General features: G+C 41.1%; 3 protein-coding genes across 4 annotated transcripts; 2 read left to right on the top strand and 1 right to left on the bottom strand.

Moving 5' to 3' along the window:
• The first annotated feature begins 10,242 nt into the window (after positions 1-10,242).
• Positions 10,243-29,731, top strand: LOC131243932 (acetyl-coenzyme A carboxylase carboxyl transferase subunit alpha, chloroplastic). Its single transcript, XM_058243564.1, has 12 exons — positions 10,243-10,472; positions 11,124-11,483; positions 11,866-11,940; positions 12,204-12,311; positions 12,442-12,602; positions 13,804-13,918; positions 14,040-14,194; positions 24,689-24,740; positions 24,829-24,897; positions 25,971-26,048; positions 26,136-27,336; positions 29,283-29,731. The coding sequence occupies exons 2-11, from the start codon at positions 11,157-11,159 to the stop codon at positions 27,327-27,329; spliced, it is 2,334 nt and encodes a 777-aa protein (XP_058099547.1). The 5' UTR covers positions 10,243-10,472; positions 11,124-11,156; the 3' UTR covers positions 27,330-27,336; positions 29,283-29,731.
• Positions 29,732-46,709: 16,978 nt separating this feature from the next.
• Positions 46,710-54,559, top strand: LOC131243933 (methylenetetrahydrofolate reductase (NADH) 2-like). Of its 2 annotated transcripts, none has more exons than XM_058243565.1 (4): positions 46,710-46,866; positions 50,989-51,396; positions 52,272-52,332; positions 54,027-54,559. In XM_058243565.1, the coding sequence occupies exons 2-4, from the start codon at positions 51,004-51,006 to the stop codon at positions 54,512-54,514; spliced, it is 942 nt and encodes a 313-aa protein (XP_058099548.1). In that variant the 5' UTR covers positions 46,710-46,866; positions 50,989-51,003; the 3' UTR covers positions 54,515-54,559. The 2 variants fall into 2 exon arrangements, with proteins under 2 accessions (XP_058099548.1, XP_058099549.1); XM_058243566.1 differs by lacking the exon at positions 46,710-46,866 and adding an exon at positions 48,213-48,296.
• A 2,096-nt stretch (positions 54,560-56,655) lies between these two features.
• On the bottom strand, positions 56,656-57,631 carry LOC131243934 (steroid 5-alpha-reductase DET2). The gene has a single exon (XM_058243567.1). It carries the CDS (start codon positions 57,520-57,522, stop codon positions 56,719-56,721), a length of 804 nt encoding a protein of 267 aa, XP_058099550.1. The 5' UTR covers positions 57,523-57,631; the 3' UTR covers positions 56,656-56,718.
• Positions 57,632-72,089: the final 14,458 nt, after the last annotated feature.

Genomic DNA, 72,089 nt, shown 5'->3' on the forward strand with positions numbered 1-72,089 from the left:
AGTAGAAGATGGACCATCAATTTCCATGAGAGGAAAGTAGTCATGTGATTATTTGGTAGAAATTACTACTTAGGCTTTTGTAATTAAAAAATGAAAAACCAAAACTAACAAAAATGCAAAAAACAGAAGGAAGAATCCAAATAGATGGAAGTTTGTGTGGGTCAGGAAAAATTGAGGAAAGACGATGCCCTAAAACTTTTGACATCTGCATTGGAAATACCTATTTAGTTAATACAAATGATGATTGATGTGGACCGCCTTGTACTGGCCTATATGGATGATAGGGACCAACAGTAGCTGGGCCCCACCTGGGACCCAAGATGGGACTGTGTGGAGGGGATATTGATGGCAGAGACAGTTATGCTGCTAGCTAGGGAAGCCTCCCTAGTTGGTGGGAAAATGACTTTTGCTCATTAATGACCTTGGCCGTTGGATGGGTTGGGTCTCTGGTTGGTAGAAAACGGGCCCCAGCATCTGGTAGGTTCTTCTATTTGGAGGGGGATTATGTGGTGAGTATGAGTAAATTCCGTGGGGCCCACCGTGATGTATTTGACATTATCCATGCCATCCATCTGTCTTCCTGCAGCACGTTTTAGGGCACGAGCCCAAAATTGTAGATATCCAAAGCTCAAGTGGACCACACCACGAAAACAGTGGGATAATGACGTCCACCACCGTTGAAACCTTCTGTGATGTTTATTTTCCATCCAACCTGTTTATAAGGTCACACAGACATGGATAAAGGGAAAACACAAATATCAGTATGATCCAAAACTTCTGTAATACCCAAGAAGTTTCCAACAGCAGGCATTCAATCCCTACTGTTTCCTGTGATGTGGTCCACTTGAAATTTGGATATGCTTCAATTTTTGTCTCATGCCATAAAATGAGCTGCCAAAATGGATGGACGGCATGGATAAAATACGTACATCAGGGTGGCCCACAGAGTTTCCTCACACTCACCACGCTATTACTCACTGCACATTGCACAATGTGCGTCCCTTTCTCTCGGGAGTTTGAACTGTCTACTAGCTATGTGTGAGGATTTTTTTTTTTAAGGGAGGAATGCTCACACACAACTAGTTGTATGTACAACTAGGTAGCGTATGGGGCCCACCATGGTGTTTGTATAACATCTAGCCTATCCAGCAAGGTTGTCTCGCCATGAAAATGAGATTCGTCAAAAGTCAGTTGGATCTAACTATCAGGTGGGGAATACCATGAAAAACAATGAATAACCAACTAAAAAACTCTACATTCGCATAGAGTGCATCTAATGGTTGGATCAACCTGATTTTTGGGACATTCCGTTTTCATCATTGGACAACCTTGTTGGACAAGAGAGATGTCATACAAACACTATGGTGGTCCCACATGCCAACTGATTGGATGCACAATTTCTATTGTTTTTGTTTGTTGTAGTAAGTTGCTATCTGGTTACATTTATGTTTCTAGTTGGGTTTTAAATTCTTAATCATTGTCATTAGTTAGAGATGACCAGTGGTTGTTAAGATTAGCTGAGAGAATTGTATAAAAACCCTGCTTTCAACAGTGTTAAGCAATTTTCAGATATTTCAATTGAAAATGTGTGTGAGAGAGAAACCCATCCTTCTTGGAATTGGGAGACGTTTGACATTGCAAATTGTAAACCACCTGAACTCATTAAATTCCTTCTTCCTCTTTCATCTTCAGCTTGCAAGGGATAATCTTTGTTTTCATTGAAATCACTGAGGTTTGTGTTACACCAGTGGTTGATCTTTCATCCTGGAAGACAGTTTAAGAAATCTATTTTTAAATGATCTTTGCACTTCAAAGTCAAACTAGTATTTTGGGTCAAAAGTCTTATTTTGGGTCAAAAGTCTTACCTTCTCAAATTAATTTTACCATTGTAACTTTTGAACAGCCACATTGTACTATTTTTGAGGGCATACCAGAAGCTACAATGAAAAGGCGAAGAAAGATGAAAGTAAGAAGCAAAAGTTATAAAATTACTTTTGTATTTGAATAAATATTCATCGCACCTTTTCAATTCAAATTACTTATTTCAAATCACATTGAATTTGACGGGACATTAGAATATAATATATTATATTATAAAATCTAAATAAATTAGGATATTTCCATATTTATTTAGATGAGTATCGATTATTCCATACATATCTCTCATCTCCTCTATATATTTAGTTGTCTTGAGAGAAATAATACAAGTTATAGTTTCCTACTATCAATTCAAATGAAAGTGGCTAATCATGCCTAATATATAAACTATACTTTGGCCCATGCAATTGCCTTGCGTTAATAGCAAGAAAAGTTTCGTTGCTAAATGATGTACTAAAAAATAGACCTTTCGCATTTACTTGGGCCTAAGGAAGTTACTCCAATTTCGGATGAGAACCTATCTTTTAAGAACATATATTGCTACTTAAGCTAGTTTCAACACTTGAGGTCTTGGTATCTGTCCCTAGTGGCAGTGGCTAACAGTGCGTGTACTGACAGTGGGCATGTAACAAGCTAACTAGAAAGGAAAAAAAAGAAAAGAAGAAGCTAGCTCTTCATGATGCAGGGCAAAGTCAATTAGGTGTAATACCATGCTGATTCATGACATAAATATGAAGTGAGTCTTGTAGAATCTTCGGGAGAGTTTGAATAGAGAAAGTATATAAATAAAAAAATGATGAGGAAAACAAAAAAATAAGTGAAAAAAGAAAATGAAAAAAAGTAAGCTTGAGTTCAGTTGTTTTAGTATAGAAAGTTAATGATATTTTGACGTAGGGAAGGACGTGAGGTTGAGCACCTTCTTTCTCAAGAGGATAACTATTCTGAATCCACAGAACTTCTCTAGACTCCTCACAAAGACTTCTCGAATCCACAAGGAAAGAAAGCAGAAAATATAAATAAATTCTAATAAATTCAAAATTGATTAATAAATGAATAAAAACAAGTTCACAACCCTTTAAATAAATAGGGGTACCAAGCAATGGGAAAGAAACCAGAATTGAACTACAACTAAAACTCCTAGAATTCACGACTTACTATAAATAATAAACTTACTATTTATAGATGGTCGTTATGTCTATTAGTGGGCAAGGTTTTTGGCCAAAAATAATAAGTGTCCTATTTGGCTTTACCAAACCATTCTCCTAATTTTTCTAAGCTCTTTTCACGTTTGGCTCAACTCCTAAAGTCCAATGGATGAAGAGTTATAATCAAACAAAAACTTACTATTTATAGTAAAAACAAAATTAAATTAGGAAAACGACTGTCGATTTGGCGGTATTTTGCAAATCCAGCTTGGGTAACCCGGCATAGCGGAGTTGGTTGGCTAAAGTAGTTTGTTCTACCCCAAAATCATATATTTTATGTCAAATAACTCATTTCGGATTACGAGATACGCCCGATTTAAGGTCCAATGGTCTAGATCACTTCTGTTGTCGACTGGGCCTTTTCTGATTCATCTTGGCCATGTAACTGTCTGCAACCCGCTCTACATCACATTTGGGGTGAGAAATGCTTACACACATTTAAATAGTTAGCATGTGGGGGCCATCATGATATTGTATGACATCTCGCCTGTCAAATGTGGCTGTCCCACCATGAAAATTGGATGCCCAAAAATATGGTCGACTCAATTATTAAGTGTGGCATACCATAGAAAAGAATGAAATACCACTCATCATGTAATGGTTGTATTGAACTGATTTTTGGGCCATTCCCATTTTGTGGCCAGACAACCTTGCTAGATGGGAGAGTTGTCATACAAACACATGGTGGGCCCCACATGCGTACAAGTAGTTGTGTGTGTGAGCATTTCTCATTTGGTGCAATTAAATGCATTGTCATCTCAAACCAAATGTGCTATCCGGGCTGATAATCATGTAAGCTGTTCTCCAAGGTGTGGTCCACGTGATAGACATCACAGATGCTTTACAAATGTGACCACACGTGTGACTTATGTGCCTTGCAAACCTCTTTTCTCTCTATCTGACTAGAATTCCATGGTAGCTGACCGCTATTTTGAAAGTGGTGGAGTGACTTCATTTTCCTTGCATGTTCCAAATGTCGTCACTATACGGATATTCATCTATTTATCAGAATACACGAAGCTACACAGCTACTGAACAAATCCCAACCGTCCACTTGATGCCCATCTAGTGGGACCCACTGTAGATGGAAGTTGATTCAATATAAGCATAGATGGGATGATTTTACAATCCTAGCCGTGTAAGAAGTGTCATTCAAAATCGAAGGTGGGAAAGAAGACAATTAATGGTTAACATTAATTGATGGAAAGTAAAGATGATATGACCGAATGTAATGTAGTGAGATAGCTGTACCGTATTTGGGTTCATCAGTTCATTTGACATCCATCCGTCGGTCAGATGTGCTCCCTTACTATTAGGACCATAGCCCAAATTCCAGCCTGGCCAAACCACATGAAGTAGTTGAGAGCGGATCTACCCATTAAAACCATCTTAATTAAACTGTTTGCCTACCAGTCCACTACGTGCTCTCCACCTGCGTGTGAGGGGTCTCACCGTTTCAAAACTATAGTAGCCCTACATTTATAAATGGGTGGACTGAGTATTGCCATTGTTAATACAAATGTTGGTATACGCATGATATGACTGGATTTGATTGAATGAACAATTCTTGGAACAACTTTCAAATTTGCTGTGAATATGGTGTCGGCTTTACTGAGGGGCCCACCTTGATGTATATATTCTATATCTACATCGTTAATCGATTTTGCTGGATTATTTAAAGCATAAGCCCAAAAATGAAGCATATACAAGTCTTAGGTGGATCATACTATAAGAAAATAGTGGTGATTGAACGCCCTGCAGTTAAAAACTTGACAGGACTCTCTGTAATGTTTATTTGCCATCCAACACCTTGATTATAAGGTCATACAAACCTGAATGAAGAATAAAAAAATAAAACGAGTATGGGCTTAATTCAAAATTTTTGTGACTCCCTTAAAGCTTTTAATGGTAAAAATCCAAACTCCTATTTAATGGTTCACCTGTAGATTGGATTTGCTTAATTTTTGGGCTCATGCTCTAAAATAATAGCATGAATAAAGGACATATACATCAAGGTGTACCCCATGTCTGCACTTAGAGGTGTATACGAACCGATCTAGCTCGATTAGCTTGCTAGACTCGACTCAAAAAAGCTCGATTCAACTCGGTTCGAAGCTGAGTTCGAGCTAAGTCGAGCTGATTTTTTGTAACGTACCGGATTTTCACTGTTTTAGATTTCCAAAAATCCTTGAAAATTTTTCTATTAATTAACTTATAATATCACTTAATAACCATTAACACTCAAAGTTAGTTTATACAAGAGTGTACCAGTAAAGAACCGCACAAGTTCGATTAATCAGCCATAGAAAGCCAATGAATCTGCCCGATCACTTGAACATCAGGTGTAGTGTAACGTCTCGCCCAACCAGAACAGTGTCCTAGGGCGTCCATGTAGGATTTGCCACATGACTGTTCATTTAAGCCACTCACAGTGAGGTATCACAAATAAATTAGACCAAGATTGGCCCAATTAAATAGACCAGACAGGCCTTGATAGAACCTGGTGCGGGCCTCCAAGCCAGATGGTTGTTTACACTTAGCGACAGCCCGTGAGGGCTATACCGCGACACGGGAAGGTCAGAAAATTATAAAGATTTAGGGGAGCATAGATCTCACTGGGCTTGGGGACCATCGCGGACCACGAACCCAATGGACACCCAGAAATGGAATCTGGCACTTGCCAGATGCGCCCCACCAATGCTAGAATTGAAATTTGGCACGTGTAAATAAAACTGAAATGTAAGACATTTCAGCCGTCGGATTTCTTCATAATTTATGATGAGGGTCTAATGTATTTTTCTACACCCGTCCACAAAAATCTGGGACCCGATCGTGAAACGGTGACCGTTGATCGCAAATCGGACCGTTGCGGTAAAAACCTTCATCCGTTTGCCCTCTAATTTTGCATTGCCCTTCATCAGGTCATGAAGCATTTATTTTATAAATTTCGTGACCAGAGACCCATCAGAGCAACCTCGTTACTCTTTTAGCCTAAAACTAACGGCTTAGAGTTATCATGACCAAATCTTCACTTTCACTAGTTATAAATAAACCACACTATGAACATAGTTAATTCAAACCCTAATCATTGTCCTCGAGAAATCTCAATATCTAATTCATTCCAAAAATATTCTGATTTTCCGAACAAGCTCTAGACCGCTCGTTGGCGGGCCACTAGTTCCAAAACTATAGAATAATATCCGTCTCATTGGGCTTGACGTCCATTGCAGGAGTCGGACCTGGGTACTGCCCAGAACTGCTCAACTTGAGCTAAAGGACGAGTGCATGAGAAGCGCAAATACCCCAAAGAAAGAAGCTGAAACTTAAGTGAATTGGGTCATCCACTCTTATGTAAAGTTGAGAATTTCGAACCGTCGGTTTATGACCAAACTTCACACATGGAGTGAGGATATTTCCCTACTCATATACGTATAGCCGCGGCCCCGATCGACCATCGGTGACCGTTGAACAAACTTTTCATCATATCTGTCGATTGGCGCATCTAAATGGCGGGCCGATCATATCCATATGTAGATCATCATTAGGGCTAACTATCCTATGGTGTATATTGATTTGTACACCCCATAGTGGGCCCTAGAGCTTAGAAAGACCCTCCTATAAGTCTAGTGTAGTAAAAACCCAACACTTGGGGCCATTTCCACCAAATCTGGCATTATAAAAAGGCCTCATTTGGGCACCCCCTCTCCTCATACAATTTTGCCCTAAAAGAGAGAGAAGAGAGTAAGGGGAGAAGAGAAGGAAGAGAAAGAGAGAGGACAAAGAGAGTGAAGGAGGGTGTTGGTGGTGGTGGGGCCCAAGGAAGCTCAACCTTGCAACTCTCTACCACTTCTCCAAGGAAATCTCTACACCCCAACCACAAGAATCGTTCCGTTGATCTTCTAGGTAAGACCCCTTATCCCCTTTTCCTTAAAACCCTTGTGATGAGAAGAGATTTCATGGATTTCTAACATGCAAATGGTTGTTTTAGGGAATCCGGTCGTCCGACCCCAAAAGCCCTCATTCCTAGGTCATTTTTCAAGTCTCCAACGAACCATAAGTGCAGACTATTATCCTTAGGTGGCCTAGCACCAATTTTAGTAGGAGTTTAATGATTTTGTTTGTTTGATATGTTGTATAGAAGAATCTAGAGGAACCTAGGAATGGTATGTTGTTGGGATTGTATGGAATGACATGTTTAGTTCTCCTTAATGTTAAATCTTGTCTCTCATAATCTAGTGTATGGATAATTACATGCTTATATTTGTTTGATTTCTTTTTCTCACATGTGTTGCTTCATGGTGTGCATGATTCACTACTCTTGTGTATTTGATCCCTTGAGGTGTAGGAAGTGTTTAACTTCCTCCCTAACCTACACCACTCACATGCACCTTGTTCATGTTGTTGTAGCATACTTGTTAGGAATAATTGAACCGTATGTTGTGATGTATGCAAACATGATACTATTATGGTAGTTGGTTATATTGGTGGTTGATATGTTATGAATTAACATTGGACCCTTGGTTGGCCGGGAACATGAGAAGAACGAAGGTGGTTTCGTTGGTAGAACCGCCTTGAGGCTAAACCCAAGGATTTGGGCGAGTGTGTACGGGCGGCAGTAGTTCGATTGCATGGGTCCCTTGAACCCAATGTCTTTCATCGCATGCTCACCTGACTCGTGCGGTTTGGCCTATTTACTGTCCAACTCTGTTTGTTAACCATGTTTGGTCACTTATGTATGAAATTTGGAATACCCTACCACCGTTGTAGCCCATCGATACCGGATGGAATATTGATAAACAGTCTCGTGAGTCGGGCATGGTGGAATAGGATACTGTGTCCGAGCCGTCGACTTACGATGAGGTGACGCACCTCCCCGTAGTGACCGCGAGCAATCCCATTCTCTCTGCACTCCCCGTGTGCTTGAAGTAGGGTACGGAGAACCCGACGGGATCAAGGATCGCGGGGTCTTGGCCTCGCAACTAGTTCGGGGCATTTGATACATGGGGTGTATCAGATTTCCAAATTTGCTGGATGAATGGACTTAACTAAGAACCCGGTTAACATCATCATTGCACGACATTAGCTAGGTTGGCGACTCGACAGTCGAGGTCGCTCTGAGGGAGTGTTGACATATGCGATCGTTAGATGGAGTCGCTCGAGGGAGAGTTGTGGTGATGGCACATATCATATCATCCACCATGCATGTGCATTAATAAGATTAGTTAGGTATTTGTGAATGATTGTTTTTCATTAAATTCTTATTATAATTGATGCTTGTTGCAACTTAAGACTAATAGCACCCACTGAGTTAATCACTCACTCTCACTCTGGGATGGTGTTTTAAAACACCAACCAGACCCGCTCGTAGATGCAGGAGATACATATTACGTAGAGCCTGGTGATGCGAGTCTCGAGGAGGAGGACGAGTTCCCTTACTTCCAGTTGATGAGTGGGACCCCATCGGATCAGTAGATGAGTCGTTGGATCGCCGAGCAGCGGCTCAGCTTTATTCTTTTTGGACATGCCATTTTTTTTTATGATTTTGTTGGGCATCACCTTGTGCGTCCGTTTATATTCTTTTGGACATATATATATATATATATAGGTATAGTTGATTTTCTTCCATTTCAGTAGACTTGTGTGATTGTGCTTCATGTTCTAGGAAATTCCGGAATGCACATTTAGACTGGATTAATCGCATATTAACGAAAACCGGTGATAAATGACCCTGAGAACTTGGGAGTTGAGCGTATGCATGACTCCCGATTTCCAGGGCGTTACATTTTTTGACCTCAAAAATGAGTTCGAGCTGCCCCAGCTCGACTCGAATCAACTTGGATCGAACTCAACTCGAATCGAACCAGTTCGATAACTCAGATACTTTGATATTGATGTTGCTCACGAAGTGTTTGATGAAATGACTTAACGAAGTGTGGCTGGTGGCAAGAAAGGTATATATATGAAACAAATACCCTTTTTTTTTCTTGATTTTTATGTTGCTTAAAGGCTGTTTGATAAAATATATATAAAATCATTGTTGCTATTTTACACGTAGTGAGATTTTGAAGGTGTAGTCCAGGTATTTGTGAAAATGTTGTACAGGCAAACTCGGCTCACCCTTGACTTGAACTCAGCTCGAATTGGTCTGAGCTACTAACCCGAACCAAGCCAAGTTCAAGTTGGGGTCAACTAGTGGCTGAGCCGAGTTGAACTGAGGCAAGCTCAACTCAGTTCGACTTGGTGTACACCCTTATATGCACCTAAGGTCCCAAGCCCTTTGTTTTTTTTCATTTTTTTTTTTTTTTACACACACACCCCACACACTCACGCCCGTGGAATTTCACCACCTATGGATACTCGAACCCTTGACTGGGTGTTGAAACTCCCGAGAGTTTACCACTCGATCAATCCAGGTCCCCATCCCTTTAAAAGAGGGGATTATGTGTTTCTTGGGTAATGCCTTAGTGGGTGTTTGATGTGTTGTATATCCACGCCGGTCACTCGTTTTTCAGCTTAGTACGTGACCCACAGGATTAAGCAAATCCAACTAATTATCAACGTAAAACAGAACAAACGAAGAGGAAATACACAGATTAGCTTGATTTAAAACCTATTGACCTTAAAAGTTTTTAATGATTGGTCAATACTTTTTCCAATGATGTAGTCCACTGGAGATTTAGATCTGCTTAAATTTTTGGATAACGTTCTAAAACAAGCTAAAAAAAAAAATAGATGGACGGCATTGATTTACAGCAAATTCATCAAGGTGAGCCCTACATGGCAAGGGTAAGCTCGCTTGTCAAACATGCTCCACCTCGACTCATTTCTAATAGTGACCTGCCACTGCCACGTACTCAACTCCCCCCACATGCACTGATACATGCAGGAGCAGCACCCAACTGCATCGTAATTTTACACTGTTTCATATGTTGTGGCCCACCTGAGTTCCAGATATGGATTATGTTTTGAACATTCATCACTTGGAGGTGACTCACCGACTTAACGGTTCAGATGCACGAAAAACATCCTATTGGTCCACGGAACTGGCCCTTACCGTGACCTCGCAGGAGCACTGTCTTCTTAAAATGGTGGTGAACTAACACAAGCTAACACCGTAAGCCCTCCCTCGCATAAGAAGTATCGAAAAGGCCTTTTCTCGTTCCTTCCACCTTTCAAAATAACAAACAAAACAGTGGGAGTGTCGTCGATCCCATCGATGATCCCAATGCCTCCATATATATTCTTCATCTCTCCTTCTCATTTCTAGGGTTTTTTTCCCCCCTCCTTCTCTCTTTCGAATCTCGGCGATTTTGATCTTTTCTTTCTCTACTCTACCGCCGATTTTGATCTTCTTCGAGGCTTTTTTCTGGAGATCTTGATCTCTCTCAGGTGATTCCTCCCTTCTCTTGATTCATTTTCGGCATATTTCGTTGTTTCTCTGTTCTTTGTCCAGTTTCTGGAGATCCGGAGCTCATCCTTGTGAATTGTCTGGCATTTTCAGCTTTTGATTTTCTCGCATTTTGAGATCTCTCTGTTTTAGTTGTTGATTCCTGGCGAATATCAAACGAATGTTTGTGCTTTGATGTTTTTTGGTGCGTGTCTAGATATTCAAGTTCTTTCTAGTCCTTTTGAAAATTTTCGTAATTTGAGATATTTGATCCGGAGCTCTTCCCGGCAAATTTTCTGGTATTTTGGGATTTTAATTTTTTCGATTTTTTTGAAATCTGTGGTTTTAGGTGGTGATATTCTGGCTGTTGTCGAGATTCTATTTGTGTTTTTATCTTCTTTGGAGCGTGTTCTGGAGATGTTCACTTCTTTCTAGTCCTTTGAAAACTCGAGCTATTTTGAGATATTTCCAGGATTCTTTGGTGGATTTTGCAAAATTGAGCTTCGTTTGGTCTGTTTTCTTTGATTCTTTAGGTTTTGAGCTCTTTTTTTTTTTTTGTCAGGTTTTCCATAAGTTTAGCTACCTTGAGCAATTTCCACTTCAAATGTCCGCAAATATTGAGATCTTTCTTGTTTATTTTTGTTGTAATGTAGGATCCTCTGTGGCGCATTCTCTGGAGATCAAAAATGGCTTCTTTGCCTCATTCTCCAATTGCATTTTCCGGCACCTCTGCCTCAGATCATCTTCAGAGTTCTTGTAGTGGCATCAATGGGATGCCTTTGAAATATCTTGGGAGGACGTGCTTAGGTGTTGGGAGGAGGGATCTCTCCATCGTTGCAAAGATCAAGAAGTGGAAGAAGCACGATTACCCGTGGCCGGACGAGGTTGACCCGAATGTGAAAGGTGGACATGTGAGCTATCTCTCGCATTTCAAGCCTTTGAAAGAGAAGCCGAAGCCAGTTACATTGGACTTCGAGAAACCTCTCAGAGCTCTAGAGAAGAAGATCATTGATGTGAGTTTTTTGTTTGTTTGTTGATTTTTGGACTCTTGTTCTTGCTGAAATAGATGTGAATCAGATCTCTATCATTCTTGTCTTCGGTCTGGATGCCTGTGAATATGATTATTATCATTGAATGAACATTTAGATAAATTTGGAGATGTGTTTTGAATTCTGTCCTTTAACTCTTTTCACTGGCTTACATAGATTCAGTTGGATTAGAGGGAATATTAACTCTTAAATTAGGTGTGGCTTTTTCAATTTCTGAATCGAGTTTGAGGATGAGCCTCTCTCTCTCTTTCTCTCTCATTCTCCTTTCTTTCTTTCCTTCTTTGTTTTCTCCTGTTTTAAAACCCCTAATGAATCTGCAGCTGAGTTCTGCTTGTCTCAATTTCAGGTACGAAAGATGGCAGATGAAACTGGTCTGGATTTCAGTGACCAGATCTCTTCTCTGGAGACTAAGTATCAGCAGGTATAGACATTCTTTGGGCTCTTTTGAACAAAATTCGTGTTAGAATTTGACACCCTAACATATCATCTCTCAGATGGGAGCTAGCTACAAATTGTCATCCCTATATAGAATTCTTGGGTTTACTCATCTCTCATATGTGACTTGCATCAATGTCAATGCACTGGATTCGGTTTTATATAGTTCCCTTAAAAAAAGCCAAAGTATTTGCTGGTTTTAATTATGATTCCACATGCTTCTCATGGTCTTGCAACTGTTGATTTCAGGCTTTAAAAGACCTGTACACACATCTGACTCCCATACAACGCTTGACCATTGCTCGGCATCCTAACAGGCCAACTTTTCTTGACCATATGTTAAGGATTACTGACAAGGTTTGGTACTTAGCTTTTCACTTTTAAAATTTTTTCATCTCCACTGCAATAAATCTTGTCCAATTCTTTTGGGTGTGTTTGATGTATCAATATTGTTCTCAAGTAATTATTTTCTTCAATGTTGACACAGTGGGTGGAGCTTCATGGAGACCGTGCTGGTTATGATGATCCTGCCATTGTCACAGGCATAGGAAGTATAGATGGTATGAACTGTCTTTTCATAGGTCATCAAAAAGGTAGAAACACGAAAGAAAACATTCAACGTAACTTTGGGATGCCTACTCCACACGGGTATGTTTTTTGGTGGTAGATGTGTAACCAGACGCTGTTAAAATTGTACTTGTAGATGGGCCTGAATTTGTTAAAAATAGTTATGAAAACATTGTGTTGGGCACACCATGATGTGTTGATGATTTCTGACCTGTCCATCCAAAAACCAATCCAATCCACAGCTGAGGTGGCCGACAAGGTAGGAAGCTATTTAGGGGGGATGACCGCCATTGATCTCCAATGGGACCCACTGGAGTGTCAAAATGGTCTGATGGCCGCAGAATCCCTTCATCTGGGGAAGATGCTTTAAGTGCTGCTTTAAATGATGGGTTGGATGGCATAACACAACATGGTGGGTCCTCCACAAAATCAAGGGTGCGCGTCTCCCCTCAACTGTTTCCCTGCCATGTGGCCCACTTGAGTCATGGATTGGCTGACTTTTTGGGCATGTGCTTGAACGAGGGGCGATGCTTCTGATGGTCGGAGTGGATGCCATTAACCCATCGTGGTTAGAGGCTGATTCAATGCAAACCTTTTCACCAAAATTACTATGAAAGCATTGGGTGTGGCCCAACGTCATGTGTTGATGACATCTGACCCGTCCATCGAATACACTTGGCTTATTTGGCAAGTGGTCCAAAAACTAATCTGATCCAAAACTAAGGTGGGCCACACGGTAGGAAACTGTGCAGGGGGGGAAGCCCACCATTGATCTCCAATGAGGTCCTCATGAGTGTCAAAAAGGCCTGATGGCCGTGGGATCCCTTCATCTGGGGTTGGATCTCTTCATTTGGGCTAGATGCTTCAGGTGAATGGATTAGATGGCATATATACAACATGGTGGGCACTCTATGAAATCAAGGGTGAGTGTCTCCCCTCAATTGTTTCCCTGTCATGTGGCCCAGCCGAGTCACGGATCAGCTGATTTTTAGAGCCGTGCCAGAATGAGGGGCGACTCATCTGGTGGTTGGAGTGGATGTCATCAACACATCATGGTGGGGCCCACAAATGATTTGGTGAAAGTGTTTTCATTATAATTCCAGTGAAAATGTTTTTGTTGAATCATTTTTTTCTTCTTCCAAAGCATAATGCAATTTATTAGGGCCCAAGGCCAAGAAAGAAAAAGAAATATAATGAAATATAATGTGTTTGGCATTTACTGTGAAGCTGTGCAAGTAATCAATACTTGTTCAAGCCTTTGATGACGTTAACTTCTAAACAGTTACCGGAAAGCTTTGCGCCTGATGCTTTATGCCGATCATCATGGATTGCCTATCGTTACATTTATTGACACGCCAGGGGCTTATGCAGACCTTAGGTCAGAGGAATTAGGCCAAGTATGTATCTGATTTCACTTTTAAGCATAGTTCCCTGTCCTTGATTACTTATAGACATGACCTAAAATTGGATGCATCTGACATTTACTGTACTGCATTGTTTGCTCGCTCTTGCATGCAGGGTGAGGCCATAGCACATAATTTGAGGGCTATGTTTGGTCTGAAAGTTCCAATTGTTACGGTTGTTATTGGGGAAGGTGGTTCTGGTGGTGCACTTGCTATTGGATGTGCTAACAGATTATTAATGATGGAAAATGCAGTTTTCTTTGTTGCCAGGTGATTTTGACATGCTCATTGATGTTTGATCTGCTTAGCATTGGTAGTGCAAAGTTATCAGCAGGATAAATGCCTACTGACTATTCATTGTGAACTTTCTAATTGGATGACGGTGTCATGAAATGTGTAGAGCTGAACTTGGTTTCATTTATCAATTGCCTAGATGTGTGTGTAGCCTTTTTGGTGGATGAACCAACATGTTGTTTCTTTCTCAACACTGCGATAAGATCACAATAGGGATGACTGAGACATTAATCCGACGTGCTATTTAGTGTTTTTTTGCTACAATGTCACCTGGTAAAAAGAATCTGATAATTTTAGAATACATGCTTGCGCCAAATAAGAATTCATTATTTCTAAGATTTTAACCACTCTCCATGGTCCTCCTGCTTTGGTAAAATTATCTATTGATTGCTATAGTTTGCTAACACCATTATCGTGTCACTAGTGAGACTAATTTCGCCATGGAAATGCCATTTGTAGCTGTCATGTTATGTGGGCACGAGTGCTGTTTAGGAGGGAGTTAGTATAAGCTAGAGGCTCTAAAAGTGCAAGGGGAAGGGCCAAAAGGATTTGGGTGGAAGTAGCAAGAAAAGACCTGAAGACCTATGGTCTTAACTGAAGTACGGCCCTTGATAGAGTGGAATGGCAAAAAAAGGATTCATGTAGCCGATCATTGGGATAAGGCTTAGATGATGATGATGGTACGTGGGCATAACAGCAAAACCCTGGATTGCATTGAGGGTGGTTATCTGAATCCATGCTTAGATGAAGTATGCTTTATGACCATGGCTTCATCGACACCCACAACCAATCAGCCAGAGTTCATTATTTTTTAACGTATGCTGCATCTACTGTTGTTGGAAGACGAACTCTCTTTGACCATGATCATTATAAAAACTTCATGTACAGAACTACAGATAACAAGTTGTTTAGTTTTATTATTATCAAGTAGAGACAACCAGTATACACAATACCGTGAATAAAACATACAAGATGAAGAATATATACAAGATAGCAGTCGCTTAGGCTTCTACCTTTCCTAATGAAGAGAATGGAGGAATGCAAAATGGAAAAAACAATATAGCATAGACGGTGACTGGAAAATAATGCTCATGTATGTACTGGTCTCCAGGATGTGGATCATTATTACCATCATCCTAGCTTTCAAATGATTCAAGGTCAGCATTGGGAAAGAAAGAAGTTTCAAGAGGATATATTGACATGATTAAGGATATGTATGAGGGAGTAGTAACAAGTGTGTGGAATGCTAGTAGAGAGACAAGCGAGTTCCCAATTACTGTAGGGTAGCACCTGGGATCAGCATCGAGCTCCTATGCTTTTGCATTGGTTATGGACAAGTTAATGGAGTATTTGCAGGAAGAGATCCTATGGTTTAGGTTATTTGTAGATGACATAATTTGATTGACAAGATGAAAGAGGGCGTAGTTTTGCTTGACAAGATGAAAGAGGGCGTAGAGACAAAGCTGAAAGCTGGATTTCTGGAGGGGTACTTCAGAATTTAAAGGATTTAAAATTAGTTGTACTACAACAAAATATATGGAGTGTGATTTTAGCAACAATGGAGTGCAAACGAGGAAGTTGTTAAGATTGCTGACCATGAAATTTCTCAAAATGACCACTTTTGATATCTTAGGTCAATAATTCATGAGTGGAGAGATTGAGAAGGACGATGCCCCATAGAATTCAATTCAGATGGAAGAAATGGAGATGTGCCTCCGCAGTTTTATGCAATTGTTGTGAACCACTCAAACTGAAGGGGAAACTTTATAGGATGGCTAAAGACCAGCCATGTGTTATGGGACTGAATGATGGGCATTTAAAGAACAACATGTTTGTAGAATGTGTAGCCGAAATGAGGATGTTGAGATGGATGAGTTGCAGGATGAGGAAAGATAGAATTAGAAATGACTGCATTCAAGAGAACTTAGGAGTAGCACCAATAGGTAATAAGATGAGGAAAAGTAGACTTAGATGGTTTGTTCATGTGCAATGGAGACCAAGATTTGCATTGGTTAGGAGTGAGTTTGATGGGGACATGCATCAGAGTTGGTACAAGTTGAAGGATCTAAAAGGGCAAGGGGAAGATCCACTCCTGTCACGCCCCAGACTCGGTAATCGGACTCACAAGGAACCTGATAGCCGTTTCTAGCCACAACAGCCTCCGTAGTACCCTATTCTCGGCTCCTGAGGCAGGTTCCAATCCTGGGATCCCACAAGGAGGATTTCCATAACCACATTACTATTTCCAATACGAGCATACCCAAGATCACAGTAAGGTTGGGAATTAAAAATTTGTTGTACAAATGTTGCTGCCCATACAATTTACACCCTAAAAAGTGGGCCCAAACTTTGCCTAGGAGGGGAGGGATGAATGTTTGATATTTTTTCCATAAAATACAGCAAGGTGGGGTCCACAAAAGTGGCCCACCACTCAGAAAATCACACTGAAATTTGTGTTTTCCCCTCAATATGTAGGGTTGGACGGTCCAGCAAGGTGGACCGCCATTGCGTGGACAATTTGAGGTGTGATCCATCACACTTCAAGGTGGGGTCCACTCCTTCAAAATACATCCCACAACAAGAAGGAAAAGGGTAAAAATCATGGTCCAATCCCATGCCAAACATCAACTACAGCAGCCCATACAAACAGTCTAGAAATTCTGAACAGCCATATATAGCTGGACATACCAGCCCATAACTAAATAAATATAGCAAATAAGGGGAGGTGTAACCTTCCTTGGTGGGCTCCACACATGTCCAGATCAAGAACTCAAGCCAAGACACTTGCATGCATTAAATAAGGCACCCAAAAATCATGAAATGGGTGGTAGGGGCGTCCCACCATTGCTGGATTTTCTAGACGTCCCAGGCCCACCAAGTGGACCACACATATCATCATCCAACATAAGAGAAAAGAGAGAAAGAAGGACAATCCGGCCATGGGGATAGGGCCCCACCACTAATGAGCCCTCCCAAGAACAATCACATCCATAGATTTACATTGATTTGTACTCACAACATACAACTAATACATGCATGGTCTATAATTAAAATGGATGGTTGGGATGCCATCCCAACATGATGTTAAGGTCTAGATGACCTTAGGATGTTGTAGATCATGAGATAAATCATGATGGGGTCCATGGAGAATGGCCCATCATGGAACATTGCATGCATGTAGGATGGGCCAAGGGCCACATCCATGTGATCAAATGGGATCCCCACCATGGATTGGTGGGTCCCATATGCTCCATTCATGAAGAATAAGAGGATTAAGAGATGAAAAGGAAAATCAGCAAGATATAGTCACCCACATGCAAACCAAGCTCTCAACCTTCCACACCATGTAGATCTTGGTCCAAGGAAGAGGGTTTGATGGTTGAGATGAGTTTTCAAGGGCGAGATTGAAGGAATTTTGGAGCTTTGAGGGCTGGAGAAATGGGGCAAGATAGGACGTTGGGAGAGGGGTTTGCTAGTATGGAGAGAATGAGGAAAGTGATAAAGAGAGAGAGTAATGATTTGTTGTAAGAGAAAGTAATGATTGCCTATGGGAGGAGAAACCAAAGTGATAGGTTAGGGTAAGCTTTCGTGGTGTGTGGGGTTGGGTAGTGTTTGTTATGGAATTTTTATGTGGTGTGTGTAGTGTTGCATTGGAACTTGTGTCAAGAGTGGGGTCACATGCATCACACCTAAGTGAGCCACATGATTAAGGGTCATACGATGAAATGTTCATAACTTTTGATCTATATATCAGATGGACGCACAAGATGCGTCGTCGGAACCACAACAACGATGCGAACAAGATGGCGTAGGTTTCGGGCCGATCTGAGTCGGGTCAACGTGACCAGACTTAAGGATGACCGCAATCACTATCCGAGGGTCGCGGGTCGCCGGGATTTGACCGGTAAGACCGCGGGACCAAGAGAAATGAAATGCATACTTGCACATACACATGCACACACAGGAACTTGAGTCGGGTCTTACAATCCTCCCCACCAATAAAGAAATTTCGTCCTTGAAATTATCAAAACCGAAACAACGAAAATGCATAAACATCATCATCATATATATCTCAATCATCAATCACAAGAGAAGGCAATACAAGCAATGCAAGCAATCAATCATCGAACAAATGGGGATAACACTCTCTAATCTCGGCTTCGCGTTCCCAAGACGCCTCGGCCTCCGAATGATGACCCCATTGCACCTTCACCAAGGGAATGACCTTGGTCCTGAGGACCTGCTCCTTCCGATCAAGAATACGGATTGGCTGCTCGATGTGTACTAGGGGAGAAACTCCATCCCTCTATCATATCAACCCTAATGACCACACACAATGCAATCTATTCACGCAGATGATGCATATGGGTCATAATGGTGTGAGTGTGCTACTCGGCGATGATGACGTGGAACATATTCCTCCTTCCCAAGGAGGGACAAGGTCTAGATACATAGACATAATGGTGTGAGTGCATTCTTCTTGATACATAGACATACGCGGCGGCAAACCCGGGATCTCCTGGAACACATCCGGGCACTCACAAGCAATTGGCAGCTGCTCGAGGATGTTTCAGAGTTTGACTTCGAGTTCGGTCTGCATTCTTTTATTGTTCAGCTTTCAAGCTTGTCGATTCAACCCTCTTTGGTGGTTAGGGTGATTAAGGCTCAGCAGACGGATGAGTCACTTCAGGAGTACCGAGCAGAGGCCGCATCCGTGGAGCAGTCAAACTAGCAGATTGATTCCGATGGTGGATTACGCTTCAGAGGTCGATTGTGTCCCGGATGTGCCAGATTTGTGTCGTGATCTGATGATCGAGGCACACTGATCGAGACTTACTATTCACCCGGGCTCCACGAAGATGTATCGTGATATGAGAAGGCAGTATTTTTGGCAGGGGATGAAGCGCCAGATTGTTAGTTTTGTGGCCGAGTGTGACACATGCCAGCATATCAAGGCCGATCACTAGAGACCCCCTGGTCCCTTGCAACTGTTGAGCATTCCAGTGTAGAAGTGGGAGCACGTGTCGATGGACTTCATCGCGTGTTTGTTAAGGACTCAGTGCGGTCACAATACCATTTGGGTTATCGTCGATCTTTTGACGAAGATGACTCATTTTATTCCGGTGCGTGCTTCCTGGTCTATGGACCGGCTTGCAAATGTGTTCATTGAGGAGATAGTGAGACTGCACGATATTCCAGTTTTGATCGTTTCTGATTGACACTCCAGATTTACGTCTCAGTTTTGGAGAAGTTTCCAGCAGGCGATGGAGGCCACTTTGCATCTCAGCACCGCTTATCATCCGCAGACGGATGGGCAAACCGAAAGGGTCAACCAGATCCTTGAAGATATGCTCAGATCTTGTGTGATCAACTTTGCGGGCAGTTGGGATGAGCATTTGCGCCTCGCCGAGTTCGCATACAACAATAGTTATCAGACGACTATCGGTATGACTCCTTTTGAGGCACTCTATGGTAGACCGTGCAGATCTCCTAGTTGTTGGACCGAGATTGGAGAGCATCGTCTCCTAGGTCCCGAGCTTGTGCAGTAAACGTCGGAAGCTATTAATGTTATCAGGCAGAGAATACGCACAACTTAGAGCCGGTAGAAGAGTTTTGCTGATCGTCGGCGTCGACCTCTCGAGTTTGCGGTTGGGGATTGGTATATCAATATACTAGCCTATGAAAGGCATGGTTCGATTTGGTGTGAAGGGCAAGCTTGTCCCGAGATTCATTGGATCTTTTGAGATTACCAAGCGCGTGGGCGTTGTGGCCTATAGGCTTGACTTACCTCCTGAGTTGTCTGTGATCCACGACGTGTTCCATGTTTCTATGTTACAGAAGTATGGGTCAGACACAATCCTTGTGATTGATTAACAGCCACTCGAGGTCCGTAAGGATGCTTCCTGTATCGAGCAACCGATCCGTATTCTTGATCGGAAGGAGCAGGTCCTCAGGACCAAGCAGGGTGTGCCGAATCGGTTACGTATCGGCCGTATCGGTCGATACGTAACGGTAACGCCGATACGATTTTTTGTACCCGTATCGGCCGATACGGGCCCGTAACGGTAACTTTTTTTTTTTTTCATTTTTAGCTCATTTTTTGCTGTTTTTTTGAAACCTTTTGCTTCCAAACTGTTTTTCACTCCTTCTACTACTAATTTCGACCAACCTTAGCTAGGTATTTGAGATAAAAACACATTATATCACAGATTTTTTTGAATCAAAGCTCGGTGGGCCATTTTTCAGAAATTCGTCAAAAATAGGTATTTATACTTTTTTTAATATGTTTTGCTGTTTTAATCATGTCATATGATGTGTTAATCATAGTAGAACATGTTAATGTACATTTTACAGATTTGGGGTGCCATTTAATAATTTTTTAATATTTTTTTCTATTTACGCATGAATTTTGGCCCCTTTTTTTAAAATTCGAAAATTCAAATTTTAATGGTTGTTTTGCTGTTTTAATCATGCCATTTGATGTGTTAATCATAGTAGAACATGTTAATGTGCATTTTACAGATTTGGGGTGCCATTTTATATTTTTTTAATATTTTTTTCTATTTACGCATTTATTTTGGCCCTTTTTTGAAAATTCGAAAAATCATTTTTAATGATTCTTTTGCTGTTTTAATGACATCATATGATATGTTAATCATAGTAGAACATGTTAATGTGCATTTTACAGATTTGGGGTGCCATTTTATATTTTTTAATATTTTTTCTATTTACGCATTTATTTTGGCCCTTTTTTTGAAAATTCGAAAAATCATTTTTTAATGATTCTTTTGCTGTTTTAATGACATCATATGATGTGTTAATCATAGTAGAACATGTTAATGTGCATTTTACAGATTTGGGGTGCCATTTTATATATTTTATATTTTTTTCTATTTACGCATTTATTTTGGCCCTTTTTTTGAAAATTCGAAAAATCATTTTTTAATGATTCTTTTGCTGTTTTAATGATATCATATGATGTGTTAATCATAGTAGAACATGTTAATGTGCATTTTACATATTTGGGGTGCCATTTTATATTTTTTTTATATTTTTTTCTATTTACGCATTTATTTCGGCCCTTTTTTTGAAAATTCGAAAAATCATTTTTTAATGATTCTTTTGCTGTTTTAATGATGTCATATGATGTGTTAATCATAGTAGAACATGTTAATGTGCAATTTACATATTTGGGGTGCCATTTTATATTTTTTTAATATTTTTTTCTATTTACGCATTTATTTCGGCCCTTTTTTGAAAATTCGAAAAATCATTTTTAATGATTCTTTTGCTGTTTTTATGATGCCATATGATGTGTTAATCATAGTAGAACATGTTAATGTGCATTTTACATATTTGGGGTACCATTTTATATTTTTTATATATTTTTTTCTATTTATGCATGAATTTTGGCCCTCAAAAATAATTGCAAACACCTAAATGTAAGATATTTTCATATTACATTCATTCTAATATATCTATCATTGATAGTAGATAGTTAGAAAATTAAATATATGAATTTTGTAGTCAAATTCAGGTTATCTGGTTCATAAATTCATCAGATAGTCCGATACAACTTCTCACCAAAGAGTGGACCGTTACACCACCATAAACATGTTCCAATTTATAAATGAATGCATATTTGGAATGCTTAGAATATTCCGGATTTAATCCATATTTTTTCATATTTTTTTGACAAAAAAAATTTTTTGCACCGTTACGGGCCGTTACGCCCCCGTATCACCGTTACGCCCCCGTATCCGTATCGGTTTTGGAGGTCACCGTTACACCAACCGATACCGATACGGGACACCTTGGGACCAAGGTCATTCCCTTAGTGAAGGTGCAATGGGGTCATCATTCGGAGGTCGAGGCGTCTTGGAACGCGAGGCCGAGATTAGAGAGCGTTATCCCCATTTGTTCGATGATTAATTGCTTGCATTGCTTGTATTGCCTTCTCTTGTGATTGATGATTGAGATATATATGATGATGTTTATGCATTTTCGTTGTTTCAATTTTGGTAATTTCGAGGATGAAATTTCTTTGTTAGTGGGGAGGATTGTAAGACCCGACCCGAGTTCCTGTGTGTGCATATGTGTATGTAGGTGTGCATTTCATTTCTCTTAGTCCCGCGATCTTATCGGTCGAATCCCGGCGACCCACGACCCTCGGATAGTGTTTGCGGACATCTTTAAGTCCGATCACGTTGACCCAACTCGGATCGGCCCGAAACCTACGCCATCTTGTTCGCATCGTCGTTGTGGTTCCGACGACGCGTCTTATGCGTCCATCCGATATATAGATCAAAAGTTATGAACATTTCATTGTATGACCCTTAATCATGTAGCTCACTTAGGTGTGATGCATGTGACCCCACTCTTGGCACCAGTTTCAATGCAACACTACACACCACATAAAAATTCCATAACAAACACTACCCAACCCCACACACCACCAAAGCCTACCTTAACCTATCACTTTGGTTTCTCCTCCCATAGGCAATCATTACTTTCTCCTACAACAAATCATTACTCTCTCTCCTTTATCTCTCTCCCTCCTTTTCATTTTCTCTCCATGCTAGCAAACCCCTCCCAACGTCCCATATTCCCCCATTTCTCCAGCCCTCAAAGCTCCAAAATCCCTCCAATCCCACCCTTGAAAAATCATCTCAACTATCAAACCATCTTCCTTGGACCAAGATTTACATGGTGCGGAAGATTGAGAGCTTGGTTTGCATGTGGGTGACTATATCTTGCTGATTTTTCTTTTCATCTCTTGATCCCCTTATTCTTCATGAATGGAGCATATGGGACTCACCAATCCATGGTGGGGATCCCATTTGATCACATGTATGTGGCCCTTAGCCCATCTTACATGCATGCAATGTTCCATGATGGGTCATTCTCCATGGACCCCATCATGATGTATCTCATGATCTACAACATCCTAAGGTCATCTAGACCTTAACATCATGTTGGGATGGCATCCCAACCATCCATTTTAATTATAGACCATGCATGTATTAGTTGTATGTTGTGAGTACAAATCAATGTAGACCTATGGGTGTGATTGTTCTTGGGAGGGCTCATTAGCGGTGGGGCCCTATCCCCATGACCGGATTGTCCTTCTTTCTCTCTTTTCTCTTATGTTGGATGATGATATGTGTGGCCCACTTGGTGGGCCTGGGACGTCTAGAAAATCCAGCAATGGTGGGACGCCCCTACCACCCATTTCATGATTTTTGGGTGCCTTATTTAATGCATGCAAGTATCTTGGCTTGAGTTCTTGATCTGGACATGTGTGGGGCCTACCAAGGAAGGCTACACCTCCCCTTATTTGCTATATTTATTTAGTTATAGGCTGGTATGTCCAGCTATATATGGCTGTCCAGAATTTCTGGACTGTTTGTATGAGCTGTTCTAGTTGATGTTTTGCATGGGATTGGACCATGATTTTTACCCTTTTCTTTCTTGTTATGGGGTGTATTTTGAAGGAGTGGACCCCACCTTGAAGTGTGATAGATCACACCTCAGATTGTCCATGCAATGGCACCCAAAAATGAGGCCCATAGGGGGTGGGCGGTCCACCTTGCTGGAGCGTCCAGCCCTACATGTTGAGGGGAAAACACAAATTTCAGTGTGATTTTCTGAGTGGTGGGCCACTTTTGTGGACCCCACCTTGCTGTATTTTATGGGAAAAATATCAAACATTCATCCCTCCCCTCCTAGGCAAAGTTTGGGCCCACTTTTTGGGGTGTACATTGTATGGGCAGCAACATTTGTACAACAGATATTTAATTCCCAACCTTAACAATGGTAATGTATGTAACCATTGCCTGATATTCAAAATTGGTGGCTAGGTTCAATTGCAATGTTGATAACTAAGAAAGGTCCTCTTCCACTGGTAACTTTATACCAATGATATGCAAAGTGGACACAGATTCTTCTAGGAGGTTAGTGGAACGGTTCCTGATGTAATTTTGTTGACTGTCATGTGCACAAGTGGTAACGGTCAACTGCCTATCCAACCCAGAATGATGTCTCGTTATCTAATGTCATTGCATGAGTCACTAGTTAAGATCCTATGTTCGTGAATCTTGGTTTTTGAGCCATTTTATTACTTCTTGAGAGCTTATAACTTCAAGCCAGTTTGTTACACCTTAAGGGCTTCTTTGCATTTTTAACACATGGATAAAGAACCATATTGATTGACTCATCTGCTTTGTTTCTCTCACCATCTATGACTATTAGCTTGAACCCATTTGACCTGGCCCCTATTGTTTTCTTTGCATCTTTTTTGCTTGATTTGAGTTATTTGTTCCTAATTCTTCTTCTTCTTCTTCTTCTTTATAGCTCATTTGGAATCTACATTGATCTTTTCTTCTACTACTACTTGTTATCTTTCTCTGTGTTTTACTTTGTTGGTAACAAGTGTTAATCTTTTCCACCACATCCTTTTCATATGAATAGCCCAGAGGCATGTGCTGCAATCTTGTGGAAGAGTTCCAAAGCTGCTCCAAAGGTTCTACTTTTACTCAATTCCTTACCTCCATACTTGTATATTTAAGTCATGTTATTTCTTATATGCCTGTAACTCTTCATCTTCCCAGGCAGCTGAGAAGTTGAAGATAACTGCTACAGAATTGTGCAAGCTGAAAATTGCAGATGGCATCATTCCCGTAAATATTCTTCTGGACATGTCTTTTGCAACAATATGTTTTCTTTTAATTTTTTTTATCTTTCATTCATCATTCTTGGAGGATATTTTACTTTCCAGAAAGCGAAACAAAGGCAGAAAATGCTAGCTTAGGACAAGATATGGCTGCATCTAGATGTATCCTGAAAACTCATTTCCAGAGGAAGCATTTTGAGCCACCCACTGTCATCTGTGTTTGTACAAGCACGGAAAGCGAATTCTCGTTGTCTTATCAGTTTTCCATTAAACTGGCCTGAAATAATGATTCTGTTTGTTTCATTCAGGAGCTGAATCAAGTGAGCAATCATGTTTTTCCAACTTAAATTCTGATAAACTCCTATTGCAAGATTCTAAAATGCTGCCTAGGGGATTCAACCCAAGTGTAGAGGAACTGTGATGGGGTATGACATGGGCACAAATACAATGGACATGCTTTGGGAGAAACAGTACAGTGGAGATGATTTGGGAAAAACAGAATTTAGTTGGAGGAATCTTCTAGCCAAGGCTCCATGCTCCACCCTTGGTTCTGGCTTCCTGACCTCCTTTTGCTTCTACCATGAACTAATATTGTCATGATTCTATCAAGACTGCATTCTTTTGCGAGTCATGTTGAGTTGACTGAGTCAGTGAGTAAACATCGAGGAGTCACGCTTGAGTTTATTTTCCCTTGTGACTTGACATGAAATACCATTGAGTCGAATTGACTCAGCAGAGTTTTAATTGAGTCGCTGAGTTTTAGAAGTATGTTCACATGAGGTACCCCTGCAATACAGAAATACCATTGAACTTGTTTTCCACATGGAGCCCTGCTTTAGATGATTATTAGTTCTATGGGTTGCTAGACTTAGATTAGGTGGTTAGATCTATGTGTCTGATTGTCACACCTAAAGCAGTTCAAACAGAAGCTGTTTGGGAGATCCCTTGCTTGTTTCGGACTTGGTTTCTGCCCTGCATGCTTTCACCCATCTCTCTCTCTCTCTCTCTCTCTCTCTCTCTCTCTCTCTCTCTCTCTCTCTCTCTCTCTCCTTTGAATATTGAATTTGTACATTATGACAGGAACCGCTTGGTGGTGCACACACCGATCCATCTTGGACCTCAGAACGGATAAAGATTGCACTTGTTGGAGAACTGAAAGTATGTATCAGACTATCAGCTATGATAGTCTATGTACATTTCTAAAATTGAAGTCCTATCAATCTAATCTATCTGCTGCTGTTACAGGAGCTCTTGAAAATGGACACACAACAGCTCCTGCACCATCGCATGCTCAAATTCCGTGCAATGGGTGGGTTCCAAGAAGGCATTCCAGCAGACCCAATAAAGAAAGCTAGAATGAAGAAGAAAGAGGAGCCGGTTCAAAAGGGAGAGCCCAGTAAAACTTCAGATGTTGACTTGCAGGATGAGATTGAAAAGCTCAAACTGCAAATTGTCAAATCCAAGGAGTCCTCGTCTCGGCCTCCTGAGTTGGGCCTGAATGAGATGATTGAGAAACTGAAAAGGGAGGTTGATCTGGAATTTTCTAAGGCTGTCAAATCCATGGGATTGAAGGACAGGCTCGAGTTGTTGCGGAAGGATGTTTCAAAAGCGAGGAGTTCGCCAGACCAACTCATAGATCCGGGCCTCAAGGAGAAGATTGAGAAACTCAAGCAGGAGTTGAACCAAGGTCTATCAACATCTCCCAATTTACCGAGCTTGAATTACAAACTTGATATGCTGAAGGAAATATCAAAAGCCAAGGAACTCTCAGAGCAGGAAGGAAAACTTGCGTCGATAAAGCAGGAAATCAATAAAAGGCTCAAAGAGATTGTTGATAGATCCGATATGAAGGAGAGGATTGAGATGCTACAGGCAGAAATGGAAAATTTTGGAGTCTCAACAGAAGGTGATCTCGATCATGGGCTGAAGGAGAAAATCGTGAAAGTGAAGAAGGAGATAGGATTAGAGCTGGCCAATGTATTGAAGTCCTTGCATTTGGATGTTGAGCTTGTGGCACCAAAACAAGAGGTGTTGAGAACAAATGACTTTATCGAGCAGCCACCATTCTCAGATTTAAATGTCAAGATCAAGGAATTGAATCATGAAATTAATGATGTGATACAAGATGCTGTGGATTCAACGGATCTGAAGAACGAAATTGAGATGCTGAAGCTGGAGGTGGCGAAGGCGGGGAATTCACCCTATCCAGAATCAGCGAATAAGATCGAGGCACTGAAGCAACAGATAAAGCAGAGCCTTGGAGCTGCTTTAAGCTCCTCGGGCTTGATAGATAAGCATGAGAAGCTGATGCAGGAGATTGCTAAAGCCAAAGGATCGGAGGAATTGAATGGAGTTTTGAAGAAGGAGGCTCTGCAAGAAGGCGATTCAAAACACGATGTGTCGAGAATGCAGATTAATATGGATGTGAGCCGCAGATAAACATAATGTGAGTTTCCTTTGTCATCTATGGGGAGCTATTTTTATCACTCCCATACAAGTAGGGGACTGATATCTACACCTCCCTTTCAACACGTGCACCCTTTTCTAGTTTGTGTATTAGAATAGGAGGAAAGTTCCAAAACACTTGCTGACTTGACTCGAATTCAGCCAAGTCAACTTGACTCAGTGAGATTTTGAGCCAAGTTGCTGGGAAACTTGGTACTGGGCCTCACTCGGCCTAGACTTGGAGGGACTTGGTGAGTTGACTCAATGTCTTGGTTGACTCACATGACTCGGTGTTACTCGAATTGAGTCACTTGCCTGGATTTTATAAAATATAAATAAGGTGTCAATGAGATTTGAACCCAAGACATCAACTGGGGTAATCTTAACTGTGAGGTATGTGTGCTGGAGTTCGATTAAATTATGCTTATATTACTTGTACTACATATAACTGTGATAGATGCTTGTATCCAACTGGTTGGACAATGTAAGTTACTGTCCGCCCAGTGGGTAACTTTCAACATGTCATGTGTGTGCGAATTGAACCCATCCAAGAGGCTGGCCCGACTGTGAGGATCTCCTGCAAAAATCAGCCCCATTCACTCAGGCAGACCAAACTAGCATTTTATCATTTCTCAATGGCTCTCAGTGGCTACACGCTATGGTGCAGCCCACTTGACATGCGGATGGGTCTGATTTTTGCACAAGATGATCCTCACGTTGGGGCCAACCTATTGGAGGGATGGATGGATGTCACAAGCGCATGATGTGATCATTTCTCTTTAACTGTTTCAAATATGTATTGACATTTCTAATATTTGCAATCTATATCAAGTTGGAGTTGTGTTTTCTGGTTTTTGAACTATGATAAACTGATCACCTACAGGCAATTGTACCACAAGCTGTGCTAGCTTGCCAGTAGAGGATCAGTTCTCTCAGAATAGTACAAATCCTGACTGTTCTAATACTAGAAATGGAAAAATGGAACTGTATGAACTAGAAAGAGAGGGTGTGTATATCAGTTCCATAAAAATCATCATAATCATAATCATCCAAGCGTTATCTGAACTAATTGAGGTTGGCTGCATGAATCCTTTTCTGCCATTCCACTCTATCAAGGGCCATAACTTGTCATGATGTCTATTCTTTGAGCATAAGAAGGAATAATCTGTAGCTAGGGTGCAACTCTCTGAGCCTCTCTGGAAGATGAAGATGAATTGCAATAAAAACAAGGGCTTGGAAAATCAGTCTTGCCTGATCGCGGCTGCTCAAAGGGATAGAACTGTGTCTTTGCCCTTGTTATTTTACAGATGTGAAGTGAATTTATTCCACCTTTGTTTCTGAAAACCATATTGGAAAAATCTCACTCATTTTCTTGAAGGTGCAAGTGAACCCTTTTCAAAATCAGCTTTGTTCTTCTTAAGGAATGATCAACAGATCAAAACAGGGTGAGCAACCAGAATGGACAGTTTTGATTTAGACTGGTGCCAAAATTGAGCACGGTCCACTGTCTGGAGTTGGACCTTTCTTCTCCTTGTATGTGAATTATTTTTAATTTTTAATTTTTATGAACAATGATCAATGGTACAATCAGTACATTTTAGAACCATTCATTTAGTTCCACTGTTTTCCTACATCATTTGGTTGGCTATGTTTGTTGAGAATGTCTCATCCGGAGCTAGTTGTAAATGTAACCAGTCGGGGTGCAGTGCCCACCATGGTGCGTATGTGAAATCTAACTTTTCTATAAGGGTTGCGCCACCATGAAAATGGATTTGATAAGCCTGCAGTTTGGTGCTTCCCATTTTCATGCATGGTGGTGTGACCCTGCTGGACGGATTGGATGCCAGACATACACCACAATGGGCCCCACATGTTTCATCTACAGCTAGCCCCATGGTGTTTAGCTCATTTCCTCCATTCTTGTTTACTATTCCACGTATCACGCAGGTGAAGATGGCCTGATGAGAAACACAGCTCCTCAGTTCTTGGATGGACTTCTCTCCAAAAACCACCACGTCTTCCGATCGGAATCAGAAGCTGGCCCACCATTACCACCAGTCTGCCGAATTTGAGCTGTCTTTTCCATCTTTTAACTAGAATCTGTGGATGCTCCACTTGGAATACAAACAAGAAAGCAGTAGGTAGCTTTCTTGCAGATTTTTGTTGTTGGCCTTTTCTCTGTCTATTCAGCTTCTCTATGGAGCTGGGCTAGTTTGAGTTATTTTAGTGTTGAAACCGTAAAATCTCTATTTTAAAAATCAGTAGTCTGTATAGATTTCACAAGCATTTGAGGTAAAGTTGAGGCTCTGGAAATGTCTCAGCTATAATAATAGCAGAAATAAGTGTAAGCTTATACCACATTCTTTCATGGGTTTATATATGCATCCTTTCATGAACTCCATGAGGCTCCATTTGGATTCATAAGCAAATTGAATCATGGATAGTGATAAAAAATTTCTGAAGCAATCTAGTATCCATGATATCTAAAACTTCTCTGACTCGACTTGAAACTTGGCTGAGTCAACTCAACTCAAAACATGGCCAAGTCGGAAAGGTTTTGAGCCGAATTGCTTGGAAACCGGGTCCTGGGAGTGACTTGGTTTGGACTCAGCAAGACTAGTAAAGTTGACAGGACAACTCAGTCAACTCGATCACAACTCATGCTGACATGAGCAGAGTCACCTGTGAAACTCTTTAATAGAAATATATAGAGGGGGAGACATCACGACTCACAACCTCTTCTGGGAGATGCTAAGCCGTGTTCCTTTTAACCAGCATCTAATGGGTGGTTTGTTTGGTTTCCACTTTATACTACTTGCTATATTACTTGTGATAGACCATTATTTTCAGTGTGTTTTACTTACTATTACTTCAAAGATTTGAGTTTTCTGGTTTTTGAGTTAGTAGCACTGAAATTGCAATTACATCACTAAATCGCAATTAGGAGCCCCAATCCAATGCTTTATTCTGAACAATTATTTGCAATTCAATTCAATGTTGCATCCAAACACCCCCTAGATGCCCTGGACAACTCAGATCAGGGTTATCTTTGGTGGGCCTTGGCGCGGTTTGCAAGACCAACCGTCTTTCCGTCCAATCCTAGAGTACAGTTCCATACGTATATTTCCCCTTTTATGATAGGTCTTGGTCTGGGCTTGCTCATATAGCCTTGGCCCGAACGTCTTGTAAAGGCTCCTTTTCATGGAATAGACTCCCCATTCAAGATCTCCATTCAAGATCTGTTGGAATGAGAATCATATTTGATTAAGGAGGTAGCTTTCTGAAAAAAAAAAAAAACTCTAGATCAGGGTTATCGGATAAGTGGTATGATGTAGAACAGATTCTGTGTACACTAAAACTTAAGCGGGGCTTGAGAGGACCCACTAATATCATGGTGGTCCATCGTATAAGAGTAGCCGAACTTAAGGGGGCTCAATTGTGCCCAACAATGATCTTGGTGGGCCTGAATGAGGATTCCACATGGACTCAAATGTATAGCCATTTTGGATGAGCATAACCATTCAAAAGAGGCAACTCATGTTATTTCCCAATTTGCATTACCTTAATTGCATGGATTTGATTGTCCAAGCATTGCAGCATTTGGCCGTGTGCAATCTACGCCTGTTGTGGTGACTGGGAGGAGCTTTCACAACGAGATGGTGCAAAGAATCGATCATGGAGCTTTGGAATAAAGGTCGATGAGTCGACCATCAACTGCGAATGGAAATGTTTGGAAACCAATAAGAGCTGAAACTGTTTTTTTGATGAGGGATGAAAATGTTTAATTTTCCTTGAGGGCAGCTGGTTTCTCTTGGGTGTTGCTGATACCGGTGGCACCCAACGTCGGATGGGCTTGGGTGTAGCTAAATGGGTCTGGCTATTAATTTGAACCCGATTAATAATTGGGGCGCGTGTGGTATACCTGTCCTACAAGGCACTGCGTGTGCCATCCAACCTGTCCAACATGGTCAACTCATCGAGAAAATGAGATGCCCCCAACGTAAGGGGGATTGAAGCATTATGTGGGCCACCATGTGAATTCGAAGGTCTTTGGTGGTTGGACATTGTTACCTAAGTTGGTCGTCCTTATTTTTGGGGCATCACATCTTCAAGGTGGGTTTCGCTTGATGTTCGGTTTAGATGACACACACACACACCATAGTGGGCCCCACATGCTGAGTGCCTTGGGGAGTTGAAAAGTGGCAGGTATAAACTTTGATACTCTGGCAAATAATGGATCGAGTACCCACGGCATACAAGTTTCTCAAACTGCATCCAAACTGTAGGCCACCATTTGTATAGATGGTTGACCATTTACAACCATCCAATGACCAAATACCAAAAAAAAAGAAAAAAAAGAAGGGAGGGTGGTAAGAGCTAGAATTTTAAACCAATTTGATTTTTGGTGATAGCCTATTTATTGTGGGTCCCTAATTTGCATGGTTTAGTTTAAGTTACTCCATGTTGAAGTACAGTTCCAAGAACCTACATATCAACCGTGATAGTATGTCCAAGTATCAAAATAGAAACCTTTGGGAGTTGAAGGGGTGAGATTTTCTTTTTCCTCAAAATGTTAGGACCTATTTGGAATCATGAAAAGAAAAGGAAACATTTCCTATGAAATTAATTTTTTATTATTTGTGAAGCTTTTTTTTTTTTTTTTTGTGGAAAATAAAATTCACCTCTAGAAAAGTATTTTTCCACTATTGAAGGAAAATATTTTATTTTTTTTAGAGTTAAACCCAAATATGCTACTCTCCTCCTTCAATGGCTCACAAGTTCTACATTTGTCAATGTATCACTTAACTTGATTTGGTCCTTATGATTTGTACCATCGTGTCATTTTATCCGTTTTGTCTCCTACATATGGTGGTCCCCATAATGGCATGAAGATGGACATTGGTATTACATATTATATGATTTGGATAATGCCAATACATCATCATGTGCGTGTCAAATGCAGATCCCACAGTGAAAATAGCAACATTGTCATTTCACATAAAGAAATCTTTGCTTTTCATTACCGGCCCAACATCTAATAAGAATGTGTCGTGTCTTTTCATTGGGTCACATTAGCGGTTACAGGGGGCCTTTTAATCAGGGGTTACTGGCAATTTATGTCCCTTGCACCCAACATGTGCAAAACAACTTATAGATGCCAATGTGACATGTGCCTTTGTCCATCAATTCCTTCTTTTATGGCAAGATGTGTCTATGTGCATAAATTCCAACCTTAGTCCACATGTGAAGTATACCAATGTGTCTCTCTTACTAGATGTGCCATGTGCACCACCATACAGCTCTAAGCACCTCACATGGGTTGTGTATGCCACATTTGGAAGTGTTCATTTTCTAGTGTTCTATATATCTCAAATGTGCTAATATGACACATGCCAATAGCTATTCGGAATTATTTTTTATTTTATTTTTGCCATATAAGAAATTTAAAAATAGATTCAAAATTTTTAGAAAAATCTTGTAGAAAAATGAATGAAGAAAACTACATTTCCTTTTCACAATTTTTGAGAAATAAGGTTCTTGAGAAATGCTATTTTCTTTTCCATGTTAGTTACAAATTAACAGGCTCTTAAACGATAAAGGAGTATTAATACTCTAATGGATACTCTATACCTAATTGCAATAGGTACAGTTGCCCATTTGAAGCTTGGGCATGCATGCGTGGGGGTGTAGTATCCATTGGTGGATATGAGTGTGGATTACTTGTATTAGAGCCAAGACTAACCCATTGTCACCCATAGTTGCTTATGGGGCAATGTGGTGTGTATGGCATCCAACATGTTGGTCTCACTATGAAAGATGGACTCTCCAAAATCAAAGATCCAACCACCATGACCACAACGTAAATCTAGACATTTATTATTATTATTATTAGTATTATTATTATTATTATTATTATTATTATGAATTTAGTAGAGTTCTATGTTGCACATTCATATAGACATATGAAGAGTCATGATTGTTTTGGAGTCTTTAGAGTTACTTATTAGACATAGGTGACACACACACACACACACAAACACACACACACACACACACTGGAGCATCAATTATCATGAGAATTTGTGAGAACTTTTTGAGAACTCATCTCATGTGAAATAAGTGCAAAATCTAAACGGTCACATGATGTAGCACCTCATTAAACTCATACGGCCCAACTTTTAATATAATCCAAAACTTTGATAGGCCATGGCAAAAGTAAACAATTTCCTCCCTTGATTTGCCTCTCTCTCTTTATCATAGCCTACCAAAGCTTTGGAAGATGGTAAAAGTTGGGCATGAGGTTTTCGCGGGATGATGCATAACGTTCCGATTTTCGGCACATACAACGGGAGATGAGTTCTCAAAATGTTCTCATGAAAAGTAGTTTCAGGGTTGAAAGGGCCTACAAGTGGTATCAGATCAATGGTAAAGATTTCTTGGTGAAAAGAGCCAAAGTGAAAATAAGCATTCTTTGACTGTTTGGCACATATATGTTACAGTTTTGGTACGCATGAGTTGCAATTCAGTGTTTTTCTTTTCTTTCTTTCTTTTTTTCTAATACATCTTAGATACATAGATCAATAAATTAAAAATATGAAAGTTTAGATTCGCTAGTAGTCACTGCTACAAAGGAGACGAAATGGTATTTTTTCAAAGTGTCAAGACATTTATCACAGTAGTGATGAGTCAAGATGCCAAGAATGACTATTTAAAGAAGATGTGTAAAAGAATAACTGAGAGAGTACTTATGATTTTGAAAAAGATGGTGTATAAGAGACGTAGATACATGTAGAAAATTTAATTTAACCATTTTAAGTTTGGAAGAAACTTAATGAACTTTATTTAAAAAGTGATTTTTCGCAATAGCCCCTGGACTATTGGATAAGTGACTTTGAAATAGATGAGTTCTATAAACATAAAATTACTAAGTTCAAATTTAAAGAGTTGAATGAGATTTGGTACTTCACATGCCGTGGTAAACAAAGAAACAATGACAAAAAATAACATTAATGTACTGAAAATTTTGTTTTCTTTTTTAAAGATGGGGAAGTAGGAAATATTTACAAGTACATTAAAAAAAATGTCAATCCAAGACCATTTTCAAAACATAAAAAAGTCAATCCAAGATGACTTCAAATTTGTATGTTCTAAAATTTTGAACTTCAACTACATGAATTTCGGAGAAAAGAATGAAAAGGGTGATCATATGTATTTGTGATAGAGAGTTGAATGAAAGAAAAGGACAAGAATGAAATATCCTATTTAGCTTGAAAACCTCTATATATAACTAGAATGCTATGAATTATTATTATTATTATTATTTTATTTTATTTTATTTCTTGTGTGTGTGTGATTTTATTGTTGAAACGCATCTCATGAAGCATCAAGGTACATTAGAATTGGAAAATTTTCAAATTTAAAATCCAATATTGAAACTACTTATAGATAATGAACAAAAAGGATACTTATTATCCCAAATTTGAATTTCAACATATTAAATTGGATAAGAATGATGAGATCACTAGATATAGTTCTCACATTCCTAAAGACAAGATGCAAATTTAGCTAAAAGTCTTATAAGATGGGGTGTACATCGAGCTGAACCAAGTCGAGCTAGCCTTAACTCGACTCGGCTCGACCACTAGGTGACCTCAGCTCGGCTCAGTTTGGTCAGTAGCTCGAGCTAGTTCAGGCCGAGTTCAAGCCAAAATCGAGCCGAGTTTTCCTATGCGACATTTCCACAAACACCTGGACTGCACCCTCAAAATCTCATTGTCTGTAAAACAGCAACAAATTTTTTTCAAGTATTTTACCAAATACCTTCCAAACAACATTAAAAAAAAAAAAGGGATATTTGTTTCATATACACACCTTCCTTGCCACCAGCTACACTTCGTTGAGTCATTTCATTAAACACTTCGTGAGCAACATCAATATCAAAGTAACCAAGTCACCGAACTAGTTCAATCCGAGTTCGATGCGAGCTGGGTTCAATCCGAGTCGAGTCGAGCTGAGGCTAGCTCAAACTCGGTTCAAACTCATTTTAGAGCTAAAAAAATTAGCTCGACTCGGCTCGAACTCAGCTTTAAACTAAGTCGAATTGAGCTTTTTTGAGTCGAGTCGAGCGAGCTAACCGAGCTAGCTCGGTTCGTGTACACCCCTATATAAGATAGAAGATGATAAATCAAGTAATAATTTTGTGAGGTCTAATTTAAGGGAAGATGTTAGTGTTGATCTAGTACCTTTAATTTATGTGTTAAAATCTGATTTTCAATTCGAACCACAACCTTGTCAATTTGATTGAGAAAATTTAATAAATTCAAGTTTACTTTCAACTTTTTGGACTTTGTTAATTCAATCAACAAAAGTGTCAATTCGATCGATGATTTGTCGAGTCTTGTTGATTTGATCGGCAATATACACAATTTGTATGTTAAGTGCGTATTTTGTTTCTAAATGTGTACGGGGTATATATACCATGTTAATTACGTAATTTTGATAGAGAAGAATCACAATGTGAGAAGTTAAGAGTCAAGGGTTTTTAGACAGAGAAAGTCAAGTTTTATATATATATATATATATATATATATATATATATATATATATATATATAGAGAGAGAGAGAGAGAGAGAGAGAGAGAGAGAGAGAGAGAGAGAGTCATGCTCACCTGTGCACCTTTGCACACGTGTCATGGGTGTCTAATCTGAACGGTCCATGTGATGCGGAATCCCATGAAACCTCATGTTGCAACTTTTCACCCTGATCTAAAATTCTGGTAGGCCATAGCAAAGAGAAATGCAAATCAAGGGAGGAAACTGTTTTCATTTTTAATGGCCCATCAAAGTTTTAGATCAAAGCAAAACTTGGGCTTGGGGGGTTTGACGAGGTGCTGCTTCAAATGAACAGTTCAGATTTTGGAACCACATCACATATGATGGGTTCTCAAAAAAGTTCGCACCAGTTTCGCACTAACTGGTGCGCAGGTGAGCATTTCCCTATACACACACACACACACACACACACACACACACACACACACACACACACACACACACTTCCATCTGTTGTAACTTTTTGATATAATGGATTGTTAGTCATTTTGTACCATGATTTTTTCTTATAAGTATTTTTCACACATTCATGTGTTATATGTAATCGCTTGAAATTTCTTTTTTTATTGCATTATTTAATTCTATTTAAGGTTATTTTGGCGTCCAACAAGTCATGTTAGATTTTGTTGCGTTCCCAACAAGAAGTACAATACAAATAGGAATTTTAAAGTCTATATTTCACTCACAAAAGGTGTGTACAATTGTATGTTAAACAATCATATAATTATAAATTTATGTTTATTTTGGACCTTTAGAGAATCATGTATATAAGCATGGAATTATAGCAATGTAATAGTGGATGTGTTGGCCTTATTTGACTAAGTGATTTTCTTTCTTTTCCTATATTAGTCTTTTAGCCAAAGGTCAAGTGGTCCAAGCATCTTATCCAAAGGGTGTATTTGAGGCATCCCATCATCATGATGGGACTCACATACGTGGATGAGTTACACGTGTGGTGTGTTATTATGTCCCACACAATTAAATACTGTATAAGCAAGTGATTAAAATTTACTCTTGGTAAATGACTTCGTAGATGCAGATGAAGGGGAGCCAATTAGGCACGGCCTGGACTCACCCTAGATAGTGCGGCCCCTTGCCTGGGGGCCTACCTTGATGTATGTATTTTACATCTATGTTGTTATTCTATTTTAATTTGCTAGATAATTTTAAGACATGAACCTAAAAATGAAGCCGATCTAAAACTCAGGTGGACCATATCATAGGAAACAATGATGATCGAATGTCCTACCTAGGGCTGTGCATTAAGCCGAGTCGAGTTGATGTGGGTCAAGCTTGGCTCGACTCATCCATGCTATACTCGAGTTTGAGCTCGCCCTCGAGCTCAACATCGAAGCTTGGCTTGTTTGCTAAAGTTGTCGAGTTGAGTTCGAGTCGAGTCGAGCTTGTTCACATATCATGGAGTGGGCGCGGGTTGCTCGAAGTCATTGAGTGGGCTGCGCGGTTGCTTTGAGAAATTAGGAAAATGAGAGAAAGAGAGAGATAGAGAGGAGTAGTCGGTCGAGCAGAGAGCCTCCGGTAGTCGAGTTGTCATGCTGGTCGGATAGAGTTTTTCAGTAAAAAGTAAAAACATTCAAGTTTTAACTTTTTAAAGTTTTTTAACTTAATATATATATATATTTTGTATATTTAATACACACACACACACACACACATATATATAATATTAAAATATATTCTTTGAGTTGAGTCAAATCCAGTTCAAGTTGAAATGCACCATGGTTGAATTCGGCTCGATCTCAACTCGAGCTTCAGAAAACAAGTTTGATTCGCTTGTGCCGATCTTTTAAGCCAAGTTAATCCGAGTTGACTAGAGCTGAGTCGAGCAAGCATTTCGAGCTAGCTCGACCTGTGAACAGCCCTAACCCTACCATTAAAGACTTTCAATGGAACATTCTTCACTAGCGTTTATTTGCCATCCAACCTATTGATAACGTCACATGAACATTAGTGAAGAAAAATAAATAAATAAAAGCTTGATTCAAAACTTTTGTGGTTCATTAATAGACAATCACAACTGCTTCCTAAGGTGTGGTCCACTTGAGAAGTAGATCTACTTAAGTTTTGCTGTCATGCTATAAAATAATCTGGAAGAAAACGGATGAATGGCGTGGATATAGAATATATACATTAAGAGAGCCCCTACGGTAAGGGCCGCACCTAATTCGCTCCCATGAAGAAGCGCCGATGTAGAGTACCCTATCACAACAAGCCTCGACTTGTAAGCCGCTGGAATAGGTGTGGAAGCGAGGCTGCCACCGATTTCATGGCACGTGTGAGATCCTGGCTACTCATCTAGCAGATCTCATCCACTGCAAACTTATCCCAGCCCAGATAATCACGCCGACCAGCTCACGAGCTCACATTCAATGTACCCATGTGGTCTGTATCTTGCACGTGTGCCCCAGACCAGGTTTGTTACCGTACATACCAAAATATGAGAACCCCAGCAGTTGGATTTTGGGTGGTCTTTCAATGATTTGAACCGTTGATATGATGTCCAAGGTCAGAGACTATCTGAAATGAAATGCTATTGGTGCGGAGTATTCAACCATATGATTTTTTGACATTTTTTTTGTCCTTTGAATATGGATGAATATTTTAATAAGTCTCACCAACCATTGGACCTCACCAACCATTGAACGGCCATTTGACTCAGTGCTTGCCTTCAGAAATGGACACAATTTGGCTAGTGACAACAACACCAGCCAACTCGCTGGTGTCAAAGCTCTATGGGACCTACTATGACATATCCGCATTACCAATGCCTAGGGCTGAACGTCTATCGGGTTGGTATCCAACCCAACCCAACCCAACCTAGGGTTGGGAATTCTCAACCCAAGTAGGTTCGGTCGGGTTGGTTAGGTGGATACATGTTAATATTTTAATGATTTCATTGATTTATTATATTTTAATACATGTCTTCATATTTTATATTTATGATTTTATCAATTATATATGTAGTTATATATAGTAAAGAACTTCATTTATTCTAAACAAATAAGTTAGAATATTGGACAACTACTCATTTAAAAGTCATGTTGTGTAGCACACAATCTATTTGAGAGAGAGAAATCCAACATTTCTTATTATCATGAGTTATTGGAAATGATGTGGACCAATGAGACCTGATAACACCGAAATTTCATATGTCTTCAACACATACTATCCATACTCAATTATAATTTACAAATGACTTATATATTAATCAGGTTCGGCTGGGCCAGGTAACCCAAGACCTCAACTCAAGCCCGACCCAAGATTTATTGAGTTAGTGTTTATTTAGCCCAACCTTGAGATCGGACTCGATACATCTTGTCTAAGCTCAACCCAATGCCAAGTTGGCCGGGTTCAACCTGCCTAACTTTCAGCCCTACCAATGCAGTCCATTTATTTTTTCATCTCATTTTAGTGTACAGGCTCAGAATTGAGACATGAACCACATTACAGGAAAACAATATTCATTGAACATCCAGCATTAAAAACGAGCTAATAAAATGGACAGATGGTCAGAATAAAACACATGATACGGGACCCACGGATCTTTGACACTTGCTAACTGGCGAGTGTTGGGGTCACTAGCCAAGCCACGTCCTTCGGAAATATCTCCAGCCTAAGCTATGTTATGTGGAGCCCATCATGGCCAACTGTTTTTACCGCTCATTTTTTGGCGTGTATCAAGAAATGAGACTGATCTAAAATTTCAAGTGAATCGTACCACAGGATTTAAGGGGGGAAAAATAAATAAATAAAGGAGGTCATCCGAATTGGGAAATCGGACTGCGTGCTGTATGTAGTGTACTGCGTGGACTTTGTGAAAACCACCGTGAGTTATGTGTCCTATCCACCCCGTTCAGAGCTTATTTGAAGGTATGAAACTAAAATCGAAGCATATACAAAGTTCAAATAGACCACACCACAGGAGATTATAAATTGAACACCAACCATTGAAATTTTAAAGGGGCAACAAAGGTTTTGGATCAAGCTGATATTTGTGTTTTCCCTTCATTCATGTCTGACCGACCCTCTGAACAGGTTGGATGACAGATAAACATTACTCTGGGCCTTAGAAAGGTTTTGACGGTGGATATCATTATCCCCACTGTTTCCTATGTCGGGTCCACTTGAGCTTTGGACATGCTTCAATTTTGGGTTCAACCCTAAAATGAGCTGAAAAAACGGATGGACGGCGTCGATAAGTCATATACATTCCTGGTGGGCCCAACAAAGTTTACCCACTATGATAAAGCGTAATGGGTTACGCTGTACGCACTCCGATTTACCGCATTGGGTCACGTGGGATGTCGTAGGCAACGCACTCGGCTCCAAATGTCGCGGAGCGGCCAGCTTAACCTTTCTTCCCACGCAGATGTGCGACACGTTCAGTCCATCAATCGCATCTCTACGCGTCTCCACGCTTAGGTGGATCCCTGATAGTGGGTCCCACTGTGATCCTTACATCCATGCCGTCCATCTTTTTTAAAGCTCATTTTAGGTCATGATCTAAAAAGTAAAGAAGATCCAAATGTCGAAGTCGATCCCACCACAAGAAACAGTGGTGAATGATTATTAGAAAGTTTTGTGGGCTACAAATGCTTTGTATCAAACTGATATTTATGTGGTCCCTTCGTACAAGTCTTTGTGACCTTTTTAATAGGTTGGATATTCCAGTGAGGTTTTTAATGGTGGATATTCAATCACCACTGTTTTCTATTTTCTATTGTGTGGTCCCCACATTTTTGGGATAATTGGTTAAAATAATCTGTAAAAACGGATCAACAGAGTGGATAGAAGTTACATACATCATGGTAGTCCCCACAATTGGGGGCCGAGGTAGGTGAACTGGGGGATCCATCGAAGCCGCGCCACGCAACCGGGGTAGGTGGGGGAACGGATTAGGTGCAGCCGACGGTTCGGCCCTATATATATATATATATATACAGGCCACGCGACCATCAACCCCATCAGTCAGATGCACTATTTAATGGTGTCCTGGGTCTTAAAAATCAAATCATTCCGTGACTTTTGTAGGCCACACCACATACAAAAGTTGAGAGGGGTTACCCTCCGTTAAAACATTCATAATCATTTTTTGGGCCATCGAGATGTGGTTCACAAATCCAGCCCATCCATTATATGTGTCCCACTTGGATGAGGGTTCAGACCAAGTTTCAGATGTATTCAAATTTCAAGTCGGACCCACCAAGTATTTTTATATGTTTTAGTCACGTCTTCACATGATTTTAGATGGTATGGCCCACCTAAGTTCCGTAAACGACTAATTTTTGGGATGTCTTATAATTTAAAGGGTTTCTATCAAATGCACGGTATTGATGGTCAACACGCATCACAGTGGGGCCCACACAGCTTGACCTCATGGGAAGTTCCCATGAGATGGCATGATTTTAGATGGTATGGCCCACTTGAGTTCCATATATGGCTGATTTTTGGAATATCCCATAATTTAAAGAGTTCCTATCCAATGCACGGTATTGATGGTCAACACACGTCACGTTGGGGCCTGCATAGAACCTTTTTCCCGCACACTATATATATATATATATATATAGAGAGAGAGAGAGAGAGAGAGAGAGAGAGAGAGAGAGTCATGCTCCCCTGTGCACCTACGCATGTGTGCACCTTTGTACACATGTCGAATCCCATAAAACTCCATGTGACAAATTTTTTCCCTGATTTAAAATTTTGATGGGCAATAGCAAAGAGAAATGCAAATCAAAGGAGGAAACTGTTTTCATTTTTCATGGGCCATCAAAGTAAAACTTGGGCCTGGGGGGTTTCACGAGGTGATGCTTCACATAAATAGTTCAAATTTTAGATTCACATCACGTATGATGGGTTCTCAAAAAAGTTCGTATGTAATACCTACGAACTGGTTTGCAGGGAGCGTTTCCGTGTATGTGTGTATCCTATTGTATGGCTCACCTGAGAATTGGATCGACTTTATATTTGTGGTGGTGAATTAAAATGATCTTAAAACATAAATGGACCGCATGGATATATAATACACAGATATAGGTGGGTTTCACGGTTTAGGGCCGCAATCCACTACCGGTACCACGTGCGAGCCGGGAACGCGGATTAGGTACTGCCTCACCTGCACCGAGGTTGGTACCAGGAAAGCACACATGGCGTGTTTTATCGGCCCCTATTTCCGCAGCCAGGGGTAGCCGTTGATCCGCGCAAATCCATGTTTGCTTGATCTACTAAATAGGCCTGTTTTGATGAAGGGACTATGCATCCTTCACACACTGAGAATATATTCGCGAGATCCAGACCGTCAAAGCTATGCATCCCTGCGGATGTTGAATGGCTAAGATGATACTGTAGAGCCGGTCGTGAGCCATCTGTGCACAGGAGACGTGGCATGGTGATGTATTAATCTAGTCCACTGAGTACCGGCAACAGGATGGGTGGCTTAGAAATATAACACAAGAGACGATCCTATCCATTACTTTTTCTACTATTTTCTCACCGTACATTTAATAGCCACAGATCATAAGAGTATGATTGTCTGATAGAAATTATTTTTGAGGCATTAGCCATCCATCCTATGTAGCTACATATGGACGGACCTGATTTTTGTATCACCCTGCCACGTGAACGGCAGAGAGAATGACCTACTATATCCCAGTTCTTCCGGACTGCACCGTATCATTCCGTAGTCGTATCAATATCATAAATTCATAATCATAAAAGCTTTCCGTACTTTCTACCTCAAAAGGTACCTGCCTGAGCTGCAAGCGTACCATAACATGTTGAATGGTGTCGATTCATCGCGGCATGCGTGCACTGATCAAAGCCGTCGGGCGGACGCCTGGTTGATGGCTCTGGGCCCTCTGATGAAAGATTTCTATGCCATGTTCATTGGTGGCGACTCATTCCATGTAGAAATGTCATACATCCATCAATCCAGACCGTGCAAATCATGTGCCCCATTCTGATGGAGCGTACTTTAATTCACATTGATGGAGTGGTTCTAACAATCGAATCAGCGGCCGTTAAATGGACGGTTATGCAGAAAATGGAAACGGATTGGCTGCTCCCCCTGCCACCAGCCCGGTGGCTTAAAGACGGTGCTCTGTGGGCCCCACCATGATGTATTTGTTTCATCCATTCCGTTCATCCATTTTTACAGATTATTTTAGGGCTTATTACCAAAAATGAGAGGGATATAGATCTCAGGTAGACCACACCACACGAAAATAAATAGTGATTGGATATCCACCATTAAAATCCTCCTAAGGCCTACTGTACTGTTTATTTGACATCCAATCTGTTGATTAGGTCATACAGGCCCAGATGAAGACGAAAAAAGATCATCTTGATCCAAAACTATTATGGCCCCGGAAAGGTTTTTAATGGTCAACGCTCATTCAACACTGTTTCCTGTAATGTGGTCCACTTGAGAATAGGATATACCTCGTTTCTTAGGTCATACCATACAAGGATCTAGAAAAATAGATGGACGGCATGGATGAAACACATACATCATGGTGGGTCCCACAGAGCACCGACCATCAGCCATTGGCTGCTGGCCGGGGGAGTAGCCAATCCGTTTCCTCAGAAAACGGTCATTGGTGGCAAAATCAGATTGGTAAGACCATCCCGTTGAATATCCTTCATCCATCCCCAAAAGAGCCACGATTTGTATGGTCTGGATTAACGTGCATTGCCTCTTATGATCAGTCACCGGCCGCCACTAATCCAACGTGCAAAACGTGCGCGGTTGTTGGCCCGAAGGCACTATTTCCTTCTTTCCTTCCGTCGGGTACGTACTCGACTGACGTCTCACGTGGGCTCGACAAATCACATCTCGCCACGTCAGAGTATCGCCGGACTCGGTGTTCTACCGGCCTCACCAAATCCGGTTACTTTTTAAAGCTTTCACGTTTTAACTATTCATTAGTGTTTTGTACGACGGCACCGTGACGTGGAGGATATTAGGTGCGGCCCCGGCGTCACCCAAGACGGTACGGCCGTTCCCGTGGGGCCCGCATTGATGTGTATTCTATACCCATGCCGTTCATCTGTTTTTACGGATCATTTTAGAGAACGAGCCCAAAAATGAAGCAGATCAAAATTTCAGGTGGACTATAGTGAGGAAACAGTGTTGATTGGACGATCCACCATCAAAATCTTCATAGGCCCACCATAATGTTTCCGTAATTATATTTTTCATCCAACTAACCATGTTGATAAGGTAAAAAATCCTGGATACAGGGGAAAAATAAATTTCAGCTTGATCCAAAACTTATGTGGTCCACAGTAAGTTTTTAATGTTCAGAAACTGCTATCTTCCATTGTATGGTCCACCTGAGATTTTGATGTCATTTATTTTTGGGAAGATGCCCTAAAATGATCTGAAAAAACGGATGGACGGCGTGGATATAGATAAAATAAATTAAGATGGGCCTCACGGTAAGGGACGCACTGTATTGGGTGACGGCGGAGCCGCACCTACCCACTCCCACGGTCCCGTATTATATTTTGCCGTAGACTTTGTGATAGTTTACCGACATTTTAAAATGGTGGTGACTCATCTCCTCCTATTGCACTTATGCATGGACATCCAGCTCATTCAAATTGTGGGGCACATCGTGAGTGGAGCAAATCTCTAAAATCACACTCTTCAAGCAATCCCACCCTTCCAATTGATGAGAATAAAATAGACCTTTATACAACATAAAAATATGGGTTGGACCAATTCCAAGGGAAAAAATCTAATTGCTATTCTAAGTTTTATTTTAGATGATGATCAATCCATAGTTTGGTCATAGATTTGGACGGTCTGGATTCCCGTAGAAGACACCACCAGCTTTAAAAAATGGTGGTTAACAATCAAGGAATCTTACGTGTACATATTTTTTACTTCCGGACCGATCTCGTATCTTATACTTCAACTTTTAGATGCACACCCACTCGTTGCTAAATACACCCATCTTTTCTAATTTTGGTGATAAAATAGTACAAAACTTGGCAAAGGTTTATATATTGGTCTCCATAACAATTCTGCACACGTGGATTATATGGATTAGATCGAAACCGCTCATTCAATAGGTCAGGTACTGAGTGGGCCATATTAAAATATTTACGTTGTTTGGAGAATTCTAACCGTTTGATTGATGGAATATAAAATAGACGGTAGGATGAGGATATTAGGAATGGCTTACGTCTGGCGAGAAAAGGTAACTTATTAGATGACCAGGATATTTCATTCGGAGGAATTTTTGTTTGTAGGGTGCCTGGCTCTGATTATCACATGTACATGCCACGTGTACGGTAGATGATCTGAAGGCACGAAAATGCCTTTCCACCGGAAGCAGTTGATTAACAGGGAGCCCCTTAAAGGAAAGGCTCTGTGAGGCCACCACGATGTGCACGTCAAATCTACTCCGTTCATCACTTAGCGCCGGCTCATGTTAATGGTTGGCCCAAGAATCATGCAGATTCAAAACTGAAGTGGGCCACACCAAAGGAAACCACGTGGATGGAACGCCTACTGTTGAAATCTTTCTGGCCCAAACGTGATCTCTATATTCCATCCAATCCGTTCATATGTTGAGTCGCAAAAGGATGAAGGGGAAGCACAAATATCAGCCCGATCCAAAACTTCAGTGGGACCGAAGGATGTTTCAATGGACATCATTCCCATCCCCACGGTTCCCTGAGGTATGGCCCACTTGTTTTTTGGATATGATGTTCGAGTTCACGATCTAACACGGTCTGGCTCAAATATTAGACGTATTGGATGCAAGAAATACATGACAGTGGGCCTCAGAGAACTTTCTGCTGCATAGGCCACCTGCCAGAAATTCACGGTCCTTGAAAAAAGGTAGGTGGTAGCTTGGGCTATACGACGCAAAAGCCAGGAAAAAAATAAATAAAATGCGGTGATGATGCGGTAGCGTTACGGTTACTAACGTACACGTGGCATGCAATGCAAGAGATCAAGACCGTTGATCTGATAGGAGGAGCTGTGGATTGGCCATTAAGTAGACACAGCATAGATTGAATGACCCTAACTCTCTGATTATTATGAGATCTTCTCATTGAATGGAGATTATTGCTTTTCGTTTTTTGGGTTAGCTTTGTATTAGCGGTCCATCTCAGTCCATCGATCCAATGGAAATTATTACCCTCTGTCATTGATTTCTTTCTATATGGCCCACCAAATCTACATCGTGATAACCGTCCAGATGATGCATACGGTGAATTTGGTTAAGCAAAAAAAAAAAAAAAAATCCTATTTATAACTACATCACCAAACAAACAAGGCTCCCCACCGATGTAGCATCTTCTCACATGGTTAATGCTTTTATAAGCGTCTGTCGCGACTCAGGATCCACAGAATGTGTCGCCATACTAGGCTCACACGCTGAGATGATCCGACGATCAGAACCGTTAAATTCTGGTTTATCTGCGTTAAAGTCTTCCTAGAGAAAGTTAGGCTGAATGAATGGTTCTAGCCATCACTACGCTAGATGAATTTACAACATTAAAATGAAGATTTTTAACGGCCTCTATTAAACTATGGAAACAGAATCCCAAGATCACCAATGAAGTATGATTGTCCTTTCATGTATCATTATTAATATACTTAGAAGATGGACAGTTCAACTTATCAGAAAAGCTTATTGTGTGGGCCCAGATGGGGGATACATGTTGAGAGATCTTAGTCGCGACTGATGCAAGATGAACTTTTCTTTTAAAGCGAGCCCTCCCACATTATTCCCTCGCATAGCTATTCCGCTCCCTATTTAGTAGGGATTCCTTTCTCCCGTTCTCACATCATTCTCTCTCCGATCGGACGAAATCTCAACCCGTTGGGTTTCTCTGCAATCTCTCTATCGAAGAGCTATTACGATCGTCCCCTAAACAGGTTTCTCTCTCTCTCTCTCTCTCTCTCTCTCTCTCTCTTCCCATTTTTTATTCGCCACCGCAGTCTTCGAGGTGAAACACAAACTCGAAGGCGGTTCGTGGCACACGTGCGAGATCTTTGCCATTCATCGGGGTTGTTCCGCCGTTGAAAAATGCCCCGGCCGGAAGCCAAGTTGAGCCGCTTATCAGGTTGGCCACACGTGTGTCGAATATGAACAGTTGGTCATCTGTTCCACTTAATGGGTTGACCGGAATAGTCTCCAACATCTCACCCAAGCTATTTTGGGCCCACCTTGTTGTATATGTGAAATCCAATCCGTCCATCGGGTGATAAGCCTAATTTTCACCATCAATAAGAAATATCAGCTGGATGAAATACTCAGATGTGCCACACCGCAGGGAACAACGTCCCGAAACCCCTAACTCCAAGCGTTGTGGACCGAATAAGTTTTGGAACTGGCTGGTTTCTGTATCTTCCGTTCATCCTGGTGAGTCACACCGGATGAACGGGTTCGATGGGAGATAGCCACCATGGTTCCCACACGTGCAAATCTATGGCTGGCGTCCATCGTCATTGTTCTCTGTATTGTGGCCCACTTGAACTTTGGATCTGGCTGCTTTTTTGTCACCGGTTCCTAGCACGGGGATTGCACGTGATGAACGGAGGGGATTTCAAATTACGACATGCTGGCCCCAAAGAGCTTGGGTGTTTACACGGTGTTGGAGACGATTCCTTTAGTAGTTGGTTTTTATAAGGTGGAGTCACGTTATACGCGCGCCGCGAATCAGTCCTTTTCTTGAATCCTGATTTAACAAACGATGCCGCATCTCCCGCGAGTCAGTCGTTTTCTGGAATCCTGATTTTACAAACGATGCCGCATCTGCTTTAATGGCGAGTGGAATGGCTAAAATGCCTTCGCACGCTATTTTTCTAGCAGGTGGTGGGCGCGGATTGTACCTGGTCATTAGGTATATACCTGGTGACCCGACTGTGTGGCCCACGTTGATGTATATGATTTATCCACTCCGTCCATTTGTTTTATCAGCTGATTTTAGTCTTCTAAACAAAATATAAGGCAGATCTAAATCTCAAGTGGTACACACCGTAAGAAACAGTGTGGATAATGACGGAAAAGATAAATAACAGCTAGATCCATAGTTTCAACGGTAGGCATTCAATTCCCTCTTTTTCCTGTTATGTGGTCCACTTTAGCTTTGGATCTGTCTCATTTTTTGGATCATTTAATGAAATAATCTGGCATAACTGATGGGCGGCGTGGATGAAACAAAAACTCAATGTGGGCCCCACAGAGTGGGGTCAACAAGAGACATCTGTGGTGACCTGGTCAATACGCGTCTGGGGTTGGTGGAATTGGTTCCGCTATCAGGCTGCATTCCAGTCATTTCACTCGTCAGAAGGCAGAAAAGCATGTGCGTGCATTGTAAATAGGAGAAATACTTTGATACTCCGTTAGGGCCTGTTTGGACGCCCGAAATAAGGCGAATTACATGGGATGGAATTACGTGTGAGGATTGCATTTATGACGGGCAGTAAGTTGTCGGGTACCAAGGTGTACTGCCTTATCCCATTCCTAGCCGGAGTCTGTTTGAGTTCCGTGTGGGATTGCAACTATCCCACAGGTTATCCGACACAGGCTGTTTGGATACCCCGTGGGATTCAATTGCGCAGTCGGACGCTACCCCCGGCCTCGGCCATTGTACACACTATACAGCTGGAAATTACTCAGAAATTGCTACGTGGCATACCGAAACTTCAAAATAAACCATCCAAATTATGATCACTCTTATTTCGTCGTCGAAATATTAAATTGCTGAAACAAAACATTTATTGGACGGTTAAAAATGAAAATTGTCCATTGTTTTTTAATTTCAAAAAACAAGCATCCACGACTCAAAAGGGCATTATATAATCTGGTTTTTGGAAAACTAACAAAACATTGCGTTTCCCGATTTAATCGGTTTAATTTGGATTAATATGTGCCACGTGTACCATTTCTGAGTGCCTGCGTATCCAGCTTTACACGCAACCGAAATATTAATTTAGAACTCTCCTTTCAATAAAAGTCATGGTACGGATTTGAAAAAGTGGGGGGACTTATTTAATACTCTGGCTGCGTATGCCGCTTGATACGCAGGCACGTTGGCATATGTAATCGTGGAACCTACTGAAATTAGATTGATTTAACGGTTCCTGAAGACTTTGTTTGAAATATGTCCATGTGATATTTTTCATTCCCACCCGTCCAATATCCAATAAATGTTTAGAAATCGAAGAGTTAGATAACCGGATGATAGATTATAATTTTTCCCGTGATACATCTAAACTGATCTCTACAATTTGGACGGTTAGTCTAAAGTAATTGTAAAACTTGTATGCCATTCTGCCTGTGTATCATCCATCATAGCTTATTAGAGTACCAGAGTATTTCTCAAATAAAGGCATTGCTTTGGAAAAGCTGGAATAATTTGATCCTCGGCCTAAGGATATGTATGGCATTTTTGAGGGCCTTTTGTTTCTACAAGTAAAGCTGGGATTGGGGGTTGGTGATCTACACCGTTGATCTGATGGGTCCCGACGTAGATGAAGTATGACGTGAAAATCTCCGAGATTGGAAGCCCTACACATTCAATCTCTGGCCTTTGTGTTAACAAGGATTAGGATTATTTGAACGGAGACATTGGGGCACCGTCCATGCATGGACGGTCCACCAAGGTTCCCATGAAACGAGAAGGACGCGACTTTACCGTAAACCGTGTTACAGTTAGGTTCTGTAACCGATGCTTTTTGGGTTCCACCGATGGCCGTGTGACATCCAGTCCGTCCATCAGTTTGGCCAGACCATTTTGGAATATAAGCCTGGGCCACACCATAAGCAACAGTGGGGATTGAATTCCCACCATTGAAACTTTGTCAGGACCCACAGAAGTTTTGGATCAGTATGATATTTGTGGTTTCCAACATCTTGGTGGAGATCACCATTTCTTGAGACCCACCCACCAAAGGAAATCTGGTTTTTCTCTTCATCCTAGTAGGACTCGCAGGATGAACGGATTAGATGGTATATAAACATGACGGTAGGACCTGGGAAGTTTTCAGCGGTGGGCGTCCCCATCCTCATTGTTCACAGTTGTGTATGGATCACTTGAGTTTTGGGCTCAAGTCTGTGATTTCATTTGGAGCCTCTGATGAGTTACTTTTAATGCGGGCCGTCCACTGTTCAAAGCCCAACTAATTGGATGACTGTAACGGTTTGAACATTGGAGTACTTTCCTTCCAATGTGGACCACCAACCTCTTTGTGTGAAACAGGTGATCCTAACCGTTGGAGCAATAAATTTCTAGCCTTTTTGGCCCATGGGCAACCAACAGGAGGCCCACCGGGTTGAAGGTCCAATTTTACTTTAAACGTAGTGATCCAAGTTACACCTATCCATCTAAAGCGCTAAGAAATGATAGTTTGAAGAGGCGATTCATGACACCCGTGCCCACGTCGAATGTGTGCGAATCACGGACTTTCAATAGGTTGGGTTTCTCTATAAACGGAAGTGTTCCTATGACTTAAAGCTGTGGGGCCCACCACAATCTCCGTGTGACATTCACTCCGTCCATCAGTTTTGCCACTCACTCCGTCCATCAGTTTTGCCGGCTCAAATTAGGATGCAAGCCCAAAAATATGGCATATCCAAAACTCAAGTGGGCCATACCATAAGAAAAAATGGAAATCACCTCATGAACGGATTGGATGGCAATCATGGCATATAAAAATCACGATCGCCCGTGAAAGTTTTACTGGAGGACCTTTCCATCCCTACTGCTTTATGTGGTGTGGTCCACTCGAGTTTTGCATCTGCGTCGTTTTTGGACTTACCATCTAACATAATCCAGCGAGACTGATGGACGGAGTGGATGTCACACAGACATTACTGGGGACCCGATAGCTCTTTGGGTTACAGGAAACTCCCGTCCTATGCAAATATGCACTGGCCCACACCAATCAAGTGTAGGACATGCTAACGGCGGACCCACCTGATGAACGGGCCAGTTCTCGCACGTGCACGCCATCTAGTTTTGTAACACATGCCACATGAACCTTTCAATGCAGCCTCTCTGAAGGAAAATGAAGGTGATAGAGAAGATCAAAGCTGCATCAGATGAAGGGAAAGCCATCTTCTCCTTCGAGTTCCTGACACCGAGGCCCAAGGAAGACCTCGATAAGCTCTTCTCGATGATGGGACGGATGGTGAACCACGGTCCGTTATTCTGCGATCTCACGTGGCGGGCCGGCGGGCGTGAGGCCGACCTCACCCTTGAAGTCGCCAACAGGATGCAGAATGAGGTCGGGATAGAGACGCTCCTGCATCTGGCTTGCACCGGCATGACGGTGGAGATGATTGATCACGCCCTCGACACCGCCCGAGCCAACGGCATCCACAACATCCTGGCCCTCAAGGGTGATCCTGTCAAGGGGCTCGCACCAGTGGAAGGAGAATTCACGTCTGCTCTTGAACTGGTAAATATACTCTAATCCTCCTTAATTAGTTGGTGGGCCATGGTTATAAATCCATCTTGTTCTGGCACATTTCATGGAAATCGGATTCTGAACTCAGTACGCTCTTATCGTACTGAGTTACTCAGTAAACTCAGTTGGGCCCACCTTGAATGTATGTGGTCTATCCACACCATCCATCCGCTTTTCCATCTAATTTAAAGCGTCTAGCCCAAAGATCAAGTGGATCATACCACAGGAAACAATGGGGATAATGATTTCCACCGTTGAAACCGTGTTAGGCCCCCCAGTGATGTTTATTTGTCATCCAACCTGTTCATAATATCATACAGGCATGGATGAACTAAAAACACAAATATAAGCTTGATCCAAAACTTCTGTGGCCCCAAGAAATTTTCAATGGTAGAAGTTCAATTTAACTGTTTCCTGTGGTGTGGTGCATTTGAACATTGTATATGCTTCATTTTTGGGCTAAGGCCCTAAAATTATCTGGGAAAATGGATGGACGGAGCGGATAAAATACATAAATCGTGCTGGACCTCGTAGAGTTTACTCATTACACTAAGCGTAGTGAGTTACTCACTACGCAATCCGCTTGACCGTCCATACGTCTGCCAATCTGGACTACCTGTCCCCATCCTAGATGGGCCATGGTCTAGATATCATCGATCAGCCAATTTTGACCATCCAACCAATGTTTACCCACTTCAAAGTTCACTATCAAACGGTCAGCATCAAATGAGTTTCTGTTGTGGGGCCTACCAGATGGACGGTTTGTGGGCGTCTGACTCGGACTAGTTATCGATCCATGTGTAGGCATTTTCATTTAAGTCCGCTGATGGTTTAAATCTAATAATGGGAATGTTGTATTGGTACAGGTGAAGCATATTAGAGCTAGGCATGGCGATTATTTCGGAATCGTCGTTGCTGGTTATCCAGGTAGTCTTTAAATTCTTCATCATGCATACAATGCAATGGGTTGTACGGGGCAATCCCATACAACTATCTTCCCATTGTACATCTGGCATAGTTGGAGGTGGATGGGGACTGTCCATCTAGTGGTCCCTGATGTGGATGGTCTACAGTTTGGAAACCATATTGACCCAACATATTTTTCATATGCCGACTGTTTTTACCACTCACTATTTTCGATCACTACCTTCCATCTTTAATTGCAGTGATCGGAAGGCCACGATTGGCTGATAGGTGTATTTTTACATGGTTCATCCATGTTAGGTCAGGTCCCAGTAAATGGATTGTCCTGATTGATCATCTCCCCTCCACCTGCATTGCTGGATACTTGTTATTTGCGCGAATTTTCACAGTGGGGTCCACTGTAGATGGTGTGTAACCCCAGATCAGAGTATCTCTAGTAAATGGCAGTCTGTTTGTTGAACTCCGACTGTTGACTAATTTTCATCTTGACCCTCCATTAGAAGTCTACCAATTGGCGAGTTACGATCATTGATGCGGTCTTTGTTTTATGACCGATCTACGGTGGACCACACGTCTTGGACAGTTTAGATTGAGATGCACATATGCCAAGCGTACAGTAGCCAAGTGCATGCATATGGTTCATCCCATTTTGACACAGTATCAAAGCTTTTTATTTTTCGTACAGTGGGCCTCACGAAAGTGTGTGTACTGACATGGGTGTGTACCAACAAGCTAACCCTTAAAAAAAAAAAAAAAAAAAAAAGTGTGAGGGGCTGTCCCACTATGGAAAAGCACTATTCCGTGTGGAAATGGATCGGATGGACCCCACCACTGACAGCCCCAAATGGATACTGCAGGTGCACGACATGATGTGGGCCCTTGATCATCATGTTGCCATTCCACTACTACACGGGAGAGAAAAGCTTCGTTACTCTGGCAGGGTGTGATGGATGATTCGCAGGCACTTAAGAAGTACTTCGAAATTGCCTTTACTGTCCAAGTTATAAGTTTGCCCTAACCCAAAAAATAACACTTTTAAAAATGAAAAGTCTCCAATAATACTATTTCAACAAACAAGTGTCCATTGTTAAAAGAAACTTTGTAATTTTGACTCATCGACGGTGAGTTTCACTCCGTATCAAGCATCATACAGGACCAGAGTATCAAATAAATTCCCCTTTCAGAAACGAAAGGTCGGAATGGGTTTGGGTCTTAACCACCCATCAAGAAATGGTCAATTTCGGGTCTTAATTTTCAAAAGAGAAAACCTCAGATCCTCTGTCAGAATGTGACAGTTGATACTCAGAAACTTGGAAATTACCTAGAAATTGCATGCGTGGCATACCAATGATTCAAATTAAACTGTCCAAATTGCGGGTCCCAATTTGTATGCATCATGAAACCAAAATTTATGAATCTGATTAGCTGATTGATGGATTGCTGGACATTTATTGGACGGTTAAAACTGAAAAATATTCAATGGTCCTGTTTCAACAAGCAAGTGTGAGCAATTCAGAGGTTTAGATTGCAGGAAGTGACTCAGCGACAGTACGTTCCACAATTTAATCAGCTTTAATTTCAGTTAAGCTGTATGCCACGTGTATAATTTCTGAAAGCCTGCGGATTAAGCGTACAGCCAGAGTATTATTGACTCCACTTTTCAAAAATTGGCTCTATAATCTTCTCCTTGTTGGCAGATGGACATCCGTCAATCTTTGCTGAAGGCAGCGACGCCCCCACGGAAGAAGCCTACCAAAATGATCTAGTCTATTTGAAAGAGAAGGTTGATGCTGGAGCCGATGTGATCATCACACAGCTGTTTTTCGATGTTGATTCATTCCTCAAGTTCGTCGACGACTGCCGTAAGATCGGAATAACCTGCCCGATCATACCTGGCCTCCTCGCAGTCTCCACCTACAGGAACTTTAGCTACATGACTAGGATGTGCAAGCCCAAGATCCCAAAAGAGATGAAAGATGGTTTTGAGCTTGTCAAAGACAATGAGGAGGCTTTGATGGAATATGGGATAAAGATAGGGACTGAAATGTGTAAGAAGATCATGGCCCATGGGATCAAGACATTGCACTTTTACACCATAAATAGAGAGAAAGCGGCATTGGCCATCTTGAAAAATCTTGGGTTAGTGAGCGAATTAGAAGGCGGAGATCGAAATGGCGTTGCCTAAAAGATTGAAGGAAATAAGCATTACAAGAACCAATGGGTTTTTTTTTTTGGGGGGGGGGGATTTTGAAAAATAAGCATATCATTGTTTTGGAAAACCAATGAATGGTTGATGTTGTAGCTGAGTCGTGGCCCAGGTAATTGCAAAAGGTTATGTATATTTATTTATTTTAATGCCAGGAACCGGTGATTCCCGGTGGTCAAATTGTGGTTTTGATATTATACATCCTGCTTCTTAAAGTGGCGTAAATAATATATGACCACTAATCTGCAAGGTGAGTAAAGATTCAAATTTCTTGGTACTTGTTTTGGAGCCACTGCAATACGATGTGAATTAGGATAATCTGATCAAAAGATGAGGTAGGTAGGCTACATGATGTAGGACTCATTTGAGCCGCTGCAATAGGAAGTGAATTAGGGGGAATCTTGTCAAAAATCTGATAAGCCACGTACGTGGCACAGATACATTCCTATATAAAAGCAGTAGTTCGTCTAATTCAGGCTTAGTGTTCAATATCTATATAGGTGTTTGAAGTGTGAACAGTAAATTAGCGATATAATGAGGGGTCAGTGAGAAAATGCACATTTCAATTCAAAATTGAAATTTTAGAAAAACTTTACTATTTTAGTAATTTTAAATTTTGCCATATTTTTTTCTTTTTATAATTTTAGATTTTCATTTTCTACAAATTAGGCTTTGGATGAGTTTTACTATTTTTAATTATATTATAGTTAAAAGTATTCTATTTTAGATAATTTAGAACTATAATTTTATATTTTTATTTATTAGTAATATAATTGAGAAATCATATACATTAGATATTATTGAATAAGGTTATTTGAATTTTTTATCTTAATTTCTTATGAATTCAAGATATTACTTGTGGTTTATATGTGCCATCCAGACCGTTTATATGACCCTTATCATCGCAACGAGGGTACTCGCCAAAAATCACGCAATTCTGAAACTCGAATGGACCACACAAAGTGAGTTTTAGAGGTTTTAGGCGACTTTTACACTTTCCTATGGTGAGGCCCATCTGAGTTTTGGATCAGTGTGATGTTCGTAATCAAGATCTAACATGGGCTGGCAAACCTGATGGACGGGTTGGATCTCATCCACAGGAAGTTGTCCATTCACGTCAGTAAATAATCAGGCCGCCTAATGACTTGTCCTAGTTACGCACGCAAGAGTGTTAATAAACTGTGCGGCCGATATCATAACTAAACCCCAAAATTAGATCATGAAAATGATATTTGTTTTGTAATTTGGATATCTGACTTTTCATTTCAGCCGTCCATCAGTGTCCACCAATCAGGCAAATCAAAGGTTGAGGTGGGCCTCACCACAGTTTGATTTTACATTGTCCTCGCGTGCAGTCGTGAGATGGCGCTGATTACATGAGGTGGCTCAACTGATGGACGGGGTCGATGTCACATAAGCAAAACGGTGGGACACGAAGAAGTTGGGTGTTGCACGCGCTTCCAACAACAGAAGTTCCAGATGATTCCCTTCGAGCACACGTGTGAAAAGCGTACACTGTACGGACGCGGATTGCCTTCAACCCTTCCTACGGTCGGAAGGTAGGCCACCGGTAGGCGGGGCCCACTTGATGTTCGTTGGAAATCCACCTTGTCCATCCGGTTTTTTCCAGCTGATATCACTCGAATGGGCCACGCGAAAGGAAAAAGTGGGAAGAGAAATGCCTGCCGTTGAAATGTTTATATGCCATCCAAAACGTTAACCAGGTCATTCCCTCCGGGATGAGAGCCCCTCAAATGTTTCAACGGTGGGCGTTCAATCCACACTTGTTCCTGTCTTGTGGCCCACTTGAATTTTGAGTCTGCATTCATGTCCGAGCATAAGTTAACAAAACGGATGGACGGGGTAGATTTCTTACAAAACATAACGATAGCCCCACCTAGCTTCCATGTCGCAGGCAATGGCCAATCTGCGGCTCTGAAACATCACACGGGGTTTTCCAAAAAAATCACACCGATTGCACAATCTTAGCCATCCGAACTCGACCACGGAATTTGGACGGCTGAGAATCTTATTCTTCAACCTTCCGTCAGATGGTAACGAATTGGACGGTTATATTCGTCTGTGTCCATCCTTAATTTTTTCTCACGAAACCCAAAGAATAGGATCCCAAAGGATTTTTAATAAAACCTGCAAACATCACCACAGCCGTTGATTCAAACCTGTCAGTAAACAAACGGTATGATCGCCTTCCTCGACTTGGGATACTCTTCCGGGAACTTCTCCAAATACCACCGTCGATGACCCCTCGCCCTCGGCACCAGATTCGCACACGTATACAGGAAGAACGCGAGGCCGGCCCAGCTCCACGTCATCAGCGCCCAGCCCAACCATTCTATCGCCTCGCCCAGATAGTTCGGACAGCTCACCAACTCAAACATCCCGCCACGTGGCACCTTGTACCCTCCGCCTGCCTCCCTCTTCAGCCTCACCAGAGCCAAATCCGACCGTACGTTCAAGACAAAACCGCTAACGAAAACTGCCAATCCCACCAGAAACCGCCCCCAAAACCACCATCCGGGATTCTCGAGATCCGCGTAGTGGGAGATCCATCGGGTCTGGAGGTAGGCGTTGAGGAGGTTGAAGACAAAGGCCAAGAAGGCGATGATGAGGGGGAAGGTTGCACGTGCGGAGGCACGTGCGGGCCTGAGGTAGAGGGGGTAGAGGCACGTGCGGTGGAAATAGTGGAGAAGGTAGAAGGAGATGAGGGCAACGGCGATGGGGTTGGAGCGGTTTTGGCCGAAGGGGAAGAGAGAGAGGGGGATGAAGAGGGTGGGTGATTCCATGGTGGGCCATGCAATGGAGGGTGGCAAAGATGGGCCCCACCCGGGCCGGAAGTGCTTGCCGTACGGGGCTTGGAAGAATTGGAGGGAGAGAAACGTCATTGGAGTGATCAGGTAGAGGGAAAGGAGCGAGATGGAGAACAATGAGTGGTCTGATGATGAGTTGGACGGTGATGATGAGGCCATGGTGATGGACTGCTTTTAGGGTTTTGGTTGCGAGAAGGGAGAAAGGGAGGTGAGCGACGAGGTATTTACTCCGTGAAACTCGAGACGAGGATATGAACAGTATCCTCGAGCTTTGGGTTTAGATATTTGGGGCTCAAAAATCAGTGATCCGGATCATTGGTCTGAATGAGACCATTGTTGATAGGGGAACCACTCGAATATACCGTGATTGAACAATGATAAGTATTCTGTTGGTGTCTTGGAAAATTGACGGCTGAGATTAGAGCACAGCGATTTTCGGAAAGCTGGAAGGGGATTAGGGAGAAGGGATCCCGACCGTTGGTCTATTGGGCCCCGTTGTGAGCGGGTATGCTTCAAAAATTACCCAAGAGGAAGATACTAACTGCTAATATTGAGTGGTGGTTGTATTTCTTATATTGACCGTCAATTTTCAAGCTTGAAATTGAGAGGTCATGGCCATCTTATGGAGGAGATGAAGGAGGCATAGTCCAACACGGTGGGGCATGATAGATCAACTGTCTGGATAACGGAGCCATGTGTCGTACATGTACAAATTGAGAACCCTTGTAACGTTCATGTCCTCGGGTCCAGGACCGAAGATATGATTATGGACTAGACTAGCGTTTTCACCTTGTAATTTGTACTGGTGGAGCCATGGCCTAGTGAACTTAGACCGTTGGTTTGATGGACCTGATAGTGAATGGATCAAAGTACTCCAGGCCCATTGAATATTGGACCCTTTTCAGTTGATAGTGGGCCATCTCTGTTAAAGATTGAGTACTGGAAGAGATCATTGGCCCACTGTCCACACATGGGACTGTCTTTAAGACGATGGTCCGAATTTAGGGCTGTCAATGGATTGGACTGGCCCATTGGGCTTCTCGTCCTGGCTACCTCTAGTCAGACTTGGACCGGCACAGGCCCAAGGACTTGGCTCGCACCGGAGTACAGGCCCGAGGACTTGGCTCGCAGCTAACGACCCGTGACGGAACTGACATTGGGTTGGGCTCGGGCAAGATGTATCGGGTCGGTGTAAGGCTTGGGCTATACAAACACTAATCCGATAAAACTTGGGTCAGGCTCAGATTGAGGTCTCGGGTTGCCCGGCCCAACTTGAACCGTTGCTCGGCCCAACCCGAACCTGATCAATATAAGTTACTTATAAATTAGAATTGAGTGTGGATCGCCTGTGTTGAAGGTTTAATACAGGAATTTCTAATACCATCCGGTCTCATTGGTCCACATCATTTTCAATGACTCAAGCTAACAAGAAATTCCGATTTCCCTCTTCCAAATAGATTGCGTGCTGCACAACATGACTTTTAATGGAGTAGTTGTCTTATATTATAACTTGTTTGTTTAGAAAAAAAAAAATGAAGTTCTTTATGATAAGTAACTACATATATAATTAATAAAATCATAGATATAAAAAATTAAGATATGTATTGAAATATGACAGACTAATGTTATAATAACGAAAATATTAACATGCATGTATCCACCCAACCATCTCAACCAAGCCTAGTTGGGTTGGGCTTGGGTTGAGAATTCCAAACCCGAGGTTGGGTTGGGTTGGGTTAGGGTTGAAGTATATGGACCTTGGGTTGGGCTTGGGTTGAAAATTCCCAACATGAGTTTGGGTTGGGTTGAGTTAGGGTTGAAGTATAAGGACCTCGGGTTGAGCTTGGGTTGAGAATTCCCAACCCGAGGTTAAGTTGGGTTAGGGTTGAAGTATGAGAACCTTGGGTAGGGCTAGGGTTGAGCATCAACCCAACCCAACATGCCAGACGTTAAGCCCAACTACACATCATACAAAACAAATGGATGGCCAGGCAGAAATTGTTTCAACCGTCAGTTTACTTTGTAAATTTTGGCCCACCTTTTTTTCCTGGCTAGAAGATCTAAACCGTCTATCTCACCGGATGGAAAGCTCGGGCCTCCCAGGCACGTTCTACATTCATGCATGTAGACAGACAGGGCTCCCATCCTGGTGCGCGTATGGAATTCATGAACCCCTTTTAATGGTCTTGATTTCTTGATATTTTATTTTATTTTTGAACCTTCTGCTTTTATAATTCTAATTAACTGCAAATGGACAGCTGAATCAGCTGCATCTAAAATGTCCAAAATTAACTGGAAATGCCTTACATAATCCAATCAACGTACTTTAGCACGGACATGGTCCACTGTGGCCCACCAGATGAATGGTTTATATCCTCAAGAGGTGATTAATCTTGATCCGAGGACAACATCTTCATGCGTGATAACACCAAACAATGATATTATCTTTCTTATACGATGATAAGATAAGTAGAGCTGGGAACGAGTTGAGGGTTGACCCAACCCAATTCAATTCTAAAAAATACCTGACCTGAACTAGACCTGACCCGTAATCAAGTCCAGGATGCCTGAAACAATTTGAGTCTGGGTCTGGCCTGAACTAATCTGGACTGAGTCTGACCGATCACAATAACCAGGTCGTGTTGAGTAGGCACCGAGTTGGGGTTGAGTTGAGCTTTTTTTACCTGTTTTTTGTTTTTTTTTTCACTTGAGTTGAGTTGCTCCGAATAAAATTTGTAAAAGACTCAAACAAAATAAGTAAACATGGTTAAGGAAAAAAAGAGTTCAATATACCACATGGAGTTCCACATTTAAATTAATAAAATATTTATTCATTTAATATCATTTATATGATGAATACTTTTGTGGCATGTAACCCGAGTAATTTTATCCATAATAATTATTCCTTCCTCTACCTTTATTGCGAGAATTATTATTTGTTCTCTTTTTACAGCTTAAATTGTAGGAGATTCCTGAGTCAAGTCCATTGGGGATTTTTTAGAATATGCTGAAGAAAAGACAAGTCATTGAGTCAACTGCAGCAATCCAACATGTATACTTCCATGAAGAACATTGACCATAAAGTCAGCATCATCCAATGGGAGCCCTTTCATGACTAAGGGCTCAGTGGTAGACCGACTCTGTTTCGACACTGACATCAGGGGATCGAGTACCATGGTGTGGTGTGGGTGTGTTAAAAATAAGAAAGAAAGAAAGAAAGAAAATCAAACACAGGACGTGCGTTGGGGGGCCAATGACATCTACACAAATAGTAATAAAGTCTTTCACGAGATAATAAAAATAAAAACTTTAACACTCTGGCAGAGTGTGAAGGATGATTCACGGATACTTGTAAATTATTTAGATATTATATGGTTAAATTGTGTATTATAGTTTAGATGTATCATGAACCAACAAACAGGCTTATTTGGTTATCTAACCATCAGGTTAGTGGGTATTTATTGGACGATTCAAATTAAAATTATTAGATGATTACATAGGCCATTTCCAAGTGCCTGCGTATTAAGTCTCATAGGCAGCCGGAGTATCAACTAACGGCCCCGGTAATAAAAGCATGAGTTACTGGGCATCTTCCCCGGTCTGCATTTCTGAAAAACCGGTAATAAACATTATACTGTTTATTTACATCCAATCTGTTGATTAGTTCATTACAGACCCAGATGAAGGGAAAAAAAATAAAATCAAAGATCATCTTGATCCAAAACTTTTATGCCCCAAAAAGTTTTTAATGGTTAACATTCATTCAACACTGTTTCCTGTAACGTGATCTACTTGAGATTGAGATATACCTCGTTTTTGGTCTCATAACATAAAATGATCTAGAAAAATAGATAGACGGCATGGATGAAACACATACATCATGGTGGGGCCCACAGAGCTCGGACCACCAGCCATTGGCCGGTGGCAGGCGAGTATCCAATCCGATTCAGGTTTCTCCCGCACCGCCTCACAAGTCAGGTCAACACGAGCCGGAGAAAAACTGAGTATCCTCCACGCGCTTCGAATCATTGGACCATGTCACGACTAAAATCAACACGAGCGTAAGAAAAACGTTACTACTTTGGCGTATCATCAACGGATCGCATCATGGGCCAAGTCAACACCGGAAGGAGGAAAAACCTTGATAGCCTGAGTATCTTCTACTTTCTCCCCATCACAGACCGAGCGTCTTCCACGTTCTCTCGGTCATCACACCGTGTTACAATACATTGATATAGCCCAAGTATCTTCCAGAGATATGCCCTTGAAGCCCACTTGTGGAATTAGATAGTGATCATTTTTATCTAGTCAAAATTCATTTTTCGTCTCTCAATCTATCGGTCTATAAATAAAATAAAAGAAAGTTTTCCTGGATGAGTAAAAGTAATTCTGTAATTTTGAAAGTAAATAAAGAAAAATAGAGAAGCTAATATTATGTTCATTTTGTATGCTCCTCACACGATCTAAACCATTAAGGGCGTGTTTGGATTTGTGCATAGTATTATATTGCGATGTAATATTGTACAACGCCTATACTCTGGACATTGTATACTGTATTCATGAGTATTATCATTGATAAGTGGAATGTTTGGTATGGAGTGACCTTGGAAATGTAATCAACGTATATACCAAATTCATTGTTTATTCAAGGAACGAACTCCCTAGTGCGAAAAGTCCATAACACAGACCACATATATAGTTGCTATGGACCACGGATTAGCTACTAAAACTTGACACCACCCAATGGATGGTGTCAAATGCTCTGGGGGGCACCAACACGATGTATGTGTTTCATCCAAAATTGTCTAGGATGCAGTGCTCAATCAATCAACACCTTAGAAAACATGCTGGGGTCATAGAACATCTGGATCAAGCTGATTCTCCTATGAATCCTTCATCTGGGCTGTGTCGTACGGACGTAAATCAGTGGTTGAAGCACATATGTCAGGGTGTGGGCCACAGAAAACTGACTAATTTCCATGCGGTCCACAACACATTGATAACTCCAGAATAAAAAATAATTACCCAATTATAGATAACAGAAATATAATACATTTAATACAAATAATGTAAAGACCCCATCAATTTCGTACAATTTTTCATGCATATGTGTATGATGATTGATGCCCTTAGCTAGACCTGGTTGGCTGTTCATAGTACATACCCAACTGACCGGAATCCCAAGACCTCGAAACCTATCTCATATTGACCGCCCAGTCACCGCGATCGTGAAGGTACCACCCGTGCGTCGGTACGATACTCCGTTAGTGAGATACGCCGTGAAGAATAATAAGTGTATCATGTGCGCATGACAACATGTATTTCATTCCACACATGTGCACAACACATGTCATGCACACATGTACATGCCACACATGGGTGAAAGAATCTCTACCCATGTGTGTGATGTCACACACCCATACCTTTTCTCTCTCATGTGCATGAAAAGTCAACTCTCTTCCATGCCACACCTCATGTATGACATCATCACACCATGCCATCTCATGTCCCTTTAATCCACCATTAATTACAAAGCATATATAAATTACCATGATCCTAGCCTAAGCTAACTTAATCAAAAATTTATCTATTTCTTTATAAATACTCCTCTATCCCTTAGCATTTCACCATTTCCCATGGAGAGAGAGAGAGAGAGAGAGAGAGAGAAAGAGAAGAGTGATTTTGGTGAGCCATCAACACCATTAATTTCATCCCTTCCATCCATCTCAACCATCAATTTCATCCCTTCTATCCATCTCAACAATCCATGTAATTCATCAAGGTGAGTACACCCCCTCCATTCTTATGGTTTGTTCCCTTTTCAAATTTTTTTATGATTAATAGTGGTTATGATTTGATGATAATGATGTGATCAACGGTGTGGATGTATAGGTGAATACATATAAAAAGATGATTTAATAGTTGTGATGATATGATGATAATAATGTAATTAATGGTGTGGATACATAGAAGAAAAAATATATATATATATATATATATGTATATATCAAATAAAATTATTCTAGAATTCTTGTGGACCCATTGATAGTGGGCCTCACCAAAATATTTGTATGTCATCCAAACTATGCAAGAATAACCCTTTTCGGCTGGTTAAACTCTCACACACTCACACCTTGCACATGTGCACACCACACCATAAAAAATAAAATAATAATGAATGATAATAATAATATAAATAAATAAATAAAATGAAATGAAATGGGGAGTGGACGCTGTTGCCAGCGTCGAGAAGACGCTGCAGCAAGCAACGTCATTCTGCTCAAGTGTAAAGGGCTTGGGACTGTGGGCCCACAACAGGCCCCACCCATGATGTACATGTTTAATCCATGCCGTCCATTCAATTTTTCAGATCATTTTAGGCGTTGAACTGAAAATTCAAAGTAATCCAAAGCTCTAGTAGGCCACACCATAAAAAGGATTGTTTTTAATAATGATAGACTGTTAGGGCCCACTATGATATTTCTGTGTGTCAAAACATATTGAATATAGGCTTATTCGACCCGTCACGAGCCAGGGAACTCGGCAGACGGAATGGATCGTCTTGATGTGGGCCCCACCTACAGAAAAAAACAACAAACAAACAAACAGCCCTGACGCTGGAAGAAAGTGGACCCCACCACAGGCCCCACCTTGATTTATGTCGAACATTAGCACCGTGCATTTGATAGGTCCCCTTTAAAAATGGGCTACCCCCAAATTTTAGCCATACACGGAACTCAGGTGGCCCACACCATCAAAAATCATGTAAAGACATGCTAAGACATACAGAAGTACTTTCTGGGGCCCACCTGAAACTTTGATGCATCTGAAACTTGGACTGACCCCTCCACCAAGTGGGACACAAACAATGGATGGACTAGATCTCTCAAATGATTACCTTGATGAGAAAATATACAACTAATAATAATAATAATATATCAAAATAAAATAATGGTGTGAGGAAGTGACATCCTCACTGGACGTCCACATTTGGGGTAAAATTTTGTGGGCCGATCATGGCCACACCATGATGTATGTGCTAAATTCACACCATTCATCCATCTTACTAGCACCATTTATTATATGGTCCCAAAAATCAGGCCGATTAGAAGTTCATGTGGGCCATGCCACTTGGACAGTGGAAATTGTATACAAAATAGTTAGATTTTTCTGGGGCCCACCTTGGTGATGAAAGGTATATCTGGGCCATTCATTCACTCCTTCAGACCATTTTAAGTCATGAGTAAAGGAATGAGGCAGATCCACAACTTAGGTGGACCACACTATAAGAAACAGTGGGAATAAAATTCCTTACTGTTAAATCATTTGAGTTCTATTGTGATGTGTAACTGCCACCAAAGTTGGGTCAACCATTAGATTGTGGAGCCAACTCGTTATATGTATTTTACATCCCAGTCGTCCATCATTTAGACCATCCATGTATTATAAGTCCCACTCGACGTATGTACCTTATATCTATGTCATTCATCTAGTGGGTGATATCAGCTATGATGTTGCTTGTTATATGAATTGTTCATGGGGTGAACACCACCATGTTAATGGGACCCACAATTATACAAAATATAATAATAATAATAATAAGGAAAGAGAATTGCATGCGTAACAATGAAAGCTTCCCTGGACATAATGCGATGCATGTGAAGCCCACCTAGGTGCATGTGTTGTATACCCACACTGCCTATATATTTTTCAGTCACTTGGGAAGTGAGCCCACCTCCTGCTCGTGGACATAAGATGAAGTAGAACTCAATTTTAGGTGGGTCAGGCCATGCTACAAGTAGAAACAGTGTAATAACCATTGAAAATTCTTAAGCTCTAGTGTGCCCTTATATGCTGATATGCTTCCTTGACCATGGACTCCACTTGTAGTATGATGTAGATCTATGCCTTTCATCGGTTTATTCTCATCATTTTAGGGTATGTTTCCATAGACTAGTCAGATCCAAATCTCATGCCACAGGAGTAATATTGATCACTTGTCCACCGTTAAATATTTCCTAGAGTTGCAGTAATGTTTGTGAGAAATCTATCCATATATCTATTCCTTTTAACCGATCATGGACCACCTAATATACATGTTTTACCAGCCATTCATCTATTTTGATTAGATTATTTTAGAGTGTGGGGCTTCTTATATATTTACTGCAATCTAAGTTGTTTTCATGGTGCCTATTGTAATAATTACTTCTCATTCAGTCCGCCAGTTGGTAGGAATCATGTGGATCACTACACTATAGGAATTTGGGATCTTGGGTGGCCCAACTAGTAGTGTGGGTTGGTGGAAGCTGTGTGGACCACCACATGTGAGTGCTTGATTTTTATAGCCCACCTAACCGTATGAAAATTGGGGCAATCGTGTGACTACTTATCTAAGTAGATTTATGATTATTGTAGCCATTAACCATATGATCACTGACGAGATGAATGATAACTAGATTTGACAAGATAGTGCTGAATATGTAGCTCATAAATCTTGTGATTATGCGTGACGTGGATAGCCGTAAATCATGTGAGTATGTGGGGAAGGTGTAGCCCAACCATATGATCAAGTAGTGCTTTGGTGACTACTAAACTATGTGAAATTGTGGTACTGGCCGCCCGGCTACGTGAAAATTTAGTAAAGCGGTTGCCCCATTTGTGAAATATGGTATAATAATAATAATAATAATAATAAGTAACCATCTCACCTTAAGTCCCTTATTATGACAAATAGAGTGACATTTGTGTGGCCACTCAACCATACAGACTTCTGATAATGGAGTGGCCATAAGACCATGTGGGCATATGAGAAATTGTGTGATTACTCAGACTCATGGACTATGCTGATGGTGTAACTTCCTGGGTACATGAACTTAGGACTTGTGACAGGTTGATCATAGACTCAGTAAGATATATTTCCGGCCCATATGATGAGGCTCATTGTGATGTATTTCCTGCCCATGTGATGTAGCCCATAGTGATGTGTATTAGGCCCAGGTATGTGGCCTACTTGTGAAATAGATTTAAGGCCACTTGTAATGTATTCGAGGCCCATGGGTGAGGCCCAATGTGATGTATTTGAGACCCATGGGCGTGGCTCATTGAGATGTATTTTAGGCCCATGGGTTGTGGCTCATCGTGATATATTTAAGGCCCATGTGTAGGGCCCACCTATTGTGTATTTGAAGGCCATGGGTCGTGAAGCCTGATGTGGTGTATTCATGGCCCATGTGCCGAGGCCCATTGCGATGTGTAAGGCCCATATGATACGGCCCAACGTGATGTATATGCGGCCCATGAGTGAGGCCCAATGCGATGAATGTGTGGCCCTTGTGAGAGACCCAAGGTGATGTATATGAAGACCGATGTGATGTGTGATTTCGCCATGATGTATGAATTGATGTTTATGTGGGTCACTCCTTGGGTGCAATGTTGGTTAAATGTCCACATTGACGGGCAATGATGGTTGAATGTCCACATTGTGACCTTCCCTTAGGCCTTGTTAGGCCCATTCTCACCAAATCCGATTGACAATGCCGATTATGAGTACATGATAGCATAACATCATTATACATGCCCATATGCATCATCTGTATGTTTGTTATGAGATGTGATTGATCATTGCATATGTCATTGAGCATGTTGCTATGAGACTCCCTGATAGGCGGAGGTTATCTCACGTGAGCGCACGGTATGCGAAGGATTGATGCATGACTGGATTGTATGACTCATGCATATTGTATTATGATTACTGTACGCCCTAGCGACATCAGGGCCGTAGCCTCCACAGGCATATCTTGGATGGCCAGACGGGACACCAGAAATTTGTTCTAGCATCGGGCTGCCATAGATGGCCCTGAGTGAAAATTTCTAAACCCTCTTGGTACCAGAGGACGCCCCAACGTCGAGACCGAGTGGATACATAAGTGTCCGAGTACCGAATTCCAAGAGGCCGCGTCTCCCACTGTATTGTGGTCGGTTGGGAGGGGGTGTGGCCTTACCCGCCCGATGGTAGGGGGCATTACTAGGCTGAGTTTGACCAGCTCGTGAATGGGTCCATTATCAACGTGCCGGATAGGTATTGGCAGACTATTGGCCAGGCGGATAGTGAGGTTTCTTACGCTCACTTGGACTGTACTGCTAGGAGAGAGACAGTGCCATTTGGAGTGTACTAAACCCCGGTGATAATCCCAGAGATGAACTGTACTAATATGTGGACTTATTGAGCAGGAGTTGCATACTCATTCATTCATTCATTCATGATCCACTCGGGCTGGTGGTGCGCAACTATTTGTTACGTGTACCTTCGCAATGGCCAGGATTTCGGTTGGGGTGCGCGACTAACCTGAGATCAGGAGTTTACCACATTGAGTCTGACTATCCAATTACGTATGAGACTAGTTTGGTTAGAAGTCCTTTGTGATAGACCCCATAGTCTGCGATACTACGTACTATCATCCCGACTTCACTCCAGCATAGTCATTTCATTCGCACCACATATTGCATTGCATTAGTAACATTTAACATTTCAGGTTACTATGTTTCAGTATTTAGATACGGCTGACGGTATTCGTGAACTCATCCGGAACTGTATATTGCATTGCATCCTCGACATCTGATATTTGGCTCTTTATAACTCTTCATTTGCATAGCTGATTTATATTGCGTACTCTGATATTGTATGACTCATGGACTTGTTAGTATTTTCAATATTGTATAATTATGGCATGATAATATGATGATGATGATGTGATTACGAATGTATGTAATATGGTTATGGCAGTGGTATGATTTCCTTGTAGCATATTTATCTTGCTTGCATGTAGGACACACTACACACACGTGTGTACTCACTAGGCTTTTTGCCTAAGCCTCCTATTTTTCATTTTTTTCAGGGCTGGAGTAGCTTGGAAGACTTTGCTTTCTCGATGCATTGCATCTATTTTTCGATTTGGCAATGTTGACGTTGTGTACCTTTGGAAAGCATTGTACTTGTAACAATCAGGATTTCTATTGGAGAGTGTTGCTTGGTAATTTGATCATGGATCTTTATACTCAGGTATTACTATGTATATAAATAAATAAAAATTCAGTAAAAAAAAAAATATTCCTTGTGATGCGCTGAACTCGAGACTTTGTGAATGGAAGTCGAGTGCTGGATTCGGGGCATTACGGAAGCTGTCCGTCCCTGGGTTCGGGGCGAGACAAATACCTAATTACGTATTACCATTAACTAAAAAAAACATTAAAACAAAAAAGTAGAAAATTATTTTTATCATAAGTTAAACCCAAAAAGGCTATTTCTGAGTCCTCAGATTATGTGTTCCATGCCCCAGTCGTCCAGCGAAGCAGTTGTTCCACATCCTTATCATTAAAGCGAGGAAACAAACCAAGATATCACTGCGTATATGAGCAACACTCCAATAAGCACCTTGAAAATGGCATGCATTATCCCTCCTTCATCAACCCCATTCTCTTCCAAGTTCAGCTCATGAAGAAGGTGCATCCCAACTTCATCTGTAGGTCTTGAAGGCAAACGATGAAACGAAGCAGACTCACTTTCGACTCTTCTGGTGAGGCTTTTAGTCCTGATTGCTGACGCTCAATACGGAGTAAGTGGATTGGTTGAAGATCCAACATTCTGCTGAGTGGCCTACAATCATTGAAGCCGAATGTCCATCTGTTATTTTGTTATATCATATGATATACAAAGCTGGTCATAGTCAAAAAAATGTTGAAGAATGAAACAGACCAATGCAGAAGAAAGTAAAATCCATACCTTGAATTTCATCCACTCTGTCACAGCTGATGCGTACGATTTAAATGATTGGTGTCAGCACCCACCATATCCTTCTACTTGTGCCTGAGCAAGCTCCTAATTCTTATAAATTCCAGGCACCCTACCGACAAATACCACATAAAATTTCTCCATTTCTACCTATAAAAAACCCTATTACCGTCAGTTTGGATGTGCAATGACTGATGAAGCTGTGTTTTTCAAACTAGTACAGATATAAAAACATCTCTCTTGAAAATTATGCATTGAATATTATAAACAAAATTCCAAATTGAAATTCCATGTACAAAATAAACAGTCTTTCTCACCTGATAGTGACCCTTCAAACCCAAACTGACATAATAATACCCATCCGACGGATGGATTCAAATCCTGGTTGTTGTGAAAAGAATATTACAGACCCTGCTTACTTGAATGAAGAATTATACAAGTTCCTCAAAGATGATATGAAATCAGTCTTAAAAACCAACACTGATCAGATCTAGAAAATCAACAGAGGTGTTTAAGATTATAACAACCATAGCATTTGACTAATATAGAAGAATGAAACATTGTAAGAACCAACATCTCCAAAACACCATAGAGGAACCTCTGTAATAGATCCAACATCTCCAAAACTACAAGTAGAACCTCTGTAATAGATCCAGACAGACTTAAATGCAAATCAGTGCATTAACCAAGCTACATACATTGCTTGGTATATCATATTAAGTCAACTGAAATGTAGTAACATCTATGTAAATGAGAAGTCACGGATTGATATAAATATATATCATCAAAATTACTGATGGTGCAACCATCAGCATCACCACAATCCAAAATTAACAAATAACCAAGGTAATCTGTGCTCCAATGAGCACCCATCCAATCCATATTCACCACCCATCCAAACCCATTGTAACATAACGGTTTTACAAAACAAACAAAAACAAAGCAAAAGTTCAGTTTCATCAACTTCCTCACTAATGTTTATCAAACGCAATTTCTGTTATCAGACTGAGCCACTACGTTCGAGGAGTTTTTGTACACACTCCTTTCTCCTCTCATTGCCCATCTTCAAGAAATATCCAGCACTAACAAGATCCCCCTGCATCAACCGGGCAGCCCGTATTTGGTCCTCGGGATTGAGACCATCAACTTCTTCAAGTATGCCTAACAGTCTCTGCAGTCTAGTCATTGTTTTTCCCTGAGATATTGTGATAGTAAGGGACTTGATAACTTCAGCCACTTCACCCATTCTGTCACCGATAACATCACTCGGCTTTTCCCTTTTTTGTTAGGTATAGCCTGTTGCGGTTGAGTTAGTGCTTTTTGAGCCCCTAGAGGTCTCTACAGGTTGTGTTCCAACACTGTGTAGCCGTTGTGATCCATCGATGGTACGAAAGGCTGAACCACTGTCGTGGTCATCCCCATAATCAGAGGAAAGGCGAACTGTCTCAGTCTCATAATCATCGGATTCAGAATCAGTATTGAATTCATTTCTAGATCGACGACGACCAGACAATGGTGACGAATAAGCAGTGTTCGCAAATGAGTCATGGGCACAGTCGTTGCCAAACATGAAAGCCAGATCAGTGTATCTTTCAATATGTTTCCTACAGACTTTTTCGGTGAAAGGAATGTGACTGCAAAATAGAGTTAATGTAGTCTTATTAGCAACTTTTTACCAATTTCCATTGAGTACATATAATATAAAATAGTTATAGCTATTACTTACCGAAATGTAACCATCCCATACTTCGTCAGTTGTTGTCACCATTTTCATCTGACTATCCTAGCCAAACTCGGAAGCGTTGAGCATGTCTTGGATGGCCCAATAAAATCTCTTCAATGTACGCAAGCGATTTGAGATGTGTTTATTCTCTAAATGAACACCACATTTATTAGAGATTTCATTTATTGTGGCCTTGTAGGCCTCAGGTTTGAAACCGATATCACTCTTTCTTCTAAGATTCACCTGTTCCACTAGTGCATTGTCCATTAGGTCCGTCCATTGAACCCGACCAGATTTCCTACTACCTGTATTTTTTCTAAATTTACTCGGTGTGGCATTTCTCTTACTTGGGCTACCAAATTGTTTACTCGGAGTTGCAGATGATTTTTTAGGGGAGGATGTATCTCATGCAGGGGAACCCGATTCAAACAGAGATCTTTTCCCCTTGTACGAACTCCGTAGGAAATTCATTTTACCTAGCTACGCATTAGTAACAGTCAATGGGAATAGTAAAACATGATATTAAGAAACATTGCAGATATATGTCCTCACATAATGGAGAGATAATGATAGAAAATTTAAAGTACCAGTTACCAAATAGACTAAGTACATATATAATAACATCCATGCATGATCCATCACTACCTTAACCATAAATTCAGCACCTATCCCAAAACAAAACAGATGATTAATTAAAAAAATTCTACTGTTACATAAAACAGCAATATACATGTTCAGAAACTTAAAATAGTCAACGTCACTGCCGGGTCCGAGGGAGACTGTCATTCCACATCTGATCTGCAATGTCATCCCTCTTTTTCACCCAGTCTTCCCTTGTTTTATCAGTCACGCGAGATAAAGCGTGATCTTCTTCGGCCGCAGTCACGTCCACAGGAGATTGTGACATTTCCTCATCATTGTCTGCAATATCCTCAACTGTCTCTGAAAATTCTTCATCATCGCACACACGAATAAAGTGGTGTATAACACAGCAAGCAATAATAATCTTTACTTAAGTTATAAACTTGAACTGTGGTGCTACACGTAGTATAGGAAAACGGCCTTTCAAAAGACCAAAACAACGTTTTATGACATTTCACAGCTGCGCATGACGATAATTAAAGAGTTCTTTCTTGTTAGCAGGCTTTCGTCTTGTACGATACTCATTCAAATGATATCTGACACCTCGATAAGGTGCCATAAACCCAGGAGAAT

The sequence above is a fragment of the Magnolia sinica genome, chromosome 4 (genome assembly GCF_029962835.1).
Source record: "Magnolia sinica isolate HGM2019 chromosome 4, MsV1, whole genome shotgun sequence".
NCBI lineage: Eukaryota > Viridiplantae > Streptophyta > Magnoliopsida > Magnoliales > Magnoliaceae > Magnolia > Magnolia sinica.

What these genes read in the sequence shown, in the direction of transcription:
- LOC131243932 (XM_058243564.1), top strand. Translation starts at nt 11,157, where the DNA reads ATGGCTTCTTTGCCTCATTCTCCAATTGCATTTTCCGGCACCTCTGCC. An exon ending in TAGAGAAGAAGATCATTGAT is followed by an intron (nt 11,484 to 11,865) that starts GTGAGTTTTTTG and finishes TCTCAATTTCAG; the next exon opens with GTACGAAAGATGGCAGATGA. An exon ending in CACTTGTTGGAGAACTGAAA is followed by an intron (nt 26,049 to 26,135) that starts GTATGTATCAGA and finishes CTGCTGTTACAG; the next exon opens with GAGCTCTTGAAAATGGACAC.
- LOC131243933 (XM_058243565.1), top strand. Translation starts at nt 51,004, where the DNA reads ATGAAGGTGATAGAGAAGATCAAAGCTGCATCAGATGAAGGGAAAGCC. An exon ending in TCACGTCTGCTCTTGAACTG is followed by an intron (nt 51,397 to 52,271) that starts GTAAATATACTC and finishes GTATTGGTACAG; the next exon opens with GTGAAGCATATTAGAGCTAG. An exon ending in CGTCGTTGCTGGTTATCCAG is followed by an intron (nt 52,333 to 54,026) that starts GTAGTCTTTAAA and finishes CCTTGTTGGCAG; the next exon opens with ATGGACATCCGTCAATCTTT.
- LOC131243934 (XM_058243567.1), bottom strand. Translation starts at nt 57,522, where the DNA reads ATGGCCTCATCATCACCGTCCAACTCATCATCAGACCACTCATTGTTC.